Below are 72,089 nucleotides of genomic sequence, written 5' to 3' on the forward strand. Positions count from 1 at the left end.
TAGGAGACAGAGAGTAGGGATAATGGGCATGTACTCCAATTGGCAGGATGTGACAAGTGGTGTCCCCCAGGGATCTGTACTGCAGCCTCAGATTTTCACTATAAGAACATAAGAAATAGGAGCAGGGATAGGCCACTTGGACCCTCAAGCCTCCTCTGCCATTCAATAAGATCATGGCTGATCTTGGGCTCAAAGCCACTTCTCTGCCTGCTCTCCATAACCCTTCACTCCCTTATCTTGCAAAAATCTGTGTATCTCCACCTTAAATGCATTTAATGACCCAGCCTCCACGGCTCTCTGGGGCAGAGAATTCCACAGATTTATGACCATCTGAGAGAAGAAATTCCTCCTCATCTCAGTTCGAAAAGGGCGATCCTTATTCTGAAACTATGCCTCCGAGTTCTAGATTTCCCCATGAGGGAAAACATCCTCTCTGCATCTACCTTGTCGAGCCCCCTCAGTATCTTATATGTTTCAATACGATCACCTCTCATTCTTCTAAATTCCAATGACTATAGGCCCAATCTGCTCAACCTTTCTTCATAAGTCAACCCCCTCATCTCAGGAATCAACCGAGTGAATCGTCTCTAAACTGCCTCAAATGCAAGTATATCCTTCCTTAAATAAGGAGACCAAAACTGCACGCAGTACTCAAGGTGTGGTCTCACCAATACCCTGTACAGTGTAGCAGAACTTCCCTGTTTTTATACTCCAACCCCCTTGCAATAAAGGCCAACATTCCATTTGCCTTTTTGATTACTTGCTGTACCTGCATGCTAACTTTTTGTGTTTCATGCACAAGGACCCCTAGGTCCCTCTGAACTGTAGCATTTTGTAATCGCTCTCCATTTAAATAATAATTTGCTTTTTTTTTTCCTGCCAAAGTGGATAACTTTGCACTTTCCCACATTATACTCCATCTGCCAAATGTTTGCCACTCACTTAGCCTGTCTATATCCCTTTGCAGGTTCTTTGAGTCCTCTGCACAACTTGCTTTCCCACCCAGCTTTGTATCATCCGCAAGCTTAGCTACATTACACTCGGTCCCTTCATCCAAGTCATTAATGTAGATTGTAAATAGTTGAGGCCCCAGCACTGATCCCTGTGGCACCCCACTAGTTACCGTTTGCCAACTGGAAAATGACCCATTTATCCTGACCCTCTGCTTTCTGTTAGTTAGCCAATTCTCTATCCATGCTAATATATTACCCCCAACTCTGTGAGCTCTTATCTTATGTAGTAACCTTTTATGTGGCACCTTATCAAATGCCTTCTGGAAATCCAAATACACCACATCCATTGGCTCACCCTTATCCACCCTGCTCGTTACATCCTCAAAGAACTCCAGCAAATTTGTTAAACATGATTTCCCTTTCATAAAACCATGCTGACTCTGATTGACTGCATTATGATTTTCCAAATGCCCTGCTACTGCTTCCTTAATGAAGGACTCCAGCATTTTTCCAATGACAGATGTTCAGCTAACTGGTCTATAGTTTCCTGCTTTCTGTCTCCCTCCTTTCTTAAATAGGGGTGTTATATTTGCGGTTTTCCAATCCGCTGGGACCTCTCCAGAGTCCAGGGAATTTTGGTATATTGCCATCAATGCATCCACTATCTCTGCAGCCACTTCTTTTAAGACCCTGGGATGCAGGCCATCTGGTCCAGGGGACTTGTTGTCTTTTAGTCCCATTATTTTACCAAGTACTTTTTCCTTAGTGATGGTGATTGTCTTTAGTTCCCCCCTCCCTGTGGCCCCTTGATTAGCCATTGTTGGGGCACTGTTAGTGTCTTCTACCGTGAAGACAGATACAAAATATTTGTTCAGAGTCTCTGCCATTTCTCCATTCCCCATTATTAATTCCTCATTCTCATCCTCTAAGGGACCGACATTTACTTTAGCTACTCTCTTCCTTTTTATATACTTGTAGAAGCTCTTACTTTCTGTTTTAATATTACTCTCATAATTCATCTTCTCTCTCATTATTTTTTTAGTCATCCTTTGCTCGTTTTTAAAAATATCCCAATCCTCTGGCCTCCCACCAATCTTGGCAGCATTGTATGCCTTTGTTTTCAATTTGATACTGTCCTTTACGTCCTTAGTTAGCCACGGATAGTGCTCCCTTCTCTTAAAATCTTTCTTTCTCGCTGGAATATATTTTTGTTGAGAGTTATGAAATGTCTCCTTAAATGTCCACCACTGCATTTCAACCTTTTAATTTATTTTTCCAGTCCACTTTAGCCAGTTCTGCCCTGATGCCATTGTAATTGCCTTTGTTTAAGATCAGGACACTGGTTTGAGATACAAATTTCTCACCCTCCAACTGAATTTGAATTTCAACCATGTTATGATCACTCTTTCCGAGAGGATCCTTTACTATGAGATCATTTATTAATTCTGTCTCATTATTCAGTACCAGATCCAAGATAGCCTGCTTCCTGGTTGATTCCATTACATACTGTTCCAGGAAACCATCCCGGATACACTCTATGAACTCTTCCTCAAGGCTACCATGGCCAATTTGATTTGTGCAATCAAAATGGAGATTAAAATCACCCATGATTATTACCTTACCTTTTTTACAGGCCTCCATTATTTGTTGATTTATACACTGTTCAACAGTATTACTACTATTCGGGGGTCTGTAGACTATGCCCGCCAGAGACTTTTTCCCCTTATTATTTTTTATCTCCACCCAAACCGATTCTACATCTTGATCTTCTGAGCCAATATCACTTCTCACCACTGCACTGATCCCATCCTTTACCAGCAAAGCCACCCCACCTCCCTTTCCTTTCTGTCTATCCTTCCGAATTGTGAAATACCCTGGAATATTCAGTTCCCAGCCCTGGTCACCTTGCAACCACGTCTCTGTAATGGCGATCAGATCATACCCATTTGCATCTATTTGTGCCGTCAACTCATCCATCTTGTTACGAATGCTGCGTGCATTCAGATATAGAACTTTTAACTTTGTCTTTTTACCATTTCTTCTTATTTTGGCCCCATTTTCTGTTGCACTCTTATTTTTAATCATGTCCCTTCCTGTCACACTCTGGTTATTATTTCCCCCATCTCTATCCTGCCCTATTGTTTTCTCATTTCTCATTGACTTTTTAAATTCCCGCTCACCTGGACCCTTCCCCCCACTATTTAGTTTAAAGCCCTCTCTACAGCCCTAGTTATTCGATTCACCAGGACTCTAGCCCCAGCATGGTTCAAGTGAAGCCCGTCCAAACGGATCAGCTCCCTCTTATCCCAGTACTGGGGCCAGTGCCCCACAAATCGAAACCCATTTCTCCCACACCAGTCTTTGAGCTATTCGTTCATTTCTCTGATCTTATTTACTGTTGTGTATGTACCTTTAAGAGAATAACTGGTCTCAGACTGCAGTACCGGCAGTGACCACCCCTGTATAAAAGGTGCTAGAGAGCCTCTGTTGGTTAGTTTCGTTTATGCCTTTCACCAGTAAAGACTTGTTTGTTTCTCTCCTGCTAGTCCGTGTCTCAATCATTCACGGACTTAACACTGGCGACGAGTTAGAAACGAACTTACCTGCAACTCAGCAGCAGCTCCGACGACGTGTTGAAGGTCGGAGCCAGAAGAAAAAAAAAAAAATAGGCCATTGAAACTCGAGAAACGGGCGTCGACCGTCAATCATCGATTTCAAAACTTGCAGGAGAGACTGTCCAGAGCCAGGCTGGGTTCCTCGGTCCGTGGTTTCCCAGCTAATTGGGCTGGTGGCAGGTAGTGCTCTGATCCTTCCTGGGCTGCAACGGGGCCGGGCAGCGAGTCGGGAAGCAAGGAGAGAGAGAGAGGGTGGAGCATACAGGGCGCGGCCGGTGTTTCGAAGCTGGGCAGCGTTCGGACCTCAGAAGAGGGAGGGAAGTGTTCCAGAGGGTCCGCTCCACGATGGGAAAATAATAAAAGAAAAAGAATATGCGCAAGAAACCGTGGAAAGCAGCGCTAACAACAGCGGGGAAGAAGGAAAAGCGTGGGAGGCGCCATTTTGTTAAATCGGAGAAGGCAAAGCGCGGGAGGCGCCATTTTAGATTTGCAAGATGCCAAAGACTGGCTGTATCACTGCTTTTGATAATACATTAGAGGACTGGACCACGTATGTGGAAAGAGTCGAGGTATATTTCGAGGCAAATGAAATAGCGGAGGGGAAAAAGGCATCAATATTGCTAAACGTAATGGACGCTAGAATGTACGGCCTATTGCGGGATCTGATTACTCCAGCCAAACCGAAGGCGAAGAGTTTTAACGAAATTGTTGCTGTTCTACAGGAGCACTTAAACCCTGCACCGCTGTTGATAGCAGAAAGATTTAAATTCCACAGGAGAACTCAGCACAAAGATGAGAGCAATGCTGAGTATCTTACGGAACTATGCAAGCTATCAAAGCACTGCCAGTTCGGAGCAGGACTGGCAGATACCCTACAGGACAAATTTGTCTGTGGACTCCTGAGTGAAGGAACACAGAAGAAGTTACTCGCAGAAAAAGAGCTGACGCTAGATAAGGCTTTCAGCGTGGCAGTATCGTATGAAGCAGCAGCCAGGGGAGCTGCAGAAATTCAACAAAAACCACAGGAATACGGCACCCACGAAATGACACGGGGATTTGCAAAATGTTATCACTGCGGCAGAACTAACCATGACCAGAAGGACTGCTGGTCCAAAGACAAAATATGCAGACAATGCGGGAAGATTGGACACCTTGCACGAGTTTGTAGGTCTGGGAAGAAGACCAGCGACAACAAAAAGGCTACTAAGGAACCGTACAAGAAAGTACAAAAGATGACGGACAGTAGTTCCGAAGACCAGATGAGCGATAGTGAATCCGAGAACAGGAGATTAAGCTGTCTCAAACTTCACAATGTAATCGCAAAAGAGGATCACCGAACCATTTGGGCCACCCTCACGATAGCAGGGTCCCAAGTTAAAATGGAATTGGATACAGGATCAGCGCTAACCGTCATGAATCGACGAGACTATGAGCGGCTATTTTCACACATACCCTTGAGAGAGACATCCATCGTCTTGACGACGTATACGGGGCAAAAAGTATACCCCAGAGGAAAAATAAGGGTGCCTGTCGAATACAATGGCAGGAAAATACGGAAATTGTATCTCTACATACTGCCAAATGGTGGACCACCGTTATTGGGACGGGAATGGATCAGCAAGATAAACTTAGATTGGCATTCCATTCATGCAATGACGGTGGACGGTAAAAAAGATGAAGACGTCACTCCTGGACGATTGTCAACAATCTTAGCTAACGCCAAAGAGGTATTTCAACAAGAACTGGGCACGCTTAAAGGCGTAACCGCCTCGTTAAAAATAGAAGAGAATGCAGTTCCCAAGTTTTTCAAAGCAAGACCGGTACCATATGCAATTCGTCCAGCCGTCGAGGCAGAGCTGGAGAATCTGGAGAAGGCAGGCGTGTTGTCTAAGGTCGACTGGAGCGAGTGGGCGACACCCATCGTTCCTGTCATGAAGAAAACGTTAAGCAATAAGTCCGGAGAGCCAAGGAAGATTCGCATCTGTGGGGATTTCAAGGTGACGGTGAACCCTGTCCTTCACACAGTACAATATCCTCTTCCAAGGATAGAAGACATCTTCGCCTCACTGTCTGGAGGGAAGCGTTTTACAAAAATTGACCTAGCACAAGCATATTTGCAGATGGAGGTTGAAGAGTCCTCTAGGAAGTATCTCATGATAAACACTCACAAAGGTCTTTACCAGTATCATCGATTGGTATTCGGAGTAGCATCGGCTCCGGCGATATGGCAAAGAGCGATGGAACAAGTCCTGCAAGGGATTCTGGTGACTCAGTGTTACTTGGACGACATCCTTGTAACAGGTGAAGATGACAGTGAACACCTTAACAACCTAGAACAGGTGCTCACTAGACTACGGGAACATGGGCTGCGAGCCAACCGCCCCAAGTGAGAATTTTTTAAGAAACAGATATCGTATTGTGGCCACGTGATTGATGAAGAGGGGTTACATAGGTCCCCTGACAAAATTGAAGCGGTTGTTAAGGCCCCAGCGCCTGAAAATGTGTCGCAACTGAGGTCATTCCTTGGGTTGGTGAATTACTATCATAAGTTTTTGCCGAATTTGTCGACAATTCTGCATCCACTGAACGCCCTGCTACGAACGGGGGTAGCATGGAAATGGAGCGATGATTGTAAACGTGCTTTGCAGAAGAGTAAGGACTTAATGACTTCGAAGGAAGTATTGGCTCACTACTACCCAGCACTGCCAATCAGGCTGGCGTGTGATGCATCTCCCTACGGCATTGGGGCGGTACTGTCACATAAATTCCTTGATGGTTTGGAGAGGCCGATAGCTTTTGCGTCACGCTCGTTAACTTCTGCCGAGTGTAACTACGCCCAGATTGACAGAGAGGCCCTCAGCCTAGTGTGGGGGGTGAAGAAGTTCAATCACTATCTGCACGGTCAAAAATTTACTCTACTAGCCGATCATCAACCTCTTGTCTCCATTTTCAACCCTCAGAAGGGCGTACCGATAATGACAGCACAACGGCTGCAGAGATGGTCCCTTTTCCTAGGGGCACACCAATATGACATCGAGTACAGGGGAACTAAACAGCATGGAAATGCTGATGGATTGTCACGTCTACCGTTGCCGACGGTGGAAGAAGAAGACCTTGCAGTGGATCCAATGGAGTTATTCCACTCGACCATAGTTGAATGTCTCCCTGTGACGAATGCAAACGTAGAAAAGGAAACACTGAATGACCCGACACTATCACGGGTCTATGATTTAACGGTGAAGGGATGGCCAGCACATGGCGAACCACTGCTGCCAGCATTTTCGCCAAGAAGAGAACAGCTGTCAGTGTGCAGAGGAACCTTGATGTGTGGATCCAGAGTAGTAATTCCACCTAAGTTGCCAGAGCGTTTGTGTGGTGGCCGGGAATCGATAGAGAAATCGAAGAGATGACCAAGAGCTGTGCAGGATGCCAGAAGGTCCAAAACGCCCCACCACAAGCTCCTCTGCATCCATGGGAGTGGCCCTCATCTCCATGGCAAAGGGTGCACATTGATTTTGCCGGTCCCTTCATGGACTCGATGTTTTTAATTGCAGTGGATGCACATTCAAAGTGGCCAGAGGTAATAAAAATGTCCTCAACCACCACGGAAAAAACTATCGCAGTTTTACGAACCATATTTGCCAGGAATGGGCTGCCTGAACAGATTTGCTCTGACAATGGACCACAGTTTGTGTCTGAAGAGTTCCGGAGGTTCTTAAAGAACAATGGTGTTAAGCATTACACATCTGCCCCATATCATCCAGCCACTAATGGATTAGCCGAGAGGTTTGTCCAAACATTCAAGAAGGCTATCAAGGCAATGTGTAATGAAGATATACCCCTACAACACAAGGTGGACAACTTCTTGTTTGCCTACCGGAATGCGACACATGCGGTTACCAACCAAACTCCAGCCATGATGTTCTTCAATCGAAGACTACGATGCCACTTGGATTTGGTTAAGCCAAACGTCCGAAGAGATGTGGAGAACAGGCAGTTTCAGAATATGAATGAAAGGCCGACCAGGAGTTTTAAGATAGGTCAACCTGTTTTGGCCCGGGACTACCGCACTGAGAAATGGCAGCCAGGAACGATTTGCACACGACAAGGACCTCTCATGTATACCGTGGACGTTGGGGAGAGCATTGTAAGACGCCATGCTGACCAGATTCTAGAGTCACTGGAAAACGTCAACTCCACACCACGATCTGATACACCTGGTAATGAAATCGACGTTCCAATTGCAGCTACCGCAGAACCGGTAATATTGGAAGCAGATGAACCAAACAACGACATTGATTCCGACTCAACATTGCCAGAAGAACCTGATACTCCAAAGAGGCGTTATCCAGACAGAATCAGGAAGCCTCCTCAAAGACTGAACTTATAATTGCTTAAACTTAACCAATGTATCTAGCAACAGTAATTGTGATTGTAATTAGTTATCATTTAGTTGTTAAATGAATGTTATGTACTGTTTATCTAAAAGGGGAGGAATTGTTGTGTATGTACCTTTTAAGAGAATAACTGGTCTCAGACTGCAGTACCGGCAGTGACCACCCCTGTATAAAAGGCGCTAGAGAGCCTCTGTTAGTTTCGTTTATGCCTTTCACCAGTAAAGACTTGTTTGTTTCTCTCCTGCTAGTCCGTGTCTCAATCATTCACGGACTTAACATTTACCCTATGCAAATTTGTCATGGCTCAGGTAGTAATCCAGAGATTATTAGCTTTGTAGTTCTGCTTTTTAATTTAGCCGCTAGCTGCTCATACTCCCTCAGCAGAACCTCCTTCTTTGTCCTACCTATGTCATTGGTACCTATGTGGACCATGACAACTGGATCTTCCCCCTCCCACTCCAAGTTCCTCTCCAGCCCAGAGGAGATGTCCTTAACCCTGGCACCGGGCAGGCAACACAGCCTTTCGGTCTCACGCTCTTGGCTGCAGAGAACAGTATCTATCCCCCTAACTATACTGTCCCCTATCACTATAACATTTCTTTTTACTCCCCCCACTTGAATGGCTCCCTGTACCACAGTGCTGTGATCAGATTGCTCATCCTCCCTGCAGTTCCTGCCCTTGTCCACACAGGGAGCAAGAATCTTGTACCTGTTAGACAAGGCCAAGGGCTGAGGCTCCTCTATCACTACCTCCTGGATCCCAATACCTGCCTCGCTTGTAGTCACACCCTCCTGTCCCTGACCATGGGCCAAATTGGAAGTAATTACTCTAGTGGGTGCCTCCTGGAACTTAGTGTCCAGGTAACACTCCCCCTCCCTAATGTGTCGCGGTGTCTGAATCTCGGACTCCAGCTCATCAACTCTGAGCCGAAGTTTCTCGAGCAGCCAACATTTGCTGCAGATGTGGTTGCCCTGGACCTCAATGGTGTCCACGAGCTCCCACATGAAACAACAACAACACATTGCCTGGTCTCCCATCTCAATTAATTAATTAATTCATTTTTTAAATTTGGAACACGTATATCTTTTAATCTACACCAAGGCACTTAAATTTAGACACCCAAGTTTGAAAAAAAGCAAGCAAGAAATAGAGAAATACTCACCAACCAATCACTTGCCTACTTTCTGGTGATGTCACACTTCGATTACTTTTACTTATTTACACTCATGTTGTAGCCGCTCCCGTGGGCCCCGCTCACCTTTAAATCAGCCGGTCCCGTGGGCCCCGCTCACCTTTAAATCAGCCGCTCCCGTGGGCCCCGCTCACGTTTAAATCAGCCGCTCCCGTGGGCCCCGCTCACGTTTAAATCAGCCGCTCCCGTGGGCCCCGCTCGCCTTTAAATCAGCAGCTCCCGTGGGCCCTGCTCACCTTTAAATCAGCCGCTCCCGTGGGCCCCGCTCACCTTTAAATCAGCCGGTCCCGTGGGCCCCGCTCACCTTTAAATCAGCCGCTCCCGTGGGCCCCGCTCACGTTTAAATCAGCCGCTCCCATGGGCCCCGCTCACCGTTAAATCAGCCGCTCCCGTGGGCCCCACTCGCCTTTAAATCAGCAGCTCCCGTGGGCCCTGCTCACCTTTAAATCAGCCGCTCCCGTGGGCCCCGCTCACCTTTAAATCAGCCGCACCCGTGGGCCCCGCTCACCTTTAAATCAGCCGCTGTCTTGGGCCCCGCTCACCTTTAAATCAGCCGCTTCCGTGGGCCCCCGCTCACCTTTAAATCAGCCTCTCCCGTGGGCCCTGCTCACCTTTTAAATCAGCAGCTCCCGTGGGCCCCGCTCACCTTTAAATCAGCCGCTCCTATGGGCCCCGCTCACCTTTAAATCAGCCGCTCCCGTGGGCCCCGCTCACCTTTAAATCAGCCGCTCCCGTGGGCCCCGCTCACCTTTAAATCAGCCGCTCCCGTGGGCCCCGCTCACCTTTAAATCAGCCGCTCCCGTGGGCCCCGCTCACCTGTAAATCAGCCGCTCCCGTGGGCCCCGCTCACCTTTAAATCAGCTGGTGTTGTCTCGCTCTCTCCAGCCGCTCCCGTGGGCCCCGCTCACCTTTAAATCAGCTGGTGTTGTCTCGCTCTCTCCAGCCGCTCCCGTGGGCCCCCGCTCACCTTTAAATCAGCCGCCGAGGTCTCACGCTCTCCAGCCTCTGCTCCTGGCGCTTCCAGTCAGGTCGGCGCTGTTTTCCCCGCTGTTTTATGCTCCACTCCTAGTGTCTCCAATCAGGTCGGTGCTGATTTCCCAATCTATATTTCTAAATGATTTAGATGAAGGAATAGAGAGTCATATATCCAAGTTAGGTGGTACAGTAAATAGTGTTGATGGGAGCAGAAAGTAGCAAAGGGACAGTGATAGATTAAGTTAGTGGACAAAACTGTGGCAGATGGAGTTCAATGTGGGGAAATGTGAGGTCATCCACTTTGGATCTAAGAAATATAGATCAGAGTATTTTCTAAATGGCTGGAAGCTGGGAACTGTGGAGGAGCAGAGAAATTTAGGGGTCCATGTACAGAAATCACTAAAAGCTAGTGGACAGGTACAAAAAATAACTATAAAGGCTAATAGAATGTTGGCCTTTATCTCAAGGTGGCTGGAATACAAAGGGTTAGAAGTTATGTTACAGCTGTATAAAGCTCTGGCTAGACCCCATTTAGAGTACTCGTTCAGTTCTGGGCACCATTCCTCAGGAAGGATATATTGGCCTTGGAGGGAGTGCAGCGCAGATTCAACAAAATGATACCGGGGCTAAAAGGGTTAAATTATGAGGACAGATTGCATAAACTAGGTTTGTATTCCCCTGAGTATAGACAATTGAGGGGTGGTATAATTAAGGTGTTTAAGATGATTAAAGGATTTGATAGGATAGAGAGAAACTATTTCCTCTAGTGGGGAAGGCCAGCACAAGGGAACATAACCTTAATCTAACGCTAGTCCATTAAGGGGTGATGCCAGAAAGCACTTCTTCACACAAAGGGTAGTGGAAGTCTGAAACTCTCCCCCCAAAAGCTGCTGAGGCTAGGCTAATTGAAAGTTTCAGAACTGAGATTGATAGATCTTTGTTAGGCAAGGGTATTAAGGATTACAGAACCAATGGGGGTGGATGAAGTTAAGATGCAGATCAGCCATGATCTAATTGAATGGCAGAACAGGCTTGAGGGGCTGAAAAGTTTAAAATCAAATTTCTATGTCACACTTTTAAAACAGTAAAACTGCTGGTAAAAGACTGTATATATGCAGATAAAGATGAGGTGGTCAGAGACCGCATCACGTTTGGAATACATTCAGCTAAAGTGAGAGAGAAACTTTTGAATGTTGGGTCCGGGCTAACGCTGGACAAAGCTATGGACATAGCTAGATCACACAAGATAGCCCAAGCACAGTTGAAAACCATAACCGGCGCCACGAGCAGCTCGAGTGAACAGACAATGCACGCAGTTAATAGATACACACCAAAGAACACTGCCCAGAGAGCGTGTTTCAGAACAGAAAGAACAGCGAGCGTTCTAAAAATGGGCGACACAGACATAAAACGCTTCAAAAACTGTGGATATTGTGGAAACAACTGGCATGGAGAAAAGGAGCACTGCCCTGCTAAAGGAAGGCAATGTACTAAATGTGGTAAACGTGACCACTTTGCTAAAGTTTGCAGGACTGTTTTCGAAAAAACAGTACACACAGTGAGTGACAGCCAAATGCCAGATAGAGACCCAAATGCAGAGGAACTGTTTATTGATTCTGTGTCACAGAAAAAACAGATTTCAGAGACTGAGCAAGCCTTTGCCGATATTGAGATAGGCAAACAGGGCAAAGAGCTTAAGTTTAAACTAGACACTGGATCGCAGGTTAATGTAATTCCTCTGAGTGAGTATCACAGCTTGAAGGATGAGTGTGAGCTACAGCCCACCTCACGCAGACTGACCGGCTATGGGGGTGAGCGGCTCATTGTAAAAGGCACATGCGTGATGAAATGTAAGTACAAAGAAAGTGACATGATGCTGGACTTTTACATTATTGACACTCGAGCACCTCCAGTGCTAGGTCTAAAGGCATGTTTAGACATAGACCTTGTCAAGCTAGTGCTATCATTGACAGCACCAGTTGATAAGCAGACAGTCATGGGGGAGTTTGCTGATGTTTTCAAAGGAATCGGACTATTCTCAGGTGAATGCACTATTGACCTTGACCCAGCAGCAACCCCTGTGGTTTGCCCACCGAGAAGGATACCCCTTGCTCTACGTAGTCGCCTGAAGGAGGAGCTACAGAGCATGGAGAATACAGTAATCATCGTCCGGGAAACAGAACAGACAGAGTGGGTCAACACGTTAGTAGTGGTTGAGAAACCATGTACAGGCAAGCTCAGAGTCTGTCTCGACCCCAGAGATTTGAACAAGGCTATCAAACGCCCTCACTACCCTCTACCAATGCTAGATGACATCACACCCAAGCTAGTGGGAGCACGTTACTTCAGTGTAATGGACGCACGATCAGGATACTGGAATATCAAGCTCACGGAAGAGTCATCTAAGCTAACAACGTTCAACACACCATTTGGACGCTACCGATTTCTGCGTTTACCATTTGGTCTTATCTCAGCTCAGGATGAATTCCAGCGGAAGATCGACGAAACCTATGAAGGCCTTGACGGAGTAGTCGCAATCGTAGACAACATCCTCATCTATGGCAGGAATAGAGAGGAACATGACAGGAACCTCAGTGCGATGCTATAAAGATCACGGGAGAAAGGTATCCGGCTCAACCCCGAGAAAAGCATAATCGGATCCACTGAGATCGGTTATTTCGGGCATCGCCTCTCAACTGATGGCATTAAGCCGGATCCAGAGAAAATCGCCACCATCAAGAAGATGGAGCCACCGAAGAACCGCACAGAGCTAGAGACAGTACTAGGCATGGTTAACTACTTAGCCAAGTTTGCCCCGAGCCTCTCCGAAATCAACGCACCCATGCGTCAGTTGCTCAAACAATCCAATGAGTGCCTGTGGGACAAACAACATGACACAGCATTCCAGAAAATGAAAGATCTAATCACCAGAGAACCAGGACCAGTTCTTGCCTACTTCAACCCCAACAAAGAGCTCAGACTACAAGTGGACGCGTCAAAGTATGGACTAGGCGCAGTATTACTGCAAGAAGGAAAGCCCATCGGCTACGCTTCCAGATCTCTCTCAGACAGTGAAATCAACTATGCTCAAATCGAGAAAGAGTTATATGCAATTCTGTTTGGATGTAAGCGTTTCCACCAGTACGTCTATGGCCAACAAGTCATTGTGGAATCCGACCACAAGCCCCTCGAGTCAATCATGAGGAAACCACTAGCTGCAGCCCCACCAAGGCTACAGAGAATGATCCTTCAGCTACAGAAGTATGACTTCACAATCATTCACCGTCCAGGCAAAGACATTCCTGTCGCAGACACGCTCTCCAGAAAGTCTCTTAGCTACCAGGACAGCAGCCTCAGTGAAGGCATGGATGTGCAGGTGCACATGGTATACAACAGCTTACCTGTGAGTGACTCAAAACTGAAGGAGATCCGAGCAGGAACAGAGAAAGATGCACAACTCACACTGCTGAGCAAAGTCATACATGAAGGATGGCCTGAGGAAAGGAAGAAATGCCCTCAGAGCATATCTGAATTCTGGAACCACAGAGGTGAACTGTCACAAATCAATGGAATTGTCTTCAAAGGGGAGAAAATCATCATTCCTACCAGTCTCAGAGAAGAGATGTTGACAAAAATTCATGCTGGACATATGGGCATTGAAAAATGCAAACAAAGAGCACGTGACATTATGTTTTGGCCCGGAATGTGCAAACACATTGAGGACATAGTCGAAAATGTTCCATTTGTCTAGAACGCCGCCCATCAAATGTCAAAGAGCCCATGATACCTCACCGTATCCCAGATAGGCCCTGGCAGGTCGCGGCTGTGGTGTATGTAACCTGTTCCACCTTAAGAGAACTTAAGCCTGGTCCACCTTAAGAAAGGTACTACTTTCTTTGGCTGCTGTATACGTAATACCGGTGGTGACCACACCGGTATATAAGCACAGTGTAATAATATTGTATTCAGTATAGTCCGACCTCCAACCAGTAAAGACCTGTTGAATTTACTCTTGTGGTCTGTGTAGTAATTCTCACTATAACACACAGACTTAACAGTGGCGACGAGTCCGATTCTTACCCTGCTGCAGTAATTTCCACGGCGACTTCGTCCACAGACAGGACGTCGAAGAGAGGTTTCCACCCTCATCACCTACGGGAAGACACGTCGAGCGGCAGGCATCGAGCAACCGGAGTGCAGAAGACATCCTGACCTCGAAGCCTCCAGCAGCGACTGTCAGCTTCTTCTACTACCTCGTGGTGGGTAAGCCGGGCAGCAACGCGACAGAAAGTCAACCACGTTGGCTGTACAGGCGGGGCTGGGAAGACGGAGGAATAAGGGCGGTGAGGTCGATCGCGACCAGAGATAAGGGCCGGGCCGCTTTCGAGCGAGAGGCGCAGCGCGGGACATCGATCGCGACCGAAGATAAGGGCCGCATTCGGGCTAAAGGCGCAGCGTCTGGGGAAACTGAAGGCGCGAGAGCCGCGGTGAAGCGGAGACAGCGTCGGGGGACGGGTGAAGACCGCCAAGCGCGGGAAAACCGCCATTTTGTGGGCGGAGGACGACGGCAAGAGCGGGAAGCCGCCATCTTAGATAACATTAAAAATACGATAAATTGCTACGATGCCTAAACATGGGAACATTAATGCCTTCGACAGTGATATAGAAGACTGGGCTATGTATGTAGAACGCATACAAAACTATTGTAAGGCAAATAAAATTCCTGAGACAGATAAAGCACTAACATTACTAAACTTAATGGGTGCGAAGACATACGGGCAATTGAAACACCTGTTATCACCAGATGAACCGGCGGATAAGACGTTCGAACAGATTGTTACTGTCCTAAAAAATCATCTTAGCCCCACGCCGCTGATGCTAGCGGAACGATTTAAATTTTATGATAGAAGACAGCGGAAAAATGAAAGCAATGCTGAATATTTGATGGAATTATGTAAGCTAGCAAAATATTGTCAGTTTGGAACGGGACTGACAGAGGCACTTCGAGATAGATTTGTGTGTGGTTTATTTAAACAGGATACACAAAGGCGACTGCTCGAGGAGAATGAGCTGTCTTGAGAAGGCGGTCACTATGGCAGCAGCACACGAGGCTGCAGCGAGAGGCACGGCAGTAATGCAGCTACGGCCACCGGAACTCGGTACAAACAAATTGGGTTTGAGTTCTGTCAAATGTTATCGTTGTGGAAAGACAACGCACGATCAGAACCAGTGTTGGTTTAAAAACCAAGAATGCAGAACGTGTGGCAGGTTTGGCCACATAGCTAAAGTATGCCGGTCAGGAAAGAAGACCAGCAATAAAAAGTCACCGCAAGGAAAATATGCAAAGGTACACAAGGTGACAAAGAACAGTTTGACTGAACAGAAGTCAGATTCCGACGCTAGCAGTAATGAACTGGATAGCTTAAGAATACACAACGTTGGTAAGGATACAGACCTCCAGACAATTTGGGTCACTCTTAAGATAGCAGGAGTCCAAGTAAAAATGGAATTGGACACTGGATCGGCATTGACGGTCATGAATAAGAAAGATTACAGAAGGTTATTCCAACATATTCCCTTACAGGATACGGAGATTATATTGAAAACGTACACGGGGCAAAGAGTGTACCCCATCGGAAAAATAGAGGTAGAAGTGGTCCACAAGGGCGAAGGAAGCCAAGTAATGGACTTATATGTGCTACCTGAAGGAGGTCCACCACTACTAGGACGGGAGTGGATTAGGAAAATGAATATGGACTGGCACTCCTTGAAAGCACTAACGGTAGATTCCGGGGAAACAGCTGTCAAACCTAAACGATTGTCCAGAATATTGGATGAGGCTAAAGAGGTGTTCCAGCCGGGACTGGGAACACAGAGGAATTACGGCAAACATCAAGATTGATGAACATGCACAGCCAAAATTTTTTAAAGCCAGACCGGTACCCTATGCAATACGACCTGCGGTTGAAGCGGAGCTGGAAGCACTAGAACGTTCAGGGGTACTGTCTAAAGTAGATTGGAGTGAGTGGGCTACGCCCATTGTTCCCGTTATGAAACGTCCTGCGAACAATAAGCCAGGAGATCCAGGGAAGGTTCGCATCTGTGGAGATTTCAAGATCACCGTTAATCCGGTGCTTCACACGGTGCAGTATCCGCTTCCATGGATTGAGGATATTTTTGCTTCACTGTCTGGCGGGAAACACTTCACCAAGATAGACCTGGCGCAGGCGTACTTGCAGATGGAGGTTGAAGAAGAGTCACGCCAATACCTCACGATCAACACGCATCGAGGGTTGTACCGGTACAATAGGCTGGTTTTTGGTGTGGCATCGGCTCCAGCAATTTGGCAGAGGGCCATGGGGCAGGTATTACAGGGAATTCCAGGCACACAATGTTACCTGGACGACATTCTGATCACAGGTGATGGTGATGAACAGCATCTTGCTAACTTGGAACTGGTGCTCAACAGACTGAAAGAGTATGGACTTAGGGTAAATCGGCAGAAATGTGAGTTCTTCCAGAAGCAGATCTCGTACTGTGGTCATGTCATTGACCGGGAGGGGCTTCATAAGTCTCCTGACAAGATAGCGGCAGTTGTAAAGGCTCCCGCTCCGGAGAATGTCTCTCAGTGGAGGTCGTTTCTAGGATTAATTAACTACTACCATAAATTTCTGCCAAATCTATCCACGGTGCTGCATCTGTTGAACGCTCTTTTACAGAAAGGGGTACCATGGGACTGGGGCGAAAACTGTAAGAAGGCATTTCGCAAAAGCAAAGAATTGATCACCTCAGAGGAAGTGTTGGCTCACTTCAACCCGACACTGCCTATTCGGTTGGCTTGTGATGCTTCTCCATATGGTATTGGGGCAGTACTCTCACATAAATTGCCAAATGGCACGGAAAGGCCAGTCGCGTTTGCATCCAGATCATTGACCTCCGCTGAGCGCAACTATGCGCAGATCGATAGGGAGGCCCTTAGCCTTGTATGGGGAGTGAAGAAGTTTAATCATTACCTACAGGGCCAAAAATTCACACTTCTGATGGACCATCAACCGTTGGTGTCCATTTTTAACCCTAAGAAGGGTGTTTCGGTGATGATAGCACAGCATATCCAGAGATGGTCTCTTTTCTTAGGGGCACATCAATATCAGATAGAATTCAAAGGTACGAAATAGCATGGCAATGCTGATGGCCTGTCGCGCCTGCCACTACCTGAAGATGAAGACACGACGGAAGTTGACCCTGTTGAGTTATTTCATTCGACCATTATCGAGTGTTTACCTGTCACCAACGCAAGTATTGAAAGAGAAACCAGGAACGACCCGACACTGTCCAGAGTCTACGAGGTGACAGTGAAAGGATGGCCAACATGGGGTGATCCTCTGTTACCGGCATTCTCGGCAAGGCGAGACCAGCTGTCCGTCTGCCATGGTACTTTGATGTACGGGACAAGAGTGATTATTCCTCCCAAGTTAAGGGAAAGAGTTTTAAAAGAACTACATGAAGGTCATCTGGGGGGAGTTAAAATGAAAAGTCTTGCTAGGGCTTACGTATGGTGGCCGGGTATTGACCAACAGATTGAGGAGTTAACGAAAAGCTGCGCTGGGTGTCAAAAAGTGCAAAATGCACCTCCGATAGCACCGCTACACCCATGGGAATGGCCTTCAGCCCCATGGCAACGCATACACATTGACTTTGCTGGTCCATTCATGGACTCCATGTTCCTAATCGCGGTGGACGCACATTCCAAATGGCCAGAAGTCATCAAGATGAATACCACTACTTCAGAAAAGACAATTGCGGTGTTAAGAACAATATTCGCAAGGAACGGATTGCCAGAACAGATCTGTTCGGACAACGGACCACAGTTTGTATCGGAAGAATTCCAACAATTCTTAAAGAAGAATGGAGTTAAACATTATACCTCTGCCCCATATCATCCGGCGACAAACGGGTTGGCTGAAAGATTTGTCCAGACATTCAAAAAGGCTATTAAGGCCATGAATGATGATCAGATTCTGCTGCAACACAAGGTCGATAAGTTCCTGATGTCATATAGAAACGCCGATCATGCCGTGACTAACCAAAGTCCTGCTATGATGTTTTATAACAGCAGGTTGCGGTCCAAGTTGGACTTGTTAAAACCAAATGTGCGGAGGGAAGTGGAAAACAAACAGTTTCGGCATATTAACAGCAAGACCACTCGAACTTTCGACGTAGGACAACCAGTGATGGCAAGGGGCTATGGAAACGACAAATGGCAGTCTGGAACAATCCGGGCCAGACAAGGACCTCTGATGTACACCGTAGATATTGGTCATAATGTGATAAGGCGTCATGCGGATCAACTGGTAGAGTCGAGAGCAAGGGTCGAACCCATGGTTGTGACAGAGACAGCTGTGGAAGACGTTCATGAACCTGAAGCATCTACCTCGGCCGAGAATGTATTTGATGATGATGACACCCAATACATTGGCAACCAACTAGAGGAGGCACCTCAACAACAAGAATCAGAGACCACTGAAAGGCGTTATCCAAGCCGAATCAGAACGCCTCCTGAGAGACTGAACCTTTGAACTGTTATACCTGAAGTTATATATGTATATATGTTATGTTTATTTGGGGATATGACTGTTAAGCTAAAAAGGGAGGATTGTGGTGTATGTAACCTGTTCCACCTTAAGAGAACTTAAGCCTGGTCCACCTTAAGAAAGGTACTACTTTCTTTGGCTGCTGTATACGTAATACCGGTGGTGACCACACCGGTATATAAGCACAGTGTAATAATATTGTATTCAGTATAGTCCGACCTCCAACCAGTAAAGACCTGTTGAATTTACTCTTGTGGTCTGTGTAGTAATTCTCACTATAATACACAAACTTAACAGCGGCAATGGATCTGTTCACATGGAACAACGAGGTCTACATAGTGACTGTTGATTACTACAGCAGATTTTTTGAATTGGACAAGCTTCACAGCACCACATCGGCAGCTGTGATCCACAAGCTAAAGGCAGCCTTTGCCAAGCATGGCATGGTAGAGACTTTAGTCTCAGACAATGGCCCCCAATACAAATCAAAAGAGTTCGAATTGTTTGCCAAGGCATGGGATTTCACACATGTCACATCAAGCCCACATTACCCTCAAAGTAATGGCCTTGCTGAAAAAACTGTCCAGATTGCAAAAACACTCATGGACAAAGCCAAAGCGGACAAAAGAGACCCCTACATCAGTCTTCTTGAGTACCGCAACACTCCGGTTGACAACTTCAAGTCACCAGCACAGCTGTTGATGAGCTGCAGACTTCGCTCAATCCTTCCAAGCACCAACCAGCAGCTGCAGCCAGAGGTTGTCAGCTGCAAGCAAGTGCATGCAAAACGTGTACAGAGACAGCAACACCAAAAGATATACTATGACAGGTCAGCTAGACTACTGCCACCGCTGCACAATGGAGAATCCGTCAGAATCCAGGAGCATGACTAGTGGAAGCCAGCAGTCGTCATCCAGCCAGCTGACACTGAGCGATCGTATCACGTCCGCACCCCAGAAGGACAGGTGTACCGCCGCAATCGCAGGCACCTCCTGAACACCAAGGAACAACACCGTCATTCCGACGAGAGGATCAGTTCAACAGAGTGTGATGAACAGAGCAATACACAAAACACATCATACTTACCTGAACCTAAACCTGAACCTGATTTGTTGACCGATTCAGGAGCATGCTCAGTTCCATACCACACAAGGTCGGGACGAGAGGTCAAGCCTAGAGTTATCCTTGACTTGTGAACTGTCAAAGGGTGTAGGCGGATCGCTGCCCTAAAAAAAATGTACATCGTTATTGAAACGTTGAGATGTTTTCAGTGCTAGTTAAATGCTGAGTTTACTTATATGTTTAAGCTATCGAGAACATTAGGTAGAAGAAAGGTTTAAAAGTAATGCATAACATTATTCTTTTAAAAGAAAGGGGATGTAGCATTTGCATATTGAATTGTCATTGGCCCGCAGGCATCTGTAAGGACTACCTATTATATTCACATGTGATCACATGCTGAGTTGTCATTGGCCGGCAGGCATCTGTAAGGGGTCCTTACTCTATCTTGTCTCCACTGCTGTAAGAGACCTAATGCTTCATCATTAAAATAGTTTAAACTGTAATATTCTGTTGTCCTGCAATTTATTATTTTTATACAAAGTGTGCAAAACAAGACACTACAAAATCCCTGCACTGCCTTCTTCCTGCTAAACTGATTTACATAGCTTGGTACTGTACTGACCTGCCTTTAAAAATTTTGCAGAGTCGCGATTTCGACACTGCTGTGCGGTGGTTTTTCCCTCGGCAGCACCTGTACGGAGGTGGTTTGATGCATTGTTGCGGGGCGAAGCTCGAGCCCAGGGACTCGCAGCATGGACACGCGCGGCAAGGTGAGCGCGCTGACTTTGTCCTTGGGAACCAGTGTGAGCCCGGAGCACTGCATGCAGGATAAGAGGCGGAGAGAGTAGCTAGCTTATTCACTATGTGGTCAGAAATCGCTCGGCAGTGTTAGTATCATTGACAATGCACTCGAGGTGATTTAACCTAACGCTACAAATACCGAGATAGAGAAGGCGCAAAGCACCGAATGTTTCTCCAAACATCAAAAAGTGGTTTGGGACATATGAACAGAAGTGGGGCATTCAGACCCTCGAACCGGTTTCCCCCCCCACCCCAAGTCAATTCGATCAGGATTACTGTACCTGCAGTGAAGGCTGTTACAGAGATGAAGTGGGAATGAGAATTATTCGTTTTATTTTAAAAGTGTAGCCTGTTGTAATGCCTGCCACTCTTAAAACCATACAGCTGCATTCACTTAAGTGGTTTTGCAGTTTGCTTCACTCCTTGACCATCGTGCTCAATATTTATTTCTTTCGATGCCGTTCGACTAAACATTTTGGTTTGATAAATGTTCCCAGCAATGCAGAGCTGAATTATATTACCAGTCTAGTCAGACAATATATACAAGCCATGCTCTTCAGTTACATTTAATAATGTTAATAAATTGGCCCTTTATTAGTATTAAGCAGTTTAACACATTCCCAGGTTATATAGCAGACTGCCCAGGAACAATTTGAAGCTTGTTTTGCACAACAACAATTATTTATATGGTGCCTTTAACTTGGTAAAATGCCCCAAGGTGCTTCACGAGAGTATTATAAGACAAAAAAAATTTGACACAGCCATATAAGGAGAAATTAAGGCAGATGACCAAAAGCTTGGTCAAAGAGGTAGGTTTTAAGGAGTGTCTTAAAGGAGGAAAGAGGTGGAGAGGTTTAGGGAGGGAATTCCAGAGCTTAGGGCCTAGGCCACAGAAGGCATGGCCACCAATGGTTGAGCAATTATAATCAGGGATGCTCAAGAATGCAGAATTAGAGGAGCGCAGATTTTTTTTTGGAGGGGAAGTGGTTGTGGGGCTGGAGGAGATTACAGAGATAGGGAGGGGTGAGGCCATGGAGGGATTTGAAAACAAGGATGAGAATTTTGAAATCCAGGCATTGCTTAACCAGGAGCCAATGTAGGTCAGCGAGCACAGAGTTAATGGGTGAATGGGACTTGATGCAAGTTAGGACATGGGCAGCTGAGTTTTGGATGACCTCAAGTTTGCGTAGGGTAGAACGTGGGAGGCCAGCCAGGAGTGCGTTGGAATAGTCAAGTCTAGAGGTAACAAAGGCATGGATGAGGGTTTTAGCAGCGGATGAGCTGAGGCAAGGGCAGAGACGGGTACTGTTATGGAGGTGGAAATAGGCGGTCTTAGTTATGCTGCGGATATGTGGTCGGAAGCTCATTTCAGGGTCAAATATAACACCAAGGATGCAAACAGTGTGGTTCAGCCTCAGACAAATGTTAGGGAGAGGGATGGAGTGAGTGGCTAGGGAACAGAGTTTGTGGCAGGGCTGAAAACAATGGCTTCGGTCTTTCCAATATTTAATTGGAGAACATTTTGCTCATCCAGAGCTGTCAGACAAGCAGTCTGACAATTTAGAGACCGTGGAGGGGGTCGAGAGAAGTGGTGGTGAGGTAGAGCTGGGTGTCGTCAGCGTATATGTGGAAACTGATGCTGTGTTTTTGGATGATGTCACCAAGGGACAACATGTAGATGAGAAATAGGAGGGGGGCCAGGATAGATCCTTGGGGAACACCAGAGGCAGCGATGTGGTAGCGGGAAGAGAAGCCATTGCAGGTGATTCTCTGGCTGTGATTAGATAGATAAGAATGGAACCAGGCGAGTGCACACCCACCCAGCTGGACGACGGTGGAGAAGTGTTGGAGAAAGATGGAGTGGTCAACCGAAGGATGAGGAGGGATAGTTTACCTTTGTCACAGTCACAAAGGATGTAATTTGTGACTTTGACGAGAGCTGTTTCGGTACTGTGCCTGGGGAGGAAACCTGATTGGTGGGATTCAAACATGGAGTTGCAGGAAAGATGCGCATGGATTTGGGAGGCGACAACACGTTCAAGGACTTTGGAGAGGAAAGGGAGGTTGGAGATGGGACGCTTGTTTGCAAGGACGAAGGGGTCAAGGGTTGTTTTTTTGAGGAGAGGGGTGATGATGGCAGATTTGAGGGAGAGGGGGACAGTACCTGAGGAGAGAGAACCGTTAATGTCAGCTAGGGAGCCAGTAAAGGAAGTTGGGTGGTCAGCAGTTTGGTGGGAATAGGGTCGAGGGAGCAAGAACATAAGAAGCAGGAGTAGGCCAATCGGCCCCTCGAGCCTGCTCCGCCATTCAGTAAGATCATGGCTGATCCAATCTTGGCCTCAACACCACTTTCCCGCTCTCTCCCCATACCCCTTGACTCCCTTGTAGTTCAAATGTCTGTCAATCTCCGCCTTGAATATATTCAATGACTCTGCCCACACAGGAAGTGAGTCTCGTGGACAAGATGAGCGCGTAAAGGTCATGAGGGGAGAGTGGAGAGAAACTGGAGAAAGATGTGAGTTCAGGGCTAGGGCGGGGGACCCTTAGAGGAGGTTTGGCCTGGTGGGCTAGGGGAAGAAATGGAAGTGGCGGAGGCAGCTGAACGGATGGTCTCAATCTTCGAGACAAAGAAGTCCATGAGCTCCTCACTTGTTGGAGGTGAGGGTGGAGGAGACAGGGGAGAGGGGTTTAAGAAGGTTAGCAGTGGAGAATAGAAGCCGAGGTTTATCTTTTGCATTCCAGAATGATTCTGGAATAGTGAGTAATTTTGGCAGACAAGAGCTGGACCCGATAATGCTTCATGTGGTCCAGCCAGATCTGGCGGTGAATGGCTAAACCAGTTGCCCGCCAAATCTGTTCAAGTCTGCATCCCTTGGACTTAAGGGAGTGAAAATGAGGGCCATATCGGGGGAAAGGCCAGGGTGAGAGAGAGTAATTGTTTTAATAGGGACTAGGGCATCAAAGGTGGTGGTGAGGGTGTGGTTGAGCAGATCGGTAGCTGCAGAAATGTGGTGAATGAAGGGCCAAAGGCTGAACAGTTGGGATTTCATAAGTGCAGTTGTGAGAGAGATTTTTCCAATGGCGGACACAGACGGAAGTAGGGTTGGGGGTGGGGCGGGGGGGGCGATGCGGATGTGGGTAGAGAGCAATACGAGGAAATGGTCAGAGATGGCCTTCTCTGCGATTGACACGATGAGAGTAGCGAGGCTACGAGAGATGGCAAGGTCGATGGGGTGGCCATGAACATGGGTTGGGGATTTTACATGGAGGGAGAGATTAAGGGAGGATAGGAGGCTAGTGAACTCAGAGGAGAGAGAGCATGATGAATTGAGATGGAGGTTGAAATCATTGAGGATGAGAAGTCACTTGGTACAGAGGCTGAGGGAGGAAAGCCGTGAAGATATCTCGGTAATACATTTTTTATGGTACTTGGGTGGGTGGTAGAGAACGAGAATTTAAATGAGGTGAGGGGGTGGAATAAGGTGAGGTGCTCAAAGGAGGAGAAAGTGCTGGAGGAGATGGGGGACTGACCAGCTGCAGCACCAGCTGCAAGTGTGAAGATGAAATAGTCTTGCACCTCTTTGCAGTATTCAATGTGGCTGACTTTACCCTGAGTTTTATGCCAGTTGCCTGGATTTAAAGCCAAAACTGCTTTATGTTGACACCAACTGTGTCGTAAAACTAGTTTGTATAATGACGACAGACCTATTAATAGGTTAGCAGATGTTTTTGTAAATTGATGGTGATAAGAAATTGTAGGGTATATATTAATACTTTACTGGAATAGATCTGACTCTTCTCTTTTTGCTTTGGAAGGTATTGCAGCTTTTCAAGGCTTTACATAGAACAAGAAAAGAGGTGTTTAGAGGTGACAATCAAGCTCTAGAAGGTAAGCTGAATTAACTGTGATAAGAATACTATTGGTCAAACTGGTGTGGATATAGTTCTTTAAAGTAAGTACTTTGACACATAATAGAGTACTACAATATTTAGCACGATGTAAGCATGTCCCATCTAAAACTATATTCACCTCCTGGAAGTAAAAAGGAAAGGTATTGTGAAATTACTGCAGTTGTGTTGCCTACCAAACCTGTACATTCTCTTGTGTCTTGTAATGCAGTCGTAAGCTATATATTACAGTAAGTGGTCATTTTATGGCCAAAATATACCCTTACTGAGTTCATCTGCTAAGATGCTAAAGGTTGAAAAATATGACTGACGCTGAACCCTTTCACCAAAATGTGTGTGTGTGTGTCCGTCCGTCTGTCCAACGGCATTCAGCTGTACGAACTGCTCTATACAATATTGTACATGGTGAATCTTGTTGCGATGCTTATGTTTCTTCAAATAGCTGAAGTAGCCTTTGATATAAAAGTTCTGTTTTTGCGTGGGGTCATGGAATTGCAATAGACCAACTTTGCAAACTGCACCTACTGTATTGGGTCTGTGTTTTGGGGAAATTAGAAACAGTTTTTAGAAAAATGGGACTTTCCAATCAATACCTATTCCTGTGACAAATGGCAAGATTAGCTGTGAACAAGGAGGTGTTTTGGTATACGGAGTGGTTGCATTAGACGCTAAAAATTGTATGGTTTTTCATTCCTTGCATTTCAATAGAAAACAGCATGATTCAGAGATGAAATTCCAAACGTTCTTGAGAGTTGTAGTGTCAGTTCCTTAATTGCTAGCACTCTTACCCCTCAAAAGCACAATACTGCCATAAGCACAAATCCTTGGCACTAACGGTGTCCACAGCAAAAATGACGCCAGGTGCTATTACCTGGCTTGCAGGCAATGTTTGGATTTATTAAGGTGAGCTGGTTGTAGTAACTGAAAATAAGGAAGGCAAGGAGGAATGATGGAGTGAGAGGGAGAGATATGAAATGTAAGGGATAGAAGAATCGGGGAGCAAAGGAATGAGGCCTGGAAGGGATGGGACAAAGAGGCAATGACGAGTAATGCGTGAGGAATTGTCAGAGAAGGAATATGGGAAAAGAGAGAGCACAGTCTAGATTGCAAGTAAATAACTGAAACAACAAATCAAAAGTTACATTTTGCTAGGTTAAAAATTTCTTAAGAATATATTTAAACTTGTGGGGTTCTTTTTTTGCTATCCATTTTTTAGGGTGCAAATTTTAAAAGGTTGCCCGTACCTGCAGTATGACAACAAACAAAACTCGACAAGCTACTTACTAATGCACGGTTTAATTGTTTTGTCAGTGCTTTTTGTTCAGTCTCTGTGTTTCAGTTGTGAATTGGTGCGAACCAGCCCAGTTCTTTTCTCTGTCAAACTTTGACTTCTGCAAAACTTGATTTGGATGATCTTTTCAGAAAAATATCTCATAGTTCACAGACATGGAAGGCAGACATTTCACTTCTACCGCGAGAACTTGAGTTACTCCAAACTGAAATTTTAACCGAGTTAGAGACTTGGCCAAGCTCTGAGCCCATATTTTGAGTTCTTGATAGTTTTGAACATCACAGTCTATGTGCAGTTATAGATGGTTTTATTTTAAGTTGGGTTCCCAGGAGAGTGATGCTCAACTGGAGATCAGTGACACCTTAAACGCAGTCATGCTTCATACATGTCTGTAATTTTCATGCCTGCCAGTGTACTGGGGGAGGGTGGAGATCATGAAATTGCTACATCTGGAAATATTTATTCTCTGTTACTACTTAACAAGCAACAGTTAATGAACAGAGTAACATTTCAGTTTGGATCAAAAATAGAGATATAGGCCGCGATTTTGCTGGCGTCCGACGGCGGGTTCAGAGGCGGGTCAGCTGTTAACTTTGAAATGATTGACGGCGGGTTGGGAACCTGTCGTGAATCAAATCAATCAATCAAATCAAATCAACTTTTATTGTCATTGTTAGTGCACAAGTGCAGTACAACGAAATGTAGGCTTGCGGCTCCCGAGAGTGTACATTTGGATTAAGACATTTAAACATTCAACATACATTTGGCTTGTAGTATATTAACATAAATATAACCATAATAAAGTGCATTGGCAGATGTGCAGGCTTTAGAGTTTACTTGTGGAGTTCAGTAGGATGACAGCCCTGGGAAAGAAGCTGTTCCTAAATCTGGTCGTTCGGGTGCGAATGCATCTGTAGCGTCTCCCAGATGGCAGGAGGGCGAACAGACTGTGGCTGGGGTGGGTAGGGTCCGCCTCCATGTAAGTTTCCAAAATGTCGGGTCTGCGATTTCAGAACAGACTCGACACCAAGTGGCGGGGGAGTTAACTACCTTAAATTTAAGATAGTTAACTGCTTGTTAACTAATATTTTACTTTTCTATTTCCCCACATTTTTCTATTACCCCACATTTTTAACGGGGTTCACGTCATTCAGAGATCACGTCAGGTAAGTAGGTCAGGTTCTCTGTCTCCCCATTGCTGTGAATAGGTGACAGCTGCAAAAGTGGTATGAAAGCTACCATTTCACAGCTGGTCACCTTCCAATGTCAGAAGCTTGAGCCTTCAGGACTTGGAAGACACCTTTTGAGCTGTATGCAGTATGAAGTGTTTGCAGTAAACCCTCTATCCACTGTCACCTCCTTGGAGCAAGCTCTCTCACCATTGACAGATCACTTCTGCCATTCAACTTCAGCTGCCATCTATTCCAGCAACAACGGTGCCCTTGAAAAAAATCTCACCTTGGTCCTCTGAATCCCTCCACGGTCAGCCCTAACACCAACATCACCAGGTACACCTACAACAACACCAACCTTCTCCGCAATCACCTGATGCTGCACAGGAAACAGGGTATCAGCACCCGACCACATTGCTGCCCGGGAGGCCAGCGATGGCATCACCAGGCCAGATTTACTTCACTTGACGCTGTGCACCCTGGCTGCCACATGATGTGCCAGGTTAACTCCACCCCACAACAGCACCATAAAGCATTCCTACAATGCCCAAGCTGTTCCTTTCACACTCCTCACCATTGCGGGGATACTGTTATGACTCACCATTCACTGCAGCTTCAAAGGTGAGCACAGATCTGTACAATAAGGCAAAGTGTTGAAAATAAAGATTTCAATGTTTGACAACGCATTAACGAAAAATTTACATGAACATAGCATAAGACACCCAAGTGCCTACCCTTGTGCGTTGTTAGTTGGTATGACTATGTTTCTATGACTGGACTAGGATCAGGGTGAGTGAGAGGGGTGGATAGTGAGAGGGGGATGTGATAATGTAGAGAGGGATGGGTGGAGGTGCAAAGTAAGTTTGTGTGTGTTTGGATGTGTAGGGTGTGGTAAACCACGTTCACTATCGTTAGCACTGTTCACCACTGTTCGTTATAACTGTATCACTGACCACTATTGTATCACGGTACGAGGTCGCCTCTTGCCACACTGCTATACCTGGGATGACCACTGCCGACTCCGCCTTGGCTCCACCCACCAGGCCAGGTATAAAGGTGAGCGACTGGCTGGTATTCCTCCTGCTTGGATCGGATCACCCACGAGAGTGGGCTGTTATTTAGTCAATAAAAACCTTTAGTCACCTTCGTAACTCTTCGCCTTTTATTGGAGGAATTGATAGGTATATCAATTTTATTGACTAAATTTAATGATGTCCGACAACGAGTCACAACCGGCGGAGGAGCCACCAGCGCAGCTCCCAGGAGCACAGCCACACCAGCCAGCTTGGCTGCGAGCCCTCAGACCGCCGTACCTGGACCTGAACCCACGAGCAGCAAACTCAGCCGCAGACTTTAAACACTGGCTGGTCTGCTTCGAATCATACCTGAGAGAATCCAGCGTCCCTCAGGCATCCAAACTAAGTGTCCTGCAGGCACAACTGAGCCCGAGAGTATACACTCTCATCGAGGACATGACTACCTACGAGACCGCCATCAACCTGCTGAAACAGAAGTACCGGACCCCGGTAAACTACATGTACGCTAGGCACCTCCTAAGATCACGGCCGCAACAGCCAGGAGAATCAGTAGCCGAATTCTCACAGGCGCTATATGCACTCGCCAGGAACTGTGACTTTAAATCGGTGTCGGCAGCCGAAAATACTGAAGATAATATCCGCGACGCATTCCTGAAAGGCCTACGGTCCGAGTACTCACGGCAAAGACTGCTGGAAGCTAAAGACCTCAGCATGGAAAAAGCTGAAGCCCTCGCTATCTCCCTGGAAGTGGCCCACCAAGATCAGGAAGCATTCACCAGGTACTGCTCGCGACCCTGGGACTCGGGCCCGACCCCTACCACAGCACCCTTCCCAGCGCCGCCCCCGGGACCTACCTCTGCGTCGGCGTCCCGGACCCGACCGGCCCCGCCACCCCCGGCACCGGCCCCGACATCGGGCATCCGCGATCGGGCCGCCGGCTGTTTTTTTTGTGGCCAGGAGAAGCACCCGAGGTCGCGCTGCCCAGCCAAGAACTCCATATGTAGAACCTGCCTGAAGAAAGGCCACTTCTCCAAGGCCTGCAGGAGCGGATCCTCAGAGGCCAGCAGTGCCGCATGCGAACTATGGGGGCGGCCATCTTCGTTTAGGGCAACTGAGGCCAGCATCCCCACACATGAGTCATGGGGGCGGCCATCTTTGTTTAGGGCAACTGAGGCCAGCATCCCCACACATGAGTCATGGGGGCGGCCATCTTTGATTAAGGCAACCGACCCCAATAGTGCCTCATGGGGCCCTACCTCGTGGGAGACGCCATTTTACTCACCACGCCCGACCGCCTCGCCCGCAGATGACAACGACTCGCTCAGCTACACACTAGCTTCCGTCACCCTGGACCAAGCCCGCCCGCACCATCTGTCCAAGTCAATGATGGACATCAAAGTGAACGGCCACGCCACGACCTGCCTGTTCGACAGCGGAAGCACGGAGAGCTTCATCCACCCAGACACGGTGAGCCACTACTCCCTCTCTGTCCTACCAACGCGCAGCCGAATCTCGATGGCATCGAGGTCCCACGCCACGGACATCAGCGGCTACTGTGTCGTGACCCTGTCGGTTAAGGGCACGGAGTATAAAAACTTTAAACTCCTCGTCCTCCCCCATCTCTGCGCTGCCGTCCTACTAGGGCTGGACTTCCAATCCCACCTCCAAAGCGTAACCCTAGCATACGGTGGACCCCTCCCCCCACTCACAGTCAACAACCAGCAAACGTTAAACCGCCCACCGCGTAACACCTGCAGCCTCTCCACCCTCAAGGTCCCGCCACCCTCTCTGTTTGCTAACCTTACCCCTGACTGCAAACCCGTCGCTACCAAAAGCAGGCGGTATAGCGCCGGGGACAGAGCCTTCATTAGCTCTGAGGTGCGGCGCCTCCTGAAAGAGGGCATTATCGAGGGGAGCAGCAGCCCCTGGCGTGCCCAGGTCGTAGTCGTAAAGACCGGCGATAAAAACCGCCTGGTCATCGACTACAGCCAGACCATAAACAGATATACCCAGCTGGACGCATACCCCCTCCCCCGCATATCTGACATGGTCAATCAGATTGCACAGTATAAAGTATTCTCGACCATCGACCTGAAGTCGGCCTACCACCAACTCCCTATCCACCCTGAGGACCGCCAGTATACCGCCTTCGAGGCGAATGGGCGCCTATACCACTTCCTTAGGGTCCCCTTCGGTGTCACTAATGGGGTCTCGGTCTTCCAAAGGGAGATGGACCAGATGGTTGACCAGAACGAACTGCAGGCTACATTCCCCTACCTAGATAACGTCACTATCTGCGGCCGCGACCAGCAGGAACATGACGCGAATCTGGAGAAATTCCTCCGTACGGCCCAACGGCTGAACCTCACCTACAATAAGGAGAAATGCGTGTTTAACACCACGCGCCTTGCCATCCTCGGCTGCGTAGTGGAGAACGGAATCATCGGCCCCGACCCAGAAAGAATGCGCCCCCTCATGGAGCTACCCCTCCCCCACTGCCCTAAAGCACTTAGGAGAACCCTGGGGCTTTTCGCCTACTATGCCCAATGGGTACCCAATTACGCGGACAAAGCCAGACCCCTCCTGAAAGCCACTTCCTTCCCCCTCACGGAGGAGGCGTGCGCGGCCTTCTCCCTCATTAAGGGAGACATAGCCAAGGCCACGATGCACGCAGTGGACGAGTCCATCCCCTTTCAGGTGGAGAGCGACGCCTCCGACTTCGCCTTAGCCGCCACCCTAAACCAGGAGGGGAGGCCAGTGGCCTTCTTCTCAAGGACCCTACAGGGCCCCGAGATCCGACATTCGTCGGTCGAGAAAGAGGCCCAGGCGATCGTGGAGGCAGTACGGCGCTGGAGGCACTACCTGGCAGGCAAACGATTTACCCTCCTCACCGACCAGCGTTCGGTGGCTTTCATGTTTAATAACAAGCTGAAGGGCAAAATCAAGAATGACAAGATTTTGAGATGGAGAATCGAGCTCTCCACCTACGATTATGAGATCTTGTACCGGCCAGGCAAGCTGAATGAATCCCCTGATGCCCTTTCACGAATGACATGTGCCAGCGCGCATATCGATAGGCTTCAGACCCTCCACGACCAGCTCTGCCACCCCGGAGTCACCAGACTCTACCATTTCATTAAGGCCCGCAACCTGACCTACTCCATCGAGGAGGTCAGGACCATGACCAGGAACTGCCAGACCTGTGCGGAGTGCAAACCGCACTTCTATAGGCCGGACCGAGCAAGCCTGATCAAGGCCACCCGCCCCTTCGAGCGCCTGAGCATCGACTTTAAGGGGCCCCTCCCGTCCTCTGACCGTAATGTGTACTTCCTCAACATCGTTGATGAGTACTCCCGTTTCCCCTTTGCCTTCCCCTGCCCCGACATGACCAGTAGCACGGTCATTAAGTGCCTGAATGCCCTCTTCGCCTTGTTCGGGTTCCCGAACTATATACACAGCGACCGGGGCTCCTCCTTCATGAGCGAGGAACTCCGGCAATTCCTCCTAGAGAGAGGTATTGCAGCAAGCAGGACCACCAGCTACAACCCCAGAGGTAACGGTCAGGTGGAAAGAGAGAACGCGACGGTATGGAAGGCCGTCCTCTTAGCCTTAAAGTCTAAGGGCCTCCCAACCTCCCGCTGGCAAGAAGTCCTCCCGACAGCGCTGCACTCCATCCGGTCATTACTTTGCACGGCCACTAACACCACCCCCCATGAACGAATGTTCGTTTTCCCCAGGAAGTCGACTACGGGAACCACTCTACCAACCTGGCTGACCGCCCCGGGGCCGGTCTGGCTGCGGAAACACGTGAGGACCCATAAAACGGACCCCCTGGTCGAGAGGGTGAACCTCCTGCACGCCAACCCCCAGTACGCCTACGTGGCGTACCCAGACGGGCGGGAGGACACTGTCTCCCTACGAGACCTCGCACCCTCAGCCGATCCGGAAACACCGCCACCACCCCCCCCAACCTCAGTCCAGGTAGACGGCATGCCGGAACCCCACGAGCCCTCGCCGACCACGCAAACACCAGCATCAACACCGGATAAGGCACCAGCACCGGATAAGGCAACACCACCGCTGCGGCGATCGGAGAGGCTTACGAAGCCTCCGGACAGACTGACCTACCAGAATTGGTAGTACACTTCACCCCGCCGGACTTAATTCTAAACAAGGGGTGAATGTGGTAAACCACGTTCACTATCGTTAGCACTGTTCACCACTGTTCGTTATAACTGTATCACTGACCACTATTGTATCACGGTACGAGGTCGCCTCTTGCCACACTGCTATACCTGGGATGACCACTGCCGACTCCGCCTTGGCTCCACCCACCAGGCCAGGTATAAAGGTGAGCGACTGGCTGGTATTCCTCCTGCTTGGATCGGATCACCCACGAGAGTGGGCTGTTATTTAGTCAATAAAAACCTTTAGTCACCTTCGTAACTCTTCGCCTTTTATTGGAGGAATTGATAGGTATATCATAGGGTAGGGAAGGTAGAGTGATGGGGATGTGATGAGTGGCACAGCAGGGTGAGTTTGAGTGTGACTTTGCAGTAACGTTTCATGATCTACTGAGATCATTGAAAGGTTTGCGCCACTGCAGCCAGGTCCTCCTGACGACATCCCTGCTTGTGCCCTGTGCAATGTGCAACCAGGCTGTGTTGGTCTCCTGGGGAGATCTCTTCTGCCCATGGGAAGAGAAGAGAATCTCCCTGCGTGCTGTGACTCCCTCCATATGGAGGGAGTCGTGGGAGAGCCTGGGTGCAGCCGTGCACCTTTGTGCAGTGTTTGCAGCACCTCAATGTTGCAGAACACTGACAGCACAACTGTCAAAATGAATGTGACCATGGTCCCTTTAAGAAAACCGGCTGATAATGTGTAATCAAATGATGTCATCAGACCCGCTTCCTTTTAATTGGCCGGGAACCTCGCAGGGCGGGCTTAACGAGCCCTATTAACGGAAAATCCTTTTGACAGCAGCTGCAGCCGGGAGCAGGATCGGAACCCACCAACTACCTCTCCCGTCGCGATCCCGCCTCCGATGGGAAAATCCAGCCCATAGTAAAAACATCAGAGGAAATTCTTTATCCACCCCTTCCCCTTCTGATTATCATTTTAATTTGACACATAATTCACTTTAAATTTGTGTCATAACGTGGGTAACGGCCTTAGAATCAATATGGAGCCAATTCGTTCTGCATACTGGAGTTTAGCAGGCCATAAGGAGCCATCTAATCTGACAACAGCTTGCAAGATTCAAAAATCCAAATCTAATGTATTTACAAAATTTTGGAGGGGACGATGTCCAAAGCATTGAGCAAAGGAAAATGAAGCTGAACATTCATGCGTACTATTTTGTGTTATTGTACTCTTTGCCACCACAGTAGTAATAGTCTTCCTCGTGCTCAATGTGTTTTTGAACTGTACATACAATGTATCTCTACCAAATGAAGCAACCCACATCTAACTACAATGACCTCTTATCCATGCTCCATCTAACTGCCATCTTGGTTATCTGCCAGAACTTTCACAGGATGAAATCTTGCACAGGACAGTGCCTCATTGTAGTCTACCAATGCCAACCTCCTCCTGATCAACTCAAATCAATCTCCACCCAAGAAAGATTTGTACTATGCTTGTCTTGTCAAGGGTATTGCACTATTGTGCGCTTAAGGTCAAAACTGAGGGAATCTGAATTATGTACCAATTTCCATTATATACCTGGGAGAAGGAAGGTCAACCTTATGATAGTAAATAGAATTTTCATTATATTTTGTTCATAATCATGTTTGTTAAATTAGAATTTCCTGATCCATGTGTTCTTTTCATTATGTTTGGTAATACTGAGCTTTGCCTTTGGAGGATATTTAATATTTAGAAAGCTTGTGTGATGTTTCTTGGGGCCATGAAAGAATTACTCAGTCCTGGATCATCATCATTTTAATACATCAGACTTGAATTTATGAATACTTTTGTTTAGTACTATACCGAAACTAATTTTGTGTCCTGCTGTTTAGCTGCAAGACAGAAGATTAATTCTGAATTCCGGAAAAACCTTACTGAGTCCTCTCCAGAGCAAGTAGCTGAGGTCTGTTCAGTGTGGCAATCTTTACAAGTAGCCATTCTTCTCCTAACAAGTATTCCTCCGACTAAAGGCTGTTTATCATGAGTTCAGTGGCTAATTGCACAAGGATGTGTCTGGGTTACTTGTACATAGATTTGGGGGGTGTGTGTAATTTTATTTTTAAAAAGACCAAGGTGACTAATGATCAAGTTCTGTTATTGGTATTAACAGATGCATTGATGCAGTGTCAGTAGTAATTATTTACACTCTAGTGAAAAGTCATGTTCTGTTCAGTAGTGTGTCCCTATTATATACACTATTGTCTCCCTTATTCCCCTCCCAGCTTCTACATTGATTATAAAAGCTAAGAAAGTGCTTGAAGAACTTCAAGGGGATAGCCAGTAATATGCCTTTTGTCACTATGGTGGTTAGATCAGCTGGATGGCGGGGGGGGGGGGCAGGTGGGAGCATTTGTTGAAAGGATTTCCCCAACAGTGGAGAAACCTTGTATTATGGTCATTTTACAATCATCTTAACACTGGCAGTGGGTGAGCTTCTAGAAGCCAAAATGCAAGATAAAATTAATACTCTTAGAAATGTGAAAATTAAGGCTAGCCAGTATGGGGGTAAATCAGGAAATCTTATTTCCACTGGTCAGTGAGTCAGGAACTAAAAGTTACACATTTATCATAATCCAAGAAAGATGGGAGAGATTACAAGAATTCTGTTTTTTTTTTTTGCAGAGGGTTGTTGAGACATCAATAATAGGTATTAAAATGTAATTGTATAAATAGTTCAAAATGAAAATAATAAAGGGAATGGGGAAGGTTAGAGGAATGGGATAAAGGATGTCAAGGCTTTGGCGAGGGTGCTGAGGAGATTTAGTAGACCGGTACCAGAGATGAAGGACTTCAGTTATGTGGAGAGACTGGGGAAGCTGGGATTGTTCTCCTTGGAGCAGAGAAGGTTAAGAGAGATTTAATAGAGGTGCTCAAAATCATGAGGGGTTTTGATACCGATAGGGAGAAACTGTTTCCACTGGCAGAAGGGTCAATAACCAGTGAACACAGATTTAAGATAATTACCAAAAAAGTCTGAGAGGAGATGAGAATTTTTTTTTTTTCACGCAGTGAGTTATGATCTGGAATGCACTGCCCGAAAGGGTGGTGGAAGCAGATTCAATAGTAACTTTCAAAAGGGAATTGGATAAATACTTGAAAAGGAAAAATTTGCAAGGCTATGGGGAAAGAGCAGGAGAATGGGACTAATTGTATTGCTCTTTCAAACAGGCATGATGGGTCGAATGGCTTCTTTCTGTGCTGTATGATTCTAAGTGGATAGCTCCTTTGAGAGCTGGTGCAGGCTGAATGGCCTTCTCCTGTGCTGTAAAATTGTGATTCAATAGATCCTTTTTCTACGTCCCTGCTGGGGAAACCATTTTAAGAAATTCCTTGCTCACTTCTGTTGCCTCTCTTTGCACCCTACCCACATGAAGCATCCATGCATACCTCCCACTACTGACCCTCTCCCCAAGAAAACCCCAAACATTGTAATTTTGTCAGTGGTACTTCACAATCCTCTTCTAATACGCCCTTGCCAGTGCTCCCATGCCCTATCGCTACCATCCCAGTGCTACCACACCAAGTCCAGCCTACTGCCCCTGGCACTCTGGGCATACCCTAGCAGTGCTCTAATATTCTGGGTCCCCGCTCTTATTTCCCCCACCTCACCTGTGCTGCCATACTCAGATACCCCTCTCCCACTCCTTGATCCTACACCTGCCTTCCTAATAATTCCATGTCTTTCGTAGTTTTGTAGTGCGTTCTTCTGTTCTTGTTGAAACTGGTATGTTTACCATTCACCTGTCTACTAGAATCTAACCAAATGTAAATTTGATCCTACTTCATTGAACAGAAATGTTAAACTGTATTATCATGGCAGTGCTTTTTCACATTTTGCTTTCATACTGTGGCACACAACATTTAAAATATGCTTCTGATAAAGGTATTTAATTGTGTGAAATTGGTTATATAGCAGGAACTTGTATTTATGTAGTGCCTTTAATGTAGTAAAACGTCCCAAGGCGCTTGACAGGAGCGTTATCAAATAAAATTTGACATCGAGTCACATAAGGAAATATTAAGACAGGTGACCAAAAGCTTGGTCAAAGAGGTAGGTTTTAAGGAGCTTCCTAAAGAGAGGTAGAGAGATGGAGCACTTTAGGGAGGGAATTCCAGAGCTTAGGGCTTTGGCAGCTGAAGGCACAGCCACCAATGGTGGAGCAATTAAAATTGGAGCTGCTCAAGAGGCCAGAATTGGAGGAGTGCAGATATCTCGGATGGTTGTTGGGCTAGAGGAGATTAGAGATAGGGAGTGGCAAGGCCATGGAGTGACTTGAAAATCGAGGCGTTGCTTCACCAGGAGCCAGTGTAGATCAGCGAGTACAGGGGTGATGGGTGAACGGGACTTGGTGTGAGTTAGGAGATTTAAGAATGCACTTCCATTTACTGAATAGATGGAGGTAATAGCATATCTAATGTACCTAGCTCTACATTTATATCATTGGTCAGGGGCCTGATTTTTTTACATTGATAGTATTGTTAGCTTGATTAAGTGCATCAAGAATTTGTTTAGTAATTGGTTCTGTATTAAGTGTTTTGTTTTCTTCACAGTTACTTAAATTGGGTTCAGATGTAGATGTTATTCTCAGAAAAACGGTAATCCAGGGAGTTCACACAAACCATAACGCAATTTGTAAGTAAGATCCCTTCTTTTAAGTATAAAAATCTAACCAAAAGAATACATTAAAACAGCGGTTGCATGATTATTGATTATTTTATATGATCACATTGTGGCTGAAACCAATGCTAAAATTGAGTTTCATTTGGCGATTTCCTTTTACTATTTTATCAATGAATGTATGAAAAGTTCAAGCCACTTTCACATTTGAACCTGTCCTGTGGCACTGCACTGGATTATAATCCTAGAATAATAAATAGAGCCATAGAATTTTGCAGCATAGAAGATCACCATTTGGGCCATTGTGTCTATGGCAACACACTGAAAGATCTATCCACTTAGTCCCATTCCTCTGCCTTTTTCTTTTTAAAAGTTAATTTAGGTTTTGCTTCCACCACTGATTAGGTAGGGCATTCTGTGTTCTAGCAACTGTCTGTGTTTTAAAAAAAAAAAAATTCTCCTAGTCTCTCCCTTCATTCTTTCTTTTAATTTTAAATTTATGCCCATCATTTACCGACTTACTCCCAGTGTAAATAGTTTTTCTTGAACACCTGTCTAATCATCTCTTAACGTTCTTTGCTCCAATGAAAAGACACCCATTTTCTCTTGCCTGTCCTCCTAACTAAAGCCCTGTATTCCTGGTACCTTAGTCATTCTCTTCTGTCCTCTCTCCATGGCATTAACATCCATATATCTTGCATATATGGGGGCCACCATTCTATATCCTTTCCAATCCGAAAAGCATCCATTAACCATAAATTGCTGTTGTCTGCCCTTTAGCCATTTTCCTATCCACGCTGCTGCATTCCCTTTTAATAACACGTGCCTCGATTTTTATCACCATATTTTATAAAATACCTTATTGAACGCATTTTGAAAATGCATATATACAAATTCCCCATGCACAATATCCACACAATCCAGAGAGGTTTTCCATCACAGCAATCACCACTCACCCAAATTAGTTTAGTGGGAGGTTTTAGTATCCTCTCCCAGCAGGACTGCTTTGCAGAACATTTTGGAATTCGATTATTAGATTAGCAGCCTAACTTAGACCTACCTGCCCAGATGGACCCAAGCACAAGATACCCATCCCCAGTTCAGTGCGATCTTCCATTGGAGGTGCTAGTAAATAATTTACAATTTTTCTGTTTACTTCTGAACTTCACATGTTCCTAATAAGAGTCCTGGTAGATCTGTGAATTCTACTTTAATCAGTTTGGCCTCTGTTTGGGAAGCATATTGCCTAGTATTGAGGTCTTTATTGTTAAGTGTTGGTCTTTTTCTGAATACAAAGGTAGCTTTGGATTGAGTACTTGTATTCCAAACTCAAAAGATCTGTAATTGAAAGGGATACTGCTCTATAATTGTGTTCTAAAGTTAATGGCTTCAGACATTCACTTTGCAAAGATGTACATTTTTTAAATAACCTATTTCTCTGATCGATGATTAGATTCCCAGTTAAAGGCGATTTTACTTTGAGCTGGTTGGTCACCTAAAAAGTGATGCTGCATCATCTGGTCAGATGCTGCTACACTCCATCAGTAGTTGCCAGTTTGTATGAAACATTGCCAGTAGTGACAGATGCATTGGCCAAGACAGCATAAAAGATGTCTATCCTATTAAATATCTGATTAAAGTAATAAAGAATTCCCCCCTCACAGGTTAACATGTAAATAAATCCCTTTCCTCCATTTTTAAACATCTCTTTTTCTTAGTTTCTGATTTTTCAAATAACCTCCAGGCTAATAATAAGACCTTTACAGACTTTGGCCTAGGTCTTCCAGTGGGTTACCGTCAGCATTACAATCAGAATACCTAGGGCGTAATCTAAAATAGGCCTTTAAAAGACCCACAGAAAAATGGAGTTCAATTGCAACCTTCGAGTAAATACAGATTGTTTTTTGAAAACATAATTATTTGTACAGAGGAATAGAACAAAGTTAGGAGTGAGAAAATGCTCCATTCAGAGTGTATGAATGATTGTTTTATCATGGACTTGACTTTCCCCCACAGCTTGATGATCCTCTACTTAAAGGAATACTGAGGTCCTTCCCCTGCCTCCTTAAAATCTCCAACAGTACCATTAATATCTCTCTCGTCCTGTGTCCCTTCTCAAAAGATGCTGATTCAAATAACCAACTTTTTTTTTCTTTTTCCCCACAGTTCTTAGACCCAGAAAAGAGGTTCTACTGGATAACTTACCTTTCAATGATAATCCTACAAAGAAAGCTACCTAGTATAGGAAATATTTCAGTGATGGATTGAATCTATTATTGTATCTCTAGCATGACATTTTATTGAAACAAACAAGGTGTCTTTTTTTGGAGTTGCTAAAAGGCAACATTTATAATGAAAATAACCAGGATGTGGTGACACAGCATTTGATTTGTTTTGCTCTGGTGGACAAGCTAGGTTAGTAATGTACATCGATGCTTACGACTTTGAAAAATGCAAGATCACTGTTGGTGTATTCCCAACTATAATTATGTACAGTAATAAATCTGGCAGTTATACCACAGTGGGATGGAATATTTTATATTGTAAAATGTTGGGAATTTCCTTTTCCCCTGACCTCTAAAGAAATCCCTTTTCCTGCTTCCTTTAGCTCAAATGGTCTGAGTTGTGCATTTAGATGCTGTTACAGTTCAGGAAACAACTTATAATTTATGTAGTCATTTTTCATATTATAGTGCTCCTAGGAACATTGGAATTCCAAGATGAAAAAAGAACCATGGTCCATATGGTTCACCTTCGACCATTCTGGTAGTCACATGATACAATGATAATGTATTTGTTGACTAATCATAACAATCAATCTCGATCAAATAGTCTACAACAGACCCAGACATGACTTGAGGAAAACCCCAGTGGTGGAAATCTTTGAGAGCCATAGGTCCAAGGTCACCATTCCCCCCAAGCGTGCTACACTTACCATAAGTCATGAAATATTGTTTCCGCAGATTTGTTTTGAATTTACCCCATTCAAACGCAGGCTGTGTCCTCTGGTCCTACTGTTCTGGACACGGTAAAACAGCTCGTCATGGTCTACATTATCTGATCCCTTTAGAATGCTAAAAACAGCAATTTTGTCACCTCTCAACCTTCTCTTTTCCAATGTGAACAGGCCAATTTACGTAATGGCTCCCCATAATCCAATCCCTCCAACCCCTCATTCTGGTTGCTCTCTTCTGTATCCTTTCAATAGCTGCAATATCCTTTTTGTATTGTGACAACCAGAACTGCACTATTCTAAGTGCAGTTGCACCAATGATTTATAAAGTGGCAGGATTACTTCACTATTTCGGCTCAATATTGACTTTTTTAAAACATCCCAACATCTGATTTGCTTTACTCACTGCCACTGAGCATTGCTGTGATAGTTTCAATTTATTGTTAATCAGGAACCCCCCCCCCCCGATCTCTCATTTTCCATGCACGTTATTTTCTTTGCATTTAAGTAATAAATTTGTTGTATCCGTGTGTTAATGGAGACACGGAATGCAGGAGTTGGTTTAACAAGTGTTTACTGAACAAAGTCTGGAAGTGAACTAAAAGATACAAGACACTATACAGGCTTATATAGCCCGAGTGGCCACTACCGGCATTACAGTACACCGGGGCTCTTAAAGGCACATACACCACAATTCCTCCCCTTTTAGACAACCAGTACATAACATTTTAAGTAATCATTAATTAATTAACATGTTTACAAGAACAATAATCTACACATTTGCTGCAGTTAATCAATTATAAGTCAGTCTCTCTGGAGGCTTCCTGACTCGGTCCGGATAACGCCTCGATGGTGTAGTAGTTTTCGGTGGTGTAGTAGGTTCTTTTGGCAAGGTCGATTCGGCTTGAATGCCAGTGTCGGGTTCATCTGGTTCCAGTATCACCGGATCGGAGGTAGATACTATGGGTATCTCTGCTTCATCATTAGGCGTATAGAGTTGTGGTGTAGGTTGTCCCTTTTCGGATGACTCTCTGATCTGGTCAGCATGGCACCTTATTATGCTTTCTCCAATGTCCACGGTATACATCAGCGGTCCTAGTCATGTGCAAATAGTTCCAGGCTGCCATTTCTCGGTACGGTAGTCCCGGGCCAAAACTTGTTGACCTATCTGGAAGGTTCTAGTTGGCCTTTCATTCATGCCTTGAAATTGCCGGTTCTCTACGTCCCTTCTGATGTTTGGCTTGATCAAATCCAGCCGGCATCTTAGGCTTCCATTGAAGAACATCATGGCGGGAGTTTGGTTTGTAACCACATGTGTTGCATTCCTGTATGCAAACAAGAAGTTATCTACCTTATGCTGTAGATTTATGTCTTCATTACCCATGGCCTTTATGGCCTTCTTGAAGGTCTGGACAAACCTTTCAGCCAATCCATTGGTGGCGGGATGGTATGGGGCGGACGTGTAGTGCTTAACCCCATTGTTTTTTAAGAACTTCCTGAATTCTTCGGGCACAAATTGCGGTCCATTATCAGAACAGATCTGTTCAGGCAGCCCATTCCTGGCAAATATGGTCCTTAATACTGTGATGGTTTTTTCCGTGGTGGTGGAGGACATCTTTATTACCTCCGGCCACTTGGAGTGTGCATCCACCGCGATTAAGAACATTGAGTCCATAAATGGACCAGCAAAGTTGATGTGTACCCTTTGCCATGGAGATGAGGGCCACTCCCATGGATGTGGTGGGGCGTTTTGGACCGTCTGGCATCCTAGACAGCCCTTGGTCATTTCTTCGATGTCTCCATCGATACCTGACCACCACACAAACGCTCTGGCTAGGTTCTTCATTTTCACTCCACCCAGATGCCCCTCGTGAAGCTCCTTTAGCACTTTATCCTGGAGTTTGGGTGGAATCACCACTCTGGATCCACACATCAAGGTTCCTCGGCACACTGACAGCTGTTCTCCTCTTTGCGAGAATGCTGGCAACAGTGGTTCGCCATGTGCTGGCCATCCCTTCACTGTTAAATCGTAGACTCGTGAGAGAGTCGGGACATTTCTCGTTTCCTTTTCAATGGTAGAATTTGTTACTGGTAGACATTCCACTATGGTTGAGTGGAACATCTCCACTGGGTCCACTGTAGGTGCCTCTTCTACCGTTGGCAACGGTAGACGCGATAAACCGTCAGCATTTCCATGCTGTTTTGATCCTTTGTATTCTATGTCATATTGGTGTGCCCCTAGGAAAAGGGACCACCTCTGTAGCCTTTGCGCTGTCATAATGGGAACGCCCTTTTTAGGGTTGAATATGGAGACGAGGGGTTGATGGTCAGTCAACAAGGTAAATTTTTGTCCGTGTAGGTAATGGTTGAATTTCTTCACTCCCCATACCAGGCTGAGTGCTTCCCTGTCAATCTGGGCATAGTTACGCTCAGCTGAGTTCAATGAGCGTGACGCAAAAGCTATCGGCCGCTCCGAGCCATCAGGGAATCTATGCGATAATACCGCTCCTACGCCGTAAGGGGATGCATCGCACGCCAGTCTGATTGGCAGTGATGGGTTGTAATGAGCCAAAACTTCCTTGGACGTGATCAAGCCTTTGCATTTATGGAAGGCACGTTTACAGTCTTCGCTCCATTTCCAATTTACTCCCGTTTGTAGCAGTTCGTTAAGAGGGTGCAGAACAGTTGACAAGTTCGGTAAAAATTTATGATAGTAATTTATCAATCCCAGGAACGACCTTAATTGTGAGACATTTTCAGGTGCTGGGGCTTTTCCCTCCTTCTGCTTGGTCCGAATGCCGACCTGCTTTGCAGCGCTGGCCGCCTCCCGAGTGCTCCACCCTCCGTCTCTGTTTGCCTCCGCCTTCGCTGCTCGGCCCCGCTGCAGAGCCAGCCGATCGAGCCCCAACCCGCCGCCCAGGAAGGATTATTGCAGTACCTGCCACCAGCCCGGCTAGCTGGTGAAACCACAGTTTTTTCTTTTTTTTTTTTCTTCGACCTTCGTCTGAGGAATCGATCTCCTTGAGGTGCTGACGAATTGCAGGTAAGTCCGTTTCCAATTCGTCGCCACTGTTGTATCCGTGTGTTAATGGAGACACGGAATGCAGGAGTTGGTTTAACAGGTGTTTACTGAACAAAGTCTGGAGGTGAACTAAAAGATACAAGACACTATACAGGCTTATATAGCCCGAGTGGCCACTACCGGCATTATAGTACACAGGGGCTCTTAAAGGCACATACACCACAAAATTCATTTTTAAAATGGACTTAAATCTAAATATTAAGTGAACATCTTGCTCATCTCACTTTCTAGTAGTGCAGCAGGCTGGATATTGTTCCACATCACCTATTAGATCTTTTTTGGAAAGTGAGGGTGGATCCACCTGCACAGTGGATATTATTTAATTATTTCTCTCGAGTTGGGTCCAGGACTCGGTGCTGTAATCGCCAGATGTGTTGCTGTGGATGGACAGAATCGCATTTCTTTTTATCTTCTATTTTTTCCTTTCCGAAAGGGCACACTTCACTGGTGGTTTTGTCCCGCCAAAAAGGAAGTACCCCAATTACTATAGATGTTCTTTCTTTACTCCACTGCTGTCGATTCATGATGCACAGGTCTTGAATAGTCGCTGATGGCACTGGTAAATATAATATCGCTGGATTCCGCACGACTTGTGACAAACTCACTTTTTTCCTTGTTTTCAAATCCCTCCATGGCCTTGCCCTTCCTTATCTCTGTAATCTCCTCTAGCCCTGTAATCCCTCCTAACCCTCTGCCTATTCTGGCCTTTTGAATATCCCCGATTTTAAGTGCTCCACCATTGGCGGTCATGCCTTCAGCTGCCTAGGTCCTAAGCTCTAGAATTCCCTCCCTGAACCTCTCCACCTCTCCACTTCTTTTTCCTCCTTTAAGACACTCCTTTTTATTTATGCATTTATTATATCTACTTAAATAATAAATGTGGTGGAACAGCTTTAAGCTGTCATTCGATCCTGGTGTTCCATTGCTCGGTGTCAATTTTTTTTGTCTTATAACACACTTGTGAAGTGCCTTGGGACATTTTACTATGTTAAAGGCGCTATATAAATACAAGTTGTTGTTGTTAAAACCTGAATCTTCGACCAAGCTTTTAGTCATCTGCCCTAACATCTCCTTATATGGCTCGGTGTCAAATTTTTTGTCTTCTAACACTCTTGTGAAGTGCCTTGGGACGTTTTATTACGTTAAAGGCGCTATATAAATCTAAGTTGTTGCTGCCTCCCCTGTTACACTGGTAAGCATGTTGAGCCAGTGCAGCGAGTTGGCATGCTTATATCAGTGTAAAATTACATCATGGCATGAATATACATGGCCCATTGAGCTGGTTTAGCATCTGTTTGCAGACTTGCAACTATTTTTTTTTAATAAGGGGTATTGTCTATATATTAACCTTTGCCTGCACACGTGTATAGGCTACTGAAGGGTGCTGCAGAGAATTGTCTTCTATGGATGCACAGAATGCCAGGTTTGTTTTCCAAATCTACCTCCAGTAGGCCTATAAGAGAACAGAGGCATGGGACAGTATAGATACAGAATAAAGATTGGCTTAACATTGTCTTAAAACTGGAACTAGTGTTTTTTTTTTTAAAAGCCTTTGAAGGCAGTGTGATCATGACTTCTCTACAGTTGATACTCTTTCAAAATCAGCACTTCATATTTAAAAAGTCTTGTTGAGCCTGAGATTTCAGCTCCGAGGAGGGATCCTTCTCAGTGACTCTACTACCAGAAGATCAGGACTGCTCTGCTTTAATCAGTTTTACCCAACAAGTGTATAAAAATGCCTTAATAACCTAACCCCACTTTTCTGCATGTAATCATTGGATAATGTTAACCAACTTAAATTATTACTGGGTCAGCATTAAGGAATAAGTTTATTTAAACTAACAGCTAAAGCATTGTTAATAGTATCTAAAGCAGTTGAGTTTTTTATATATTAAAAAAAAGTTTTAAAATGTTTAACTTGTGGCAATTACAATTTTCAGGAAATATTTTTGTAAATGTGTTTACATTTTCATCCATGTTCATACAAAATAAAATATTGGAGGATAACTCACTCGTTTTCTGGTGGTATATTTTTCACTTTGTCCATTATGTGTATATTTCCATTATTGCATTGTTTAAAACATTCCTATTCCTTGAGAGAGGTAGATGTCTGTTACAGGAATCTTTACTTGTATTTCAGAACTAAAATTGCTGATTCTGTCTCCACAGTGCCCTGTATTACATGTACTTATTTATGATTACTTGCTATACAAAAGTGCAACTGATTATTCTTAATGGCATGATTTTTTTTAATAAGAATTTTTAGATATTAGTTTACTTTTCAACTCTGCTTGTGGCAAGATGTAAAGCAGAGTTGCCTTTCAGCCACATTATTTTTGAATATAACTGCTAAACTGCACATAGTCAAAGGAAAGCATGTGGGACCAATGAGGAAAATCTTGCATCTCCTGCATCTGTAACCACTATTATTTTATAAGCTGGAATGTCACCTTGTTTTAATATCTAATATGTCATTGAAGTATTTAGAGGCTTTTGGACATGTTGTGCCCCTGCCACCTCAGCTTGCAGAGCACAGAGAATGATTTTGTGTATTGTGATAAGCCGTGCAAAATAGTTGGGCTAACTTGCGAAGAACTTTGATGTAGAGATGAATGGGAAAACCCAAGTGTTTATGTACAGTAAAGGATGAGGTAAAGGCCTTTGGTTCAATCAAAACCTGACCTCTAATATCTTAACTCGCCCAAGTTCTTTAACCTTTTCAAATAACTTGAATTCTTGATTCCCAGAATTGTCATAATTGCTTGCCTCCTTGAGACCAATATCCATTTCATTAGGTGGCAAGGATTGCACACAGTACTTCCGATGGGATCTGTTCATTGTGTTATACAGCAACAATTCACCTTGTTAAATTTAAACTCTGCTCCTATGCGAATGCAACTAAGTAATTTATTTGCCTTTTTTACTACAGCTAAACACTACTATTTTGTTGATTTTTCCATTATAAATCCTTAACTCTCTTTCCTGATCAGCAAACTGCAACACTGTTCCATTTAATACATGCACTTGCTCATTTGATTCCCAGCTCATATATTATTTAAATTTATCTACATTGAACTCTTAACTGCCACCTATTGGTCAAGGTAATTTAAAAGATCTACTTCCTCCTGAATCTGTTCGCAATGGTCCTGAATATTTGCTCTACCTCCAATTCTGGCATCATGTGCACATACGGAATTTTGTTTGATACCTTCACCCAAGTCATTAATACACATTTAAAATAGCAAGGGTCCCAGGACCAACTGAGGATCTGAAATGATGCTCTGGCATTCAACAAAAGAGTAAGTCACAAACTGGCAAACACAGGCCAGTTAGAATATCCTCCATAGTGTTTGAGGGCTTTCTATGGGCTACTATATAAATGAACAGTAAAAGATCATGGGTATCATAGTATTGTTTTAGAAGTAAGGGATTATGGCTTACAAACCTATTGGAAATCTTAGAGAAAGTAGCTAAGCTAGTGGATGAGTGTAATCTAGTAGATGTAATTTGAATTTTAAAAGGCATTCAATAAACTTTCTTAGTCTCACATAATAGGGAAGTCACGAGTTATGAGATGGGTAACATGCTGTATGATAACTTGTTTAAATGGATTGAAAATTGGCTTAGTAACACAAGACAAAACTAATTTCTAACCTTTGAGAATCTTATTCAGCTATGCTTCAGCTGAGGGACTTGTTTTTGTTGCTGTAATCTTTTAATAACTTTATGATCTAACCAATGATGTCATGGAATCACTGGACTTCCTGGTTATGTGTGTCCTATTTGACCATTGATGGGCATCACCTCATTTGCTAAATAACAACAGAAAATGCTGGAAAAACTCAGCAGGCCAGGCAACATCCGTGGAGAGAAATTAGTCAACGTTTCGGGTCGAAACCCTTTACCAAGACTAAAGAGGCACAGGGAATGAAATAGATTAAGAGGCCGGGCTGGGGGAGAACAAAAGAGAAGAGACATTAAGAGGTATTCAAAACGAGACGAGATGGTGATAGGACTAGTGGAGACAAAAGACAGCTCTAGATTTGGTGTGAAATGCGCTGGCAGAATGGGAGACAGCTGTTGTCTGGGAGAGAGGAAAAAAAAGGAAAAGGGGGGGGGGGGAAAGGCCAAAACAAAAGTGTGGATAAAAAATATAAGTAAAAATGTAATAGGGGCCGAGGTTATGATCTGAAACTGTTGAACTCGATATTGAGTCCAGAAGGCTGTAAAGTGCCTAATCGGAAGATGAGGTGCTGTTCCTCGAGTTTACGTTGAGCTTCCGTGGAACAATGCAAGAGGCTGAGGACGGTGAGGTCCGAGTTGGAATGGGGCGGTGAATTAAAATGACAGGCGACTGGAAGCTCAGGGTCACCCTTACGGACTGAACGGAGGTGTTCCGCAAAGTGGTCACTGATGCGCTATCAATTACTCAAAAGACTGAGGTTAAGCGAGTAACTAACAGGCTTTTATTAACAAGAGAATGAAGGTGTGCCTCGAGTGGTCGACCAGTCCAGAATACAGAGGGACTGTGGAGCAGTCACCTTTATACCTGGACTCGTGGGAGGAGTCAGCCGAGGCATGTACAGACATGTACACAGTGGAATACAAACACCCACACAGGCAGGTATAACAGTGGTTTACCACATTCACCCCTTGTTTAAAAATGAGTCCGGCGGGGTGAAGTGTATTAAAAGTTTGTGCATTGGAGTCTCTCCGGAGGTCTTGTCTGCCGCTGTGATCGACGTGGCGACGGCAGGGGTAGTGAAGCTTCCGGCGTCGAGTCCCGTGTAGGCTGGGGCACTGGTGTGTAGTCCTTGTGGGTGTCGAGCGGGTCGCGGGGCCCAGGCGTGCCGTCTGCTGGGGTTGGATATTGGATCGTGGGGGGGGTGGTGGTAGTGGGTAGTGGGTTACTGGGGCCCCCGAGGGTGCGAGGTCTCATATGGAGACTCTGTCCTCCCGCCCGTCCGGGTACGCAATGTAAGCATACTGGGGCTTGGCGTGGAGGAGGTCGACCCTCTCGACCAGGGGGTCCGTTTTATGGGTCCTCACGTGTCTTCTCAGTAGGACCGGCCCTGGGGACGTCAGCCATGGCGGTAGCGATGTCCCCGATGTGGACTTCCTTGGGAAGACAAACATTTTCTCATGAGGGGTGGCGTTAGTGGCAGTGCAGAGCAGTGACCGAATAGAGTGGAGCGCATCGGGGAGCACATCCTGCCAGCGGGAGGTCGGAAGGCCCCTAGACTTTAAGGCTAGCAGGGCGGCCTTCCAAACTGTCGCATTCTCTCTTTCCACCTGTCCGTTCCCCCGGGGGTTGTAACTGGTGGTCCTGCTTGTGGCTATACCCCTAGCGAGCAGGTACTGGCGGAGTTCGTTGCTCATAAACGATGAGCCCCGGTCGCTATGGATATAGCTGGGGAAACCGAACAGGGTGAAGAGGTCGTTCAGACATTTAATGACCGTGGCACTGGTCATGTCCGGGCAGGGGATGGCGAACGGGAAACGGGAGTACTCATCAATAATGTTGAGGAAGTACACATTGCGGTCGGAGGAGGGGAGAGGCCCTTTAAAATCAACGCTCAGGCGCTCGAAGGGGCGAGTGGCTTTTATCAGGTGAGCCCTGTCTGGTCTATAAAAGTGCGGTTTGCACTCAGCGCAGACTTGGCAGTTCCTGGTCATGGTCCTGACCTCCTCAATGGAGTAAGGCAGGTTGCGGGCCTTGATGAAGTGGAAGAACCTGGTGACCCCCGGGTGGCAGAGGTCATTGTGGAGGGCCCGCAGTCTATCGATCTGCGCGCTGGCGCTGGTGCCACGCGATCGAGCATCCGGGGGCTCATTGAGCTTCTCGGGCCGGTACAAGATCTCGTAATTGTAGGTGGAAAGTTCGATTCTCCACCTCAAGATCTTGCCGTTTTTGATTTTGCCCCTCTGCTTGTTGTTACACATAAAAGCAACTGAACGCTGGTCGGTGAGCAGGGTAAATCGTTTTCCGGCCAGGTAGTGCCTCCAATGACACACAGCCTCCACAATAGCCTGGGCCTCCTTCTCAACAGCGGAGTGTTTGGTCTCCGGGCCCTGGAGGGTTCGTGAAAAGAAGGCCACGGGTCTCCCCGCCTGATTAAGGGTAGCGGCCAGGGCAAAGTCGGACGCGTCGCTTTCCACCTGGAAGGGGATGGATTCGTCCACTGCGTGCATGGTGGCTTTGGCAATGTCTTCCTTGATACGGTGGAAGGCTAAGCGGGCCTCTGCCGTCAAGGGAAAAGAGGTGGACTTGATCAGCGGACGGGCCTTGTCCGCATAGTAGGGGACGCACTGGGCGTAATAGGAGAAAAACCCTAGGCACCTCTTCAGGGCCTTGAGGCAGTGGGGTAGTGGGAGTTCCATAAGGGGATGCATCCGGTCGGGGTCGGGACCGATGACTCCGTGTTCCACAACACAGCCAAGGATGGCGAGGCGGGTTGTGCGGAATATGCACTTCTCCTTGTTATACGTCAGGTTCAGGAGTTGGGCGGTGCAGAGGAATTTTTCGAGGTTTGCGTCATGGTCCTGCAAGTCATGGCCGCAGATGGTCACATTGTCTAGATATGGGAAAGTGGCCTGCAACACATTTTGATCGACCATCCGGTCCATCTCCCTTTGGAAGACGGAGACCCCGTTGGTGACGCCAAAGAGAACCGTAAGGAAGTGATAGAGGCGGCCGTTTGCCTCAAAGGCAGTATACTGGCGGTCCTCAGGGCGGATAGGGAGCTGGTGGCACGCTGATTTCAGGTCAATGGTCGAGAAGACGCTGTACTGCGCGATCTGGTTGACCATATCAGCTATGCGGGGGAGTGGGTAAGCGTCCAGCAGGGTGTAGCGATTTATTGTCTGGCTGTAGTCGATGACCAGGCGCTGCTTCTCGCCGGTCTTAACGACCACAACCTGGGCTCGCCAGGGGCTGGCGCTGCCCTCAATAATCCCTTCCTTCAGGAGCCGCTCCACTTCGGTTTTAATGAAAACCCTGTCCCCGGCACTGTATCGCCTGCTCTTTGTGGCGATGGGCTTACAGTCGGGGGTGAGGTTAGCAAACAGTGGTGGGGGGGTGACTCTGAGTGTGGAGAGGTTGCACCTGGTGCGCGGCGGGCAATTTGGAAGCTGCTGGCTGCGGACTGTGAGTGGGGGTAGGGGTCCACCGTACGCCATCGTAACACTTTTAAGGTGGCACTGAAAATCTAACCCCAGTAGAACGGCAGCGCAGAGGTGGGGCAGGACCAGAAGTTTAAAATGATCGTACACGGTCCCGTCTACTACGAGTGTCACTACGCAGTAGCCGCCAATGTCCGCCGACTGGGCCTCGGAGGCCATAGAAATCCGCTGGTGCGCAGGCAGGACTGGGAGAGAGCAACGCCGCACCGTGTCGGGGTGGATGAAGCTCTCCGTGCTCCCAGAGTCAAAAAGGCAGGTTGTTTCGTGACCATTTACCTTAATGTCCATTGTGGACCGGGCCAGTTGGTGCGGTCTCGCTTGGTCCAGCGTAACGGAGGCCAGCGTAGGGGTCGGTGTGTCGCTGCGGGTATCAGATGAGGCGGTGTTGGGGGCCTGCTGCGTCCCGACTGGCGTTCAAGATGGCGGCGTCCATGATCCCCATGTGGCTGGAGGCGTCCAAAATGGCTGCTGTTCCGGTGGTTCGCACATGGCTGGGGAGGCCCAAGATGGCGGCCCACACGGCCCACACGTGTTGCTGCTGGGGTTCGGGGTGGCTTTGGCCCTGCAGGCGCTGGCGTAGTGTCCCTTCTTCCCGCAGCCCGAGCAGATCGCATTTTTCGCCGGGCAGCGCACTCTGGGGTGTTTGGCCTGGCCACAGAAGTAGCATTTCTGGCCTTGGGACACTGCTGCGGTGGTTGGGCCGTGGCTGGGGTGGCACGGCGTTATGAGACGGTCCTACCGTGTCCCAGGCTGTCGTTCCCCGCGGCGTCCACGGTGCAGAGGAGTAGGCATCCATGCCCCGGTAGGCTGCGTCCAATGATAGTGCGAGTTCAGAGGCCTTGTTGAGGTCGAGGTCACTCTGCTCCAACAGTCGCTGTCGGGTGTAATTGGACCTGTGGCCTGCTACAAAAGCGTCCCGGATAAGTTCCTCTGTGTACACGGCAGCCTTTACATCCTTACAACCACAGGCCCGGCCAAGCACAGACAGTGCCTGAAGGTATTCCTCGGTCGATTCCCCAGGTTGTTGTTTACGACTCCCCAGGAGGTGCCTGGCGTACACCTCGTTCACTGGGCGCGTGTACTGGTCCTTGAGGAGCTTGAGAGCAGCCGTGTACGAGGTCGCGTCCTGGATGACCGAGTATGCTCGGTGGTTCATTTTGGAGGTCAGGACATCCAGTTTGTCCTCATCCGATTTGACCGTTCCAGCGGAGGCGATCAGGAATCTTTCAAAGCACCTAAGCCAGTGAGCAAACTTGGTGGATGCGTCCGCCTCCCGATGGTCTAAGTCCAGGCATGCTGGTGTGAGGATCTTCTCCATTATAAAAAAATCTTGTTAATAAAATTGATGCACTATCAATTACTCAAAAGACTGAGGTTAAGCGAGTAACTAACAGGCTTTTATTAACAAGAGAATGAAGGTGTGCCTCGAGTGGTCGACCAGTCCAGAATACAGAGGGACTGTGGAGCAGTCACCTTTATACCTGGACTCGTGGGAGGAGTCAGCCGAGGCATGTACAGACATGTACACAGTGGAATACAAACACCCACACAGGCAGGTATAACAGTGGTTTACCACAGTCACCCAATCTGCATTTGGTCTCCCCAATGTAGAGGAGACTGCATCGTGAGCAGCGAATACAGTATACTAGATTGCAAGAAGTACAAATAAATCGCTGTTTCACCTGGAAGAGGTGTTTGGGGCCCTGGACAGTGGGAAGGTGGGAGGTATAAGGGCAGGTGTTACATCTCCTGCGCTTGCACGGGAAGGTGCCAGGAGAAGGGGTGCTGGGGGTGATAGAGGAGTGGACTAGGGTGTCTCGGAGGGAGCGGTCCCTACGGAATGCTGAAAGGGGAGGGGAAGATACGTTTGGTGGTGGGATCACTTTGGAGGTGGCGGAAATGGCGGAGGATGATCCGTTGAATGTGAAGGCTGGTGGGGTGAAAGGTGAGGACAAGGGGAACCCTATCGTGGTTCCGGGAGGGAGGGGCAGGGGTGAGGGCAGAAGTGAGGGAGATAGAACGGACATGGTCGAGGGCCGTGTCAACCACGGTAGAGGGCAATCCTCGGTTGAGGAAAAAGGAAGACATGTCGGAAGCACTGGTGTGGAAGGTGGCATCGTTGGAGCAGATGCGGTGGAAATGGAGAAACTGGGAGAATGGAATAGAGTCCTTACAGGAGGTGGGGTGGGAGGAAGTGTAGTCCAGGTAGCTGTGGGGGTGAATGTTGGTCAATAACCTATCCCCAGAGATGGAGACGAGGAAGGGAAGAGTCAGAGATGGACCATGTGAAGGTGAGGGAAGGGTGGAAATTGGAGGCAAAGTGAATGAATTGTCTGGTTCAGGGCGAGAGCAGGAAACGGCACCAATACAGTCATCAATGTATCGGAAAAAGAGGTGAGGGAGGGGACCCGAATAGGACTGGAACAAAGAGTGTTCCGCATATCCCACGAAAAGGCAGGCATAGCTTGGACCCATGCGGGTACCCATAGCAACACCTTTGATTTGGAGGAAATGAGTGGAGTCAAAGGAGAAGTTGTTCAATGTGAGAACAAGTTCAGCCAGGCGGAGGAGGGTAGTGGTGGATGGGGACTGGTCGGGCCTCTGTTCAAGGAAGAAGCAGAGCGCCCTCGGGCCATCCTGGTGGGGGATGGAGGTGTAGAGGGAGGTGTAGAGGGATTGTATGTCCATGGTGAAAAGGAAGCGGTTGGGGCCAGGAAACTGGAAACTGTTAAAGTGGCGGAGGGCGTCTGAAGAGTCGCGGATGTAGGATGTAGACTGGACAAGGAGAAAAGTTAGAGTCGAGATAGGAAGAGATAAGTTCCGTGGGGTAAGAACAGGCTGAAACGATGGGTCTACCAGGGCAGTCCTGTTTGTGGATCTTGGGAAGGAGGTAGAAGCGGGCTGTGCGGGGTTGGGGAACTATGAGGTTGGTGGCCGCGGGGGGAAGATCGCCAGAGGAGATGAGGTCAGTGACAGTCTTGGAAACGGTGGTTTGATGTTCGGTAGTGGGGTCATGGTCCAGGTGGAGGTTGGAGGAGGTGTCGGAGAGTTGGCGTTCAGCTTCCGCGAGGTAGAGGTCAGTTCACCAAACAACAACAGCACCACCCTTGTCAGCAGGTTTAATGACAATGTCAGGGTTGGATCTAAGAGAATGGAGTGCTGCAAGTTCAGAGGGAGGTAGGTTGGAGTGAGTGAGGGGAGTAGAGAAATGGAGACGGCCGATGTCACGGCGGCAGTTAGCAATGAAAAGATCTAGAGAGAGTAAGAGGCCAGGGGGAGGGGTCCCGTTAGAACAGGAATTCTGAAAGCGGGAGAAAGGGTCAGTCGTGCGGGGGGGGAGACTCCTGGCCAGAGAAGTGGGCACGGAGAAGAAGGCGGCGGAAAAAGAGCTCATCATCGTGCCGAGCTCGAAATTCATTGAGGTGGGGGCGTAAGGGGATGAAGCTCAGGCCTTTGCTGAGGACTGATCGTTCGGGGTCAGAGAGGGGAAGGTCAGAGGGGATAGTGAAAAAGCGGCAGGGGCTGAGATTGGGAGAAGGGGGATCAGAGGAAAGTGAAGGGGAAGAAGGTTCCGGAATGGCATTGGTGTTCAAGAGTTGATAAAGAAAAAACGTTTTTTGTTGAAGCGTTGGATGAGTCGAAGGATGAAATGGAACTGTGGACCCGGGCAGCTTTGAGACAGTGCGTCAGTGCTGCTGAAGAGAGCGGTCGAGAGTGTTCATGTGGTGCCGCATGGCGTTGAGCGTGGATCTCAAGATGCGGCGAGAGCAGTAGTTCGAGGAACGATGAATATCTTGGAGATATTTATAATCCTGGGTGGATCCGAAACACGAAGGGTGGAAGCTTAGTTGGAATCCATGTGGAATAAGTTGGAACCGGAGACAGTTGCTGAGGAAAATGATGTGGCTGTGAAACCGAGTCTTGGCAGATACCTGATCAAACACGAGAAGGGAAACTGAAAGTAATGAAGATGAACAAGGTTGAAGAGCCGAACGGAGATCCCGTCGAAGAGAAGAGCAGAACTTCTTCAAGGTAGGCATTCCTAGAAGAGGTGTGGCAGTGAACCAAACACTAGTACGATAGCAAAATACTGCAGATGCTGGAAATCCGAAATAACAACAGAAAATGCTGGAAAAACTCAGCAGGCCAGGCAACATCCGTGGAGAGAAATTAGAGTCAACATTTTGGGTTGAAACCCTTTGTCAAGTCTAAAGAGGCATAGGAAATGAAATAAATTAAGAGGCCAGGCTGGGAGAGAACAAAAGAGAAGAGACATTAAGAGGTATTCAAAACGAGACGAGATGGTGATAGGACTAGTGGAGACAAAAGACGGCTCTAGATTAGGTGTGAAATGCGCTGGCAGAATGGGAGACAGCTGCCGTGTGGGAGAGAGGAAAAAAAAGGAAAGGGGGTGGGGGGAGGCCAAAACAAAGGTGTAGATAAAAAATATAAGTAAAAATGTAATAGGGGCCGAGGTTATGATCTGAAATTGTTGAACTCGATATTGAGTCCAGAAGGCTGTAAAGTGCCTAATCGGAAGATGAGGTGCTGTTCCTCGAGTTTACATTCTCGGCCGAGGTAGATGCTTCAGGTTCATGAACGTCTTCCACAGCTGTCTCTGTCACAACCATGGGTTCGACCCTTGCTCTCGACTCTACCAGTTGATCCGCATGACGCCTTATCACATTATGACCAATATCTACGGTGTACATCAGAGGTCCTTGTCTGGCCCGGATTGTTCCGGACTGCCATTTGTCGTTTCCATAGCCCCTTGCCATCACTGGTTGTCCTACGTCGAAAGTTCGAGTGGTCTTGCTGTTAATATGCCAAAACTGTTTGTTTTCCACTTCCCTCCGCACATTTGGTTTTAACAAGTCCAACTTGGACCGCAACCTCCTGTTATAAAACATCATAGCAGGACTTTGGTTAGTCACGGCATGATCGGCGTTTCTATATGACATCAGGAACTTATCGACCTTGTGTTGCAGCGGAACCTGATCATCATTCATGGCCTTAATAGCCTTTTTGAATGTCTGGACAAATCTTTCAGCCAACCCGTTTGTCACCGGATGATATGGGGCAGAGGTATAATGTTTAACTCCATTCTTCTTTAAGAATTGTTGGAATTCTTCCGATACAAACTGTGGTCCGTTGTCCGAACAGATCTGTTCTGGCAATCCGTTCCTTGCGAATATTGTTCTTAACACCGCAATTGTCTTTTCTGAAGTAGTGGTATTCATCTTGATGACTTCTGGCCATTTGGAATGTGCGTCCACCACGATTAGGAACATGGAGTCCATGAATGGACCAGCAAAGTCAATGTGTACGCGTTGCCATGGGGCTGAAGGCCATTCCCATGGGTGTAGCGGTGTTATCGGAGGTGCATTTTGCACTTTTTGACACCCAGCGCAGCTTTTCGTTAACTCCTCAATCTGTTGGTCAATACCCGGCCACCATACGTAAGCCCTAGCAAGACTTTTCATTTTAACTCCCCCCAGATGACCTTCATGTAGTTCTTTTAAAACTCTTTCCCTTAACTTGGGAGGAATAATCACTCTTGTCCCGTACATCAAAGTACCATGGCAGACGGACAGCTGGTCTCGCCTTGCCGAGAATGCCAGTAACAGAGGATCACCCCGCGTTGGCCATCCTTTCACTGTCACCTCGTAGACTCTGGACAGTGTCGGGTCGTTCCTGGTTTCTCTTTCAATACTTGCGTTGGTGACAGGTAAACACTCGATAATGGTCGAATGAAATAACTCAACAGGGTCAACTTCCGTCGTGTCTTCATCTTCAGGTAGTGGCAGGCGCGACAGGTCATCAGCATTGCCATGCTGTTTCGTACCTTTGAATTCTATCTGATATTGATGTGCCCCTAAGAAAAGAGACCATCTCTGGATACGCTGTGCTATCATCACCGAAACACCCTTGTTCGGGTTAAAAATGGACACCAACGGTTGATGGTCCGTCAGAAGTGTGAATTTTTGGCCCTGTAGGTAATGATTAAACTTCTTCACTCCCCATACAAGGCTAAGGGCCTCCCTATCGATCTGCGCATAGTTGCGCTCAGCGGAGGTCAATGATCTGGATGCAAACGCGACTGGCCTTTCCGTGCCATTTGGCAATTTATGTGAGAGTACTGCCCCAATACCATATGGAGAAGCATCACAAGCCAACCGAATAGGCAGTGTCGGGTTGAAGTGAGCCAACACTTCCTCTGAGGTGATCAATTCTTTGCTTTTGCGAAATGCCTTCTTACAGTTTTCGCCCCAGTCCCATGGTACCCCTTTCTGTAAAAGAGCGTTCAACGGATGCAGCACCGTGGATAGATTTGGCAGAAATTTATGGTAGTAGTTAATTAATCCTAGAAACGACCTCCACTGAGAGACATTCTCCGGAGCAGGAGCCTTTACAACTGCCGCTATCTTGTCAGGAGACTTATGAAGCCCCTCCCGGTCAATGACATGACCACAGTACGAGATCCGCTTCTGGAAGAACTCACATTTCTGCCGATTTACCCTAAGTCCATACTCTTTCAGTCTGTTGAGCACCAGTTCCAAGTTAGCGAGATGCTGTTCATCACCATCACCTGTGATCAGAATGTCGTCCAGGTAACATTGTGTGCCTGGAATTCCCTGTAATACCTGCTCCATGGCCCTCTGCCAAATTGCTGGAGCCGATGCCACACCAAAAACCAGCCTATTGTACCGGTACAACCCTCGATGCGTGTTGATCGTGAGGTATTGGCGTGACTCTTCTTCAACCTCCATCTGCAAGTACGCCTGCGCCAGGTCTATCTTGGTGAAGTGTTTCCCGCCAGACAGTGAAGCGAAAATATCCTCAATCTGTGGAAGCGGATACTGCACCGTGTGAAGCACCGGATTAACGGTGATCTTGAAATCTCCACAGATGCGAACCTTCCCTGGATCTCCTGGCTTATTGTTCGCAGGACGTTTCATAACGGGAACAATGGGCGTAGCCCACTCACTCCAATCTACTTTAGACAGTACCCCTGAACGTTCTAGTGCTTCCAGCTCCGCTTCAACCGCAGGTCGTATTGCATAGGGTACCGGTCTGGCTTTAAAAAATTTTGGCTGTGCATGTTCATCAATCTTGATGTTTGCCGTAATTCCTCTGTGTTCCCAGTCCCGGCTGGAACACCTCTTTAGCCTCATCCAATATTCTGGACAATCGTTTAGGTTTGACAGCTGTTTCCCCGGAATCTACCGTTAGTGCTTTCAAGGAGTGCCAGTCCATATTCATTTTCCTAATCCACTCCCGTCCTAGTAGTGGTGGACCTCCTTCAGGTAGCACATATAAGTCCATTACTTGGCTTCCTTCGCCCTTGTGGACCACTTCTACCTCTATTTTTCCGATGGGGTACACTCTTTGCCCCGTGTACGTTTTCAATATAATCTCCGTATCCTGTAAGGGAATATGTTGGAATAACCTTCTGTAATCTTTCTTATTCATGACCGTCAATGCCGATCCAGTGTCCAATTCCATTTTTACTTGGACTCCTGCTATCTTAAGAGTGACCCAAATTGTCTGGAGGTCTGTATCCTTACCAACGTTGTGTATTCTTAAGCTATCCAGTTCATTACTGCTAGCGTCTGAATCTGACTTCTGTTCAGTCAAACTGTTCTTTGTCACCTTGTGTACCTTTGCATATTTTCCTTGCGGTGACTTTTTATTGCTGGTCTTCTTTCCTGACCAGCATACTTTAGCTATGTGGCCAAACCGGCCACACGTTCTGCATTCTTGGTTTTTAAACCAACACTGGTTCTGATCGTGCGTTGTCTTTCCACAACGATAACATTTGACAGAACTCAAACCCAATTTGTTTGTACCGAGTTCCGGTGGCCGTAGCTGCATTACTGCCGTGCCTCTCGCTGCAGCCTCGTGTGCTGCTGCCATAGTGACCGCCTTCTCGAGAGACAGCTCATTCTCCTCGAGCAGTCGCCTTTGTGTATCCTGTTTAAATAAACCACACACAAATCTATCTCGAAGTGCCTCTGTCAGTCCCGTTCCAAACTGACAATATTTTGCTAGCTTACGTAATTCCATCAAATATTCAGCATTGCTTTCATTTTGCCGCTGTCTTCTATCGTAAAATTTAAATCGTTCCGCTAGCATCAGCGGCGTGGGGCTAAGATGATTTTTTAGGACAGTAACAATCTGTTCGAACGTCTTATCCGCCGGTTCATCTGGTGATAACAGGTGTTTCAATTGCCCGTATGTCTTCGCACCCATTAAGTTTAGTAATGTTAGTGCTTTATCTGTCTCAGGAATTTAATTTGCCTTACAATAGTTTTGTATGCGTTCTACATACATAGCCCAGTCTTCTATATCACTGTCGAAGGCATTAATGTTCCCATGTTTAGGCATCGTAGCAATTTATCGTATTTTTAATGTTATCTAAGATGGCGGCTTCCCGCTCTTGCCGTCGTCCTCCGCCCACAAAATGGCGGTTTTCCCGCACTTGGCGGTCTTCACCCGTCCCCCAACGCTGTCTCCGCTTCACCGCGGCTCTCGCGCCTTCAGTTTCCCCAGACGCTGCGCCTTTAGCCCGAATGCGGCCCTTATCTCCGGTCGCGATCGATGTCCCGCGCTGCGCCTCTCGCTCAAAAGCGGCCCGGCCCTTATCTCTGGTCGCGATCGACCTCACCGCCCTTATTCCTCCATCTTCCCAGCCCCGTCTGTACAGCCAACGCGGTTGACTTTCTGTCGCGTCGCTGCCCGGCTTACCCACCACGAGGTAGTAGAAGAAGCTGACAGTCGCTGATGGAGGCTTCGAGGTCAGGATGTCTTCTGCACTCCGGTTGCTCGATGCCTGCCGCTCGACGTGTCTTCCCGTAGGTGATGAGGGTGGAAACCTCTCTTCGACGTCCTGTCTGTGGACGAAGTCGCCGTGGAAATTACTGCAGCAGGGTAAGAATCGGACTCGTCGCCACTGTTAAGTCTGTGTGTTATAGTGAGAATTACTACACAGACCACAAGAGTAAATTCAACAGGTCTTTACTGGTTGGAGGTCGGACTATACTGAATACAATATTATTACACTGTGCTTATATACCGGTGTGGTCACCACCGGTATTACGTATACAGCAGCCAAAGAAAGTAGTACCTTTCTTAAGGTGGACCAGGCTTAAGTTCTCTTAAGGTGGAACAGGTTACATACACCACACCTAGAAAGGGGTGTTTGGGGCCCTGGACAGTGCGAAGGGGGGAGGTATAAGGGCATTTGCTAACCTGATTTGCTAATCTCTTGTTCTGCAAAGTTTATACCATTTAATTACCTCCAGGAGCTCAAGATCTTTCTGGGTTGTTTAGCTGTTTATCTGTGATCATCACTGGTTAAATAATGCCAACCCCACTATCTCATAAATCAGGAGACAAGCTCTTAAAAATCATGATTTCTGACCAAATTTCATCAGTTGCTACTTTTTTCAAACATAAGGGAACGGTAGCATAGTGGTAATGTCACTCGGCTAGTAATCCAGAGGCCTGGACTAATGATCCAGAGACACGAGTTCAAATCCCACCACAGCAGCTGGGGAATTTAAATTCAGTTAATTAAATAAATCTGGAATAATTACTAGTATGAGTAGGGAAGGAAATCTGCCATCCAGACCCACAGCAATGTGGTTGATTCTTAACTGTCCTCTGAAATGGCCTAGCAAGCCACTCAGTTGTAACAAACCGCTACAAAACACAATAATAAGCATGAAATGGACGGATCACCCAGCATCGACCTCTGCACCGGCTACAGACACTGCAACGGCACACCCAGCCCAATCAACCCTGCAAAGTCCTCACCAAGAGCTGGGGACTTATGCCAAAATTGGGAGAGCTGTCCCACAGACCAGTCAAGCAACAGCCTGACAGTCATACTCACAGAATCATATCTTTCAGCCAATGTCCCAAACCCACCGGCAAGACAGACACAAGAGGGGTGGCGGCACAGTGGTATACAGTCGGGAAGGAGTGGCCCTGAGAGTCATCAACATTGACTCCGGACCCCATGAAGTCTCATGGCTTCAGGTCAAGCATAGGCAAGGAATCCTCCTGCTGATTACCACCTACCGCCCTCCCTCAGCTGATGAATCAGTACTCCTCCATGTTGAACACCACTTGTAAAAAGCACTGAGTAGCAAGGGCATAGAATGTATTCTGGGTGGGGGATTTCAATGTCCATCACCAAGAGTGGCTCGGTAACACCACTTCTGATCGAGCTGGCCGCGTCCTGAAGGACATAACTGCCAGTCTGGGCCTGCGACAGGTGGTGAGAGAACCAACACGAGGGAAAAACCTACTTGACCTCGCCCTCACCAATCTACCTGTCGCAGATGCATGACAATATTGGTAGCAGTGACCACCGCACAGTCATTGTGGAGACGAAGTCCCATCTTCACACTGAGGACACCCTCTATCGTGTTGTGTGGCACTACCACCATGCTAAATGGGATAGATTCAGAACCGATCTAGCAGCTCAAAACTGGGCATCCATGAGACGCTGTGGGGCAGCAGCAGAATTGTATTCCACCACAATCTAACCTCATGGCTTGGCACATCCCTCACTCTACCATTACCATCAACCCAGGGGACCAACCCTGGATCAATAAGGAGTGTAGAAGAGCATGCCAGGAGCAGCACCAGGCGTACCTAAAAATGAGGTGCCAACCTGGGGAAGCTGCAACACAGGACTACATGCATGCTAAAAAGCGGAAGCAGCATGCTATAGGCAGGGCTAAGCGATCCCACAATCAATGGATCAGATCAAAGCTCTGCAGTCTGCCACATCCAATCGTGAATGGTGGTGGACCATTAAACAACTAATGGGAGGAGGAGGCTCCATGAATATCCCCATCCTCAATGATGGTGGAGCCCAGCACGTGAGTGTAAAAGACAAGGCTGAAGCGTTTGCAACCATCTTCAGCCAGAAGTGCCGAGTGGATGATCCATATCGGCCTCCTCCTGAGGTCCCCACCATCACAGGAGCCAGTCTTCAGCCAATTCGATTCACTCCACGTGATATCAAGAAATGGCTGAGCGCACTTGATATAGCAAAGGCTATGGGCCCTGAGTGTGGCATCAAGGAGCCCTAGTAAAACTGAAACCAATGGGAATCGGGGGGGGGGGGGAAACGCTCCACTGGCTGGAGTCATAGAGCACAAAGGAAGATGGTTGTGGTGGTTGAAGGTCAATCATCACAGCCGCAGGACATCGCTGAAGGAGTTCCTCAGAGCAGTGTCCTAGGCCCAACCATATTCAGTTGCTTCATCAATGACCTTCCTGCCAACATAAGGTCAGAAATGGGGATGTTTGCTGATGATGGCACAGTGTTCAGTGCCATTCACAACTCCTCAGATAATGAAGCAGTCCATGCCCGCATGCAACAAGACCTGGACGACGTTCAGGCTTGGGCTGATAAGTGGCAGGTAACATTAGCGCCACAGAAGTGCCAGGCAATGACTGCCTCCCAACAAGCGAGAGTCTAACCACCGCCCCTTGACATTCGACGGTATTACCATCGCTGAATCCCCCACCATCAACATCCTGGGGGTCACCATTAACCAGAAACTTAACTGGACCAGCCACACACATACTGTGGCAACAAGAGCAGGTCAGAGGCTAGGTATTCTGTGGCGAGTGTCTCACCTCCTGACTCCCCAAAGCCTTTCCACCATCTACAAGGCACAAGTAAGGAGTGTGATGGAATACTCTCCACTTGCCTGGATGAGTGCAGCTCCAACAACACTCAAGAAGCTCGACACCATCCAGGGTAAAGCTGCCCGCTTAATTGGCACCCCATTCACCACCTTAAACATACACTCCACCACCGGCGTACCGTGACTGCAGTGTGTACCATCTACAAGATGCACTGCAGCAACTCGCCAAGGCTCCTTCGGCAGCACCTCCCAAACCCGCGACCTCTTCCACCTGGAAGGATAAGGGCAGCAGGCGCATGGGAACACCACGACCTCCAAATTCCCCTCCAAGTCACACACCATCCTGACTTAGAAGCATATTACTGATCCTACATCGTTGCTGGGTCAAAATCCTGGAACTCCCTCCCTAACAGCACTGTGGGAGCACCTTCACCACATGGACTGCAGCGGTTCAAGAAGGCGGCTCACCACCACCTTCGCAAGGGCAATTAGGGATGGGCGATAAATGCTGGCCTTGCCAGTGATGCCCACATGCCGTAAACGAATAAAAAAGAAACATAAAACAATATAGATTGACAGTTCATTTATAAACCTCATTAGTGGCTTTAATTAAAATCTAACAGGCCATAGCGCTTTACAAAAACTACATTAATACATCTGAAAATGCTTTACAAAAAACTTTAAAAAAAATCCTACCTGTTATCACCACAGTGCTATGCTATGTTTGGGTACTCCTCTTGAGTTTCAGGCTGGTGATTTTTCAGTATCTGGAATGTGCGAAATTATTGTATTCTAAATGACAATTAAGACTTGATAATGCCCAGTTTTTCAAAGACTCAACAAGGCGTGTCACAGTGCTAATATATTGGTGGGAGGTCTGACTGTGAGTAATATTTGGGGTCAGGCCGTTGTGGGCTCGGTACACAGGCCTGTCCTTGGTGAGACAGTCACAATCCTGCTCCGCAGCTCACTGTCTGCCCGATAGGCTGTTGACCATTCCCATCACAACATCAACAGCGGCCTGTGCCATCTTCAATGAACAAGGTAATACTATGTAAAAGGGGGATGAATCCAGGCTCAGCAGTCTTTTGACAGCTTCTTGCCTATTCCTCACGCTGGGTGAAAAGCATTCTCTTCAGGTCCCACTGCTAGCTGCTGTTGCACAGTAAGGCATTCATACATGTTCCTCAAAACGTGACAGCATTTATGACAGAACATTTAATGCCTAGTGCATGTTAGGGACCTGCTGGAGACCCACAGAAGACGATATGATGTTGGATATTTATGATGTCTGCCCCTTGGGTATCTCCCTCGCATGTAAACAGAAATTGTGAATTTGAGGAGAAAATGTTAATAAAACTCAGGATGGGAACTGGCACTTTGTAATTTTGCAGGCAACGAGATGGACTGAATAATGTCTCCTACAGGTAACTAACTAAAATGATCAGAAAAAACTGGAGGGTGAATTCATGTGGGCTGCTTTAGAGCAGCATTACAAGAGAGCAAGGAGCACAATGCAAGGCTAGTCCTTTGTCAGCAGAAATGTTGCACAGTATAGCAATACAGGTTAAATTAAGAGAGACAAATATATTGGCAGGAATTTTCCAGGGGGGTCAGCGGGTGGGATTGGTGGTGGGTCGGGTGGGAAATTTGATATTTTTGACCCGCTGTCAACTCGCTCCCACGTGCCTTTCCCGATGTCGGGTCTGTCAGCGCTGAGCAGACCCGACGGGCAGCGGCGGGCAACCCAATTCAGGTAATTAGTGGCTTGTTTAGAGCTACTTAAGAATGATTTTCAGCTCACCTTTTGCTTTTGACAGCTCACCCACAGGGTCCACGCTGGTCATTGACCACGTCTGTTAAGCTGAGGTGGGAGTTCAGTGGCCATTGAATCAGCTGTTGAGTTGACAGCTTCAAATGTAAAGTAAAAGCTTTCACCTTACAGAGATATCGTCCCTCAGCCACAAGCTGCTCCTCACTGCATTTCCACAACAGATTCACCATGCTGCAAGTCTTTACACAAGTCTCCATCCAGTCTGACCTCATTACCTCTCTCACCATTGACCCATCGCTTCTATCATCTCTACTGCACCTGCCATCTGTTTCACCATCATGGGTGCCCTTTATACTCTGACCTTGGTCCTCAGAATCCCACCACGATCAGCCCCAACACCAGCAGTACCAGGCATACCGGTAGCAATAACACCAACCTTCTCTGCAATCAATTGATGCTGCACAGGACAGAGGGCATCAGCATCCGACCACATTGCTGCCCAGAAGGCCAGGGATGGCCTCACCATGGCCAGATTTACTTCACTTGACTCTACACCCTGGCTGCCACATGATGTGCCAGGTTGGTGCCACCCCACACCAACATCTTAAAGCATCCCTACAATGCCCAAGCCATTCCTTTCACACTCATCACCATTGCAGGGGCTATCAGTATGTCTCATCATTCACTGCAACTCACTAAGCTACTTCCAAAGGTGCACACAAATCTGTCCAAAAATGCAAAGTGTTGAAAATAAAGGTTTCAATGTTTGACACCACATTAACAGAAACTTTACATGAACATTGGATAAAACAACCAAGTAGCTGTGTTAAATAACAACAGAAAATGCTGGAAAAACTCAGCAAGTCAGGCAACATCCGTGGAGAGAAATTTGAGTTGACGTTTCGGGTTTGACCCTTCTTCAAAACTGGAGAGAAAAGGAACTAGATCGAAGGCAGGGCTGCGATCGGACAAAAGAACCAAAAGAAGTAAAAGAGATTAGAAGCTAGACGAGATGGTAATAGGCTGTGATTAGGTGTAAAGTGTACTGGCAGGGCAAAAGATAGCTGCCAGGTGTGAGAGAGAAACAAAAGGAAAGGGGGGGGGGGGAAAAGGAAAGGAGTGGAAAAATATAAGTGAAAATGAAATAGGGGCCGAGGTTATGATCTGAAATTGTTGAACTCGATATTGAGACTGGAAGGCTGCAGAGTGCCTAATCGGAAGATGAGGTGCTGTTCCTCGAGTTTACGTTGAGCTTCCGTGGAACAGTACAAGAGGCCAAGGACGGTGAGGTCCGAGTGGGAATGGAGCGGTGAATTGAAATGACAGGCGACCGGAAGCTCGGGGTCACCCTTACGGACTGAACGGAGGTGTTCCGCAAAGCGGTCACCCAATCTGCGTTTGGTCTCCCCAATGTAGAGGAGACCGCATCGTGAGCAGCGAATACAGTATCCTAGATTGCGAGAAGTACAAGTAAATCGCTGTTTCACCTGGAAGGGGTGTTTGGGGCCCTGGACAGTGGGGAGGGGGGAGGTATAGGGGCAGGTGTTACATCTCCTCCGCTTGCACGGGAAGGTGCCAGGCGAAGGGGAAGGGCTGTTTGGGGTGATAGAGGAGTGGACTAGGGTGTCTCGGAGAGAGCGGTCCCTGCGGAATGCTGAAAGGGGAGGGGAGGGGAAGATACGTTTGGTGGTGGGATCACTTTGGAGGTAGCGGAAATGCCGGAGGATGATCCGTTGAATGTGGAGGCTGGTGGGGTGAAAGGTGAGGACAAGGGGAACCCTATCGTGGTTCCGGGAGGGAGGGGCAGGGGTGAGGGCAGAGGTGCGGGAGATAGAACTGACACGGTCGAGGGCAGTGTCAACCACGGTAGAGGGGAATCCTCGGTTGCGGAAAAAGGAAGACATGTCTGAAGCACTGGTGTGGAAGGTGGCATCGTCGGAGCAGATACGGCGGAGGCGGAGAAACTGGGAGAATGGAATAGAGTCCTTACAGGAAGCGGGGTGGGAGGAAGTGTAGTCCAGGTAGCTGTGGGAGTCAGTGGGCTTGTAGTAAATATTGGTCGATAACCTATCCCCAGAGATGGAGACGGAGAAGTCGAGGAAGGGAAGGGAAGAGTCAGAGATGGACCATGTGAAGGTGAGGGAAGGGTGGAAATTGGAGGCAAAGTGAATGAAATTGTCAAGTTCGGGGCGAGAGCAGGAAACGGCACCGATACAGTCATCAATGTATCGGAAAAAGAGGTGAGGGAGGGGACCCGAGTAGGACTGGAACAAAGATTGTTCCACATAGCCCACGAAAAGGCAGGCATAGCTAGGACCCATGCGGGTACCCATGGCAACACCTTTGATTTGGAGGAAATGAGTGGAGTTAAAGGAGAAGTTGTTCAATGTGAGAACAAGTTCAGCCAGGCGGAGGAGGGTCGTGGTGGATGGGGACTGGTCGGGTGTTAGTTGGTATGATTGCACTAGGACGAGGGTGAGTGTGAGGGGTGGCTAGTGAGATGGGGATGTGATAATGTAGATAGAGAGGGATGGGTGGAGGTCCAAGGTAAGTTGGTGTGAGTAAGGATGTGCAGGAGTAGGGCAGAGTGATGAGTGGCAAAGCAGGATGAGGTTGAGTGTGACTTTGTACTAACGTTTCGTGATCTACTGAGATCATTGAAACGTTTGCGGCACTGCACCCAGGTCCTCCTGACCACATCCCTACTTGTGCCCTCCTCTGCAATGTGCAACCAGGCTGTGTTGATCCCCTGGGGAGGTCTCTTCTGCCCATGAGAAGGGAAGAAGACCTCCCTGCGTGCTGTGACTCTCTCTATAAGCATATGGAGGGAGTCATGGGCGAGCCTGGGTGCAGCCCTGTGCCTTTGTGCAGTGCTTGTCAGTGTTTGCAGCACCTCAATGCTGTAGAACACTGACCGCACAAATGTCAAAATAAATTTGGACATGGTCCCTTTTAAGGAAACTGGCATGTGGCACATCATCAAATGATGTCACCAGACCCGCTGCCTCTAATTGGCCGGGAAACATGCTTAACAAGCCCAATGAAGGGAAATTAATTTCACACAGTGGGATTGAGCTAGCATCGGGGTAGGGACCTGCCACCGACGTTGCCCGCCAAGGACCCGCCGAGGTTAGTAAAATCGTGGCATATGTCTTGATTTGCAGCTTTCTGTGCCTACTTTCGAAATCTCTCCTTTGATCCTTTTAATTTTCTTAGCTTTTTTGTTGTTTTGATGAAACAATAGAAGAGCTTCCAAAGTATAAGAGCTGCAGCTCATTGATTTCAAGAGCTGGGATATCTCTGGCTAGTTTGCAGCTTCAAATTTGTGTGAAAGATCATCCGCGCATATGAAAAGAAGTTAGGGAAGAGATGGTAGAAGCACAGTTTTATATTAGAAAAGGGAATAGTGCCAATGGACTGGTGGACAGCTAATGTGATTCCAATATTTAAAAAGGGCGATAGAACAAGTCCAGAGAACCATAGACCATTAGCTTAACGTCAGTGGTAGGAAAGTTAATGGAATCCTTATTCAAGATGTAATAAAAAAAAATCTAGAAATCAAAAAATATAATGGAGTAGTCAGCACGGATTTCAAAAGGGAAGGTCATGCTTGAACCAACCTTTTTGAGTTATTTGAAGTAACGGTGAATAAGGGGAAGCTAGATGAACATATGAGGGAGAAAAGAATAGAAGGATATGTTAATGGAATTAGATGAAGGTTGGAAGGAGACTTGTGTGGAGCATAAACACCGGCATAGACCTGTTGGGCTAAATGGCCTGTTTCTGTGTCTTGGAGAGTTGCTGCCTGTACATAGTACGCACTGCAGGCACGGTAAGCTGGGGGTGGAGGGGTCAGTGTTTAGGCTAGTGGATGAGATACTGCTTCTCATGATGGTGTCGAGCTCCTTGAGTGTTGTTGCAGCTGCACCTATCCAGGCAAGTGCAGAGAATTCCGTCACACTCCTGACTTGTGCCTTGTAGGTGGTGGGGAGCGTGGGGGAGTCTGGTGGTGAGCCACTTGCTGCAGAATGCCCAGCCTCTGATCTGCTCTAGTAGTCACTACATTTATGCGGCTGGTCCAATTGAGTTCCTGATCAATGGCTGTTTTCGTATCTTCAGACTCTTCCCTTGGAGAATAGTGTGAAGCAGTGGAAGGATTCACAGGCTGTTTAACATTCCTAACAGTCTGCGCCATGAACGCTCCTTCCTTGGCCTTAACCATCATTATACCAGCCGATAGGGTGGTTAGTCCTTTATGGTGGTAGGGTTTTATGGGCTCCCATAACACATACAATGGGCAGGGGGGATGTCACCCACACCCATAGGACGCAAGTATCCCTGCTGCATGTCAACACAGAATTCAGAGCCAGAGCTCCGTCCTCCACCTGCCAGGACTGTCTGGCACGAGCTAGTACTAAGCCAAAGTCTTGCTCCTGGTCAGTACTGGTCTGCAAGGTGTTGATAGTGAGGGATTCGGCAATGGTAATGCCATTGAATGCCGAGGGAAGGTGGTTCGGATCTCTCTTGTTGGATGGAGGTGGTCATTGCCTGACACTTGTATGACGTGAATGTTGCTTGCCACTTATCAGCCCAAGCCTGGATGTTGCAGAGGTCTTGCTGCTTGCCGCCACAGACTGCTTCAGTATCTGAGGAATTGTGAATGGACCTGAACACTGTACAATCATCACCGAACAGCCTCACTTCTAACCTTATGATGGAGGGCAGGTTATTGATGAAGCATCTGAAGATAGTTGTCCCTAGGATACTACCCTGAGGGGCTCCTGCATCGATGTTCTGGGCTAAGATGATTAGCCTCCAGCCATTGGAGATTCCCCTGATCCTCATTGACTTTGGTTTTACAAAGGCTTCTTGGTGCCACATTCAGTTGAATGTTGTCTTGATGTCAAGGGCAGTCACTCTCACCTCACCTCTGGAATTCAGCTCCTGTGTCCATGTTTGGACCAAGGCTGTAATGAGGTCCGGAGCCCAAAATGAGCATCGGTGGGCAGGTTATTGGTAAGTGTCACTTACTAGTGCTGTTGAGGACTCTTTCCATCACTTTGATGATGATTGGAAGTAGGCTGATGAGGTGGTAATTGTCTGGGCTGAATTTGTCCTTTTTGTGGACAGGACATACCTGGGCAATTTTCTACATTGTCGAATAGATGCCAGTGTTGTAGCTGTACTGGAACAGCTTGGCTAGAGGTGCAGCTAGTTCTGCAGCACTGCTCTTCAGTACTACAGCCAGGATGTTGTCGGGGCCCATGTCACATGGAGTGAATTGAATTAGCTGGATTGGCATCTGTAATTGGAGTGCAGTGATTTCCTGGCCAATTTGAACTATAACAATTGATTTGTTACCCAAGGGGATGAAAAGTGTACGGATTTGTATTATACTGCACATGCCTTGCTACGCTGCTGCTCTGTTTATGGGTGCAATGCTAAACCAATGATTAGTGGATCGCTTTGCAAGAAGCGGGCAAACATCCCACTTAATGTAGTGTTGTCTTATGGCAGTAAGTGGAACTGTTGTAATATTGCTGAGGTAATTAAAATGTGCCAACACTTTAAAGCGAGCTAATAAAATGGCCTTCATTGTACCGTCAGTGATTCCAGCTATTGGTCAGTGTTTAATTTTCAACAGCAGATGGCACTGCTGCCTATCAAGAAACAAAATGTGCACTGTCACTTGGTCTCACCTCCATCTGCGCCATGGATCATTTTTTACCTGGAAATGATTCATTTGACAGCAGTTGACTTTCAGTCACCTTGGATGATTTGTATCTCAAAGCAAGTTGTATTTTCATATTATTTACATCATATGATATATTTATATTTTTCTGAGATTCATATACACTTGGAAACAAATGACTAAGTTACCTAGAGGAATTCGTATCTAAAAAAACTATATTTTTATACTTGAGATTTATGGAGATGTAGAAAAAAACAATTTTAAATGATTGTTAAAAAATTAACACCTCCCACCTTGCAAAGTTGTGACTGCATATGTCCTCCCACACTCTGAATGTGTGTGTGAAAGGAGAGGATGAAGGTCGCATAGACAATGTCATTCAAAAGGTTATTGTTTTTGTTTGGTAAATCTGTGCACAATGTTTATTTGAAACTAAAATTTGAAAGGGGCGGGCAGAAATTTCCAAAATAGAAACCTGACATCAAAAGCCTGTTTTCAAAACAGAACTTTTTTTTTCTACTTCCACTGTGTCTTATGATGTGGAGGGATTAATTGCTCACGTTACGGTGATTTTTCATCATCATCAAAGCAAACATCAGAATTCATGTTACAGTCCACTCCTTTGCTATACCGCCATTTTGTCTGGTTCTGGATTTAACAAAAGATGACAACCTATTTTAAGAACACGATTCATTGATGTATAACATGAAAAGCTGAGTCATTTGTAATAGCTTATTAAAATATTTAGATTAAGCAAATACATATTAATTAATATTTCCATTATTTGGTAAGATGTTGTGGCCAATCTCAGCAGCAATGATCTTTGAATAAATTAAATTATAAATTAGCAGCATGTTATGAAGAGAGAATTTTTGTCAGACTGCAGCTTATGACGTTTATCTGCAGCTTTAGTTCGAGCAAGTTTTGCTACTAAATGTAAAATTATATCTCTTTCTTGGAAAATGTTTCTTGTAATACAAGTAGTTTAATCTATGGCTTGCCCAACATATTTTGAGTTATTGAAACCACAGAAATCTTCTCCTTGAGTGAATGAGATTATCAAGCAGCTGTCTTTGATTGTACAATAACCAATACAGCACCAATTTTCAAAACTGCTAATACTGCACAACAGCATTTACAACTCATAAGTTATTTGCAAGTTCTTTCATAGTGAGGAGTTATGGCAGTAAGTGTGATCCTGTGAGGAAAAAAATCATAACTTTATTTTCCCAGAACTGACATATTGCAAATCACTTCTGTATCTTGTACTATATTCAGATTTGTTTTTTCCCTGCAAATCAAAATTGAAGATGACTTGTGACTATATCAACTTATTCAGAAAATCCACAAGTGAAATATATGTGGAAGGTACAGGACAAGGGCAAATGGTTTACTCCGCACAAACCATAAAATGTGCAAGCACGGCAAGTTCAGATAACCCATTAGTCCCCAGCTCCCCTGATGGTGTACCACTGAGCCGTACAAACCTGCAAAAGGAAGGACCAGAGATTATCAAGGAAGAAAGCATGTCCCCTCTGTGGTGTATGTAACCTGTTCCACCTTAAGAGATGTACTACTTTCTCTGGCTGCTGTATACGTAATACCGGTGGTGACCACCGGTATATAAGCACTGTGTAGTAAGACTGTATTTAGTATAGTCCTGACCTCCAACCAGTAAAGACCTGTTGAACTTTAATCTTGTAGTCTGTGTGTTATTAATTACAACTAGAACACACAGACTTTACAGTGGCGACGAGTCAGATTCTTACCATGCGGCAGTTATATCCACGGCGGCTTCGTCCACAGAACGGACGTCGAAGAGAGGCTTCCACCCTCATCACCCTGCTGGAAGACACGTCGCGCGGCAGACATCGAGAAACCAGAGTGCAGAAGACATCCTGAACTCGAAGCCTCCATCAGCGGCTGTCAGCTATCTTCTTTCTACCTCGGTAGTGGGTAAGCCGGGCAGCGACGCGACCAGAAAGTCGGCCGCGTTGGCTGTACAGACGGGGAGGGAAGACGGAGGAATAAGGGCGGTGAGATCGATCGCAACCGGAGATAAGGGCCGGGCTGCATTCAGGCCGAAAGGCGCAGCGCGGGGACATCGATCGCGGCTGGTGATAAGGGCCGGGCTGCATTCGGGCTAAAAAGGCGCAGCGTCTGGAGGCAACTGAAGGCACGAGAGCCGCGGTGAAGCGGAGACAGCGTCGGGGGACGGGTGAAGACCGCCAAGCGTGGGAAAACCGCCATTTTGTAGGCGGAGGACGAAGACGAGCGCGGAAGCCGCCATCTTGGATAAAAATTAAAATAAATTAAATTGCAACGATGCCTAAACATGGGAACATTAATACCTTTGATAGCGACATTGAAGATTGGGCTATGTATGTAGAACGCATACAAAATTATTGTAAAGCAAATAAAATCCCAGATGAAGAGAAAGCACGAACATTATTAAACTTAATGGGTGCGAAGACATACGGGCAATTGAAACACCTTTTATCACCAGATGAACCGGCGGATAAGATGTTCGAGGAGATTGTTACTGTCCTGAAAAATCACCTAAACCCCACGCCGCTGATGCTAGCGGAACGATTTAAATTTTACAGCAGAAGGCAGCTGAAGGATGAAAGCAATGCTGAATATTTAATGGAATTGCGTAAGCTAGCAAAGTACTGTCAATTTGGAACGAGACTGACAGAGGCGCTACGAGATAAATTTGTGTGTGGTTTATTAAAAGAAGATACACAAAAGCGATTGCTCGAGGAGAATGAGCTGACGCTTGAGAAAGCGGTCACTATGGCAGCAGCACACGAAGCCGCAGCGAGAGGCACGGCAGTAATGCAGCTACGGTCACCGGAACTCAGTACAAATAAATTGGGTTTGAGTACTGTAAAATGTTATCGTTGCGGAAAGACAACGCACGATCAGAACC

At 46.8% G+C, this 72,089-nt stretch overlaps 1 protein-coding gene across 1 annotated transcript; it reads left to right on the plus strand.

Moving 5' to 3' along the window:
- Positions 1–20,247: 20,247 nt before the first annotated feature.
- On the plus strand, positions 20,248–44,844 carry lyrm7 (LYR motif containing 7). Its single transcript, XM_085984484.1, has 5 exons — positions 20,248–20,556; positions 24,404–24,476; positions 34,017–34,087; positions 36,736–36,817; positions 38,969–44,844. Exons 1-5 carry the CDS (start codon positions 20,539–20,541, stop codon positions 39,040–39,042), a joined length of 318 nt encoding a protein of 105 aa, XP_085840610.1. The 5' UTR covers positions 20,248–20,538; the 3' UTR covers positions 39,043–44,844.
- Positions 44,845–72,089: the final 27,245 nt, after the last annotated feature.

The sequence above is a fragment of the Somniosus microcephalus genome, chromosome 1, assembly GCF_052327205.1.
Source record: "Somniosus microcephalus isolate GS21.2 chromosome 1, FLI_Smic_1.0, whole genome shotgun sequence".
NCBI classification, from domain to species: domain Eukaryota; kingdom Metazoa; phylum Chordata; class Chondrichthyes; order Squaliformes; family Somniosidae; genus Somniosus; species Somniosus microcephalus.

Coding starts and splice junctions, on each gene's coding strand:
- lyrm7 (XM_085984484.1), top strand. Junction 24,477..34,016: donor TGACAATCAAGCTCTAGAAG/GTAAGCTGAATT, acceptor CCTGCTGTTTAG/CTGCAAGACAGAAGATTAAT. Junction 36,818..38,968: donor CACAAACCATAACGCAATTT/GTAAGTAAGATC, acceptor TTTTCCCCACAG/TTCTTAGACCCAGAAAAGAG.